The sequence below is a fragment of the Castor canadensis genome, chromosome 3, assembly GCF_047511655.1.
Source record: "Castor canadensis chromosome 3, mCasCan1.hap1v2, whole genome shotgun sequence".
Classification (NCBI taxonomy): domain Eukaryota; kingdom Metazoa; phylum Chordata; class Mammalia; order Rodentia; family Castoridae; genus Castor; species Castor canadensis.
This window is the reverse complement of record NC_133388.1, coordinates 92,758,187-92,828,519: the sequence shown is the minus strand read 5'-3', so window position 1 is coordinate 92,828,519 and position 70,333 is coordinate 92,758,187. Positions and strand designations below refer to the sequence as shown.

Genomic DNA, 70,333 nt, shown 5'->3' with positions numbered 1-70,333 from the left:
AAGAGTTAGGATTTGGGTTAGTGCAAGGTCTAGGGCTAGAACTAGACTTGGGTTTATGGTAGGATTGGGGTTTGGGTTAGAGTTAGGGATAGTGTTAATGTATGATTATGGCTAGGGTGAGTGTAGGGATGTGATTAGGTTTAGGACTAAGAGTAGGGCCAGGATTAGTTTTATGGTATGGTTAAGATTGTTTAAAGTTAGGATGGTTCAAGTTAGAGCTTGGATGGGTTCAGGGATAGAGTTTGGGTTAAGGATATGGTTTGGGCTAGGATAGGGCTTGTGTTAGGGTTATGGTTATAGTTATGGTTATGGTTAGGGTTAGGGTTAAGGTCAGGGCTGGGGTCAGAGTTAAAGTTAAGGCATGATTAGAGTGTAGTTTAGGGCTACTGCTAGTGTTAGAGTTAGGTTTATGGTCAGGATAGGGTTAAGATTAGGATTATAGCTATGGTCATGGTTAGATCTAAGGCTAGGGCTAGAACTATGTCTAGGGTTAGGATTATGGTTAAAGTTAAGGTTAGGGTTAAGTTTAGGGATATGGTTGGTCTATGGTTAGTGCTAAGGCTAGGGTAGGGCTACAGCAAGGTTTAGGGCTAGATTAGGATAGGGCTTGAGCTAGGGTTAGATCTACGTATAGGATTAACTTTAAGGGTTAGGTTAAAGGTTAGATTTAGGGCTAGTGTTATCATTATGGTTAAGACTAGGTTAGTTTTAGGGTTAGGTTTAGGATAGAATTAAGTAAATGTATAGGGTAAGTGTTAGACCTATGGTTAGGTTTAGTGTTAGGGTTAGGGTTAGCATTAGGATAGAACTAAGACTAGGGTTAGGGCTATGTGTTTTTTCTAGTGTCAAGGATAGGACTAAAGGTAGGAATATATTTAGGGGTAGGGTAAAGATTTGGTCTAGATTTAGGGATAGGACTAGTGCTAGAAATAGTGTATGGGTTAAGATTAGGGTTTGTGTTAGGGTGTGGTCAGGGCTAGGAACAAGTATTGGTCTGGGTCTAGTTCTAAAACTAGGGTTGCAGATAGGGTTAGTAGTATGTTTTGGGTTAGGTTTTTTGTTAGGCTTAAGGCTAATTTTAGGGTTAGGTTTAGAGCTAGGTATAGGCTTAGGTTTAGGATTATGGTTATGGTTAAGGTAGGTTTAGAGTTCAGGTTAGAGTAGAGTTTGGGATTGGGTTAAGGCTAGGGTTAAGGCTAAGGTTAGAGCTAGGCCTAGGGCAAGGATAAGGATAGGGGTAGGATTAGGGTTAAGAATAACATTAGGGTTAGTGTTAGTATTAGGACAAGGCATAGGGTTTGACCTAAAGCTAAGTTTAGGGTGGTTAGACTAAAGTTAAGGCTAGCACTAGTGCTAGTGTTAAGGGTATGATTAGGATTAAGGTTAAAATTAATATTAGGGCTAGTTTTAGGGTAAGAGTTAGTGTTAGTGCCAAGTTTATGGTTAGGTAAAGTGTTAGTGTTAGGGTAGGGCTATGTTCCGGGCTTATGCTATGGCTGCAGTTAGTTGCATCGTTAGTGTTAGGGTTAATGTTAGATTTAGGGCTAGGACTGAAGCTAGGACAAGAGCTAGTCTATGGTAGGGCTAGGGTTATGGACTGGTTTGAGTTTTACTTAGGGTCAGGGTTAGGGTAACAACTAGGGTTAGGTTTAGATTTAAGGTTTGAGTTATGGTTAGGGCTAGTTTTAGGATTAGATTTACAGCTAGAGTAGTGTTAGAGTTATGATTAGTTTTAGTTTTAGACCTATGGTCAGGGCTAGGGGTATGGTTAGTGTTAGAGTTAGAGTTAGGTTTAGGGTTAGTGTTATGGTTCAGGCTGGATCTAGTGGGAGAGCTAAATCTAGGGTTATGATTATGTTTAATGCTAGGGTTAGGGCTAATGATAGGTTTTGTTTAGAGTGAGGCTAGGATTAAGTTGAGTCTTACAGCTAGAGTTAGGGCTAGGACTAGGATTAGTGTTAGACTTCTACCTAGAGTTTGGGCTAGGGCTAGGGTTAGTTCTAGGGTAAGAGTGAGGGTAAAGGTTAGGGAAAAAGTGAAGGTGAGAATTTGTGTTATAGCCAGGGATATTGCTAAGGCTTAGGTTAGGGCTAGCATTGGTGTTAGGGTTAAGTAAGGTTTAAATTTAGGGCTAGTGTTAAGGTTAGAGTTAGGCTTATTGTTAGGATTAGGCTTAGGGTTAGGACTAGGGCTAGATCTAGCTTTCAGTTCAGTGTTAAGGTCAAGTTAGTTTTGCAGACGACATGATCCTATACCTTAAAGACCCAAAAAACTCTACTCAGAAGCTTCTAGACATCATCAATAGCTATAGCAAGGTAGCAGGATATAAAATCAACATAGAAAAATCATTAGCATTTCTATACACTAACAATGAGCAAACGGAAAAAGAATGTATGAAAACAATTCCATTTACAATAGCCTCAAAAAAAATCAAATACCTAGGTGTAAACCTAACAAAAGATGTGAAAGACCTCTACAAGGAAAACTATACACTTCTGAAGAAAGAGATTGAGGAAGACTATAGAAAGTGGAGAGATCTCCCATGCTCATGGATTGGTAGAATCAACATAGTTAAAATGTCTGTACTCCCAAAAGTAATCTACATGTTTAATGCAATTCCCATCAAAATTCCAATGACATTCATCAAAGAGATTGAAAAATCTACTGTTAAATTTATATGGAAACACAAGAGGCCACGAATAGCCAAGGCAATACTCAGTCAAAAGAACAATGCAGGAGGTATCACAATACCTGACTTCAAACTATATTACAAAGCAATAATAATAAAAACAGCATGGTACTGGCACAAAAACAGACATGAAGACCAGTGGAACAGAATAGAGGATCCAGATATGAAGCCACACAACTACAAGCAACTTATCTTTGACAAAGGAGCTAAAAATATACGATGGAGAAATAGCAGCCTCTTCAACAAAAACTGCTGGGAAAACTGGTTAGCAGTCTGCAAAAAACTGAAACTAGATCCATGTATATCACCCTATACCAAGATTAACTCAAAATGGATCAAGGATCTTAATATCAGACCCCAAACTCTTAAGTTGATACAAGAAAGAGTAGGAAATACTCTGGAGTTAGTAGGTATAGGTAAGAACTTTCTCAATGAAACCCCAGCAGCACAGCAACTAAGAGATAGCATAGATAAATGGGACCTCATAAAACTAAAAAGCTTCTGTTCATCAAAAGAAATGGTCTCTAAACTGAAGAGAACACCCACAGAGTGGGAGAAAATATTTGCCAACTATACATCAGACAAAGGACTGATAACCAGAATATACAGGGAACTTAAAAAACTAAATTCTCCCAAAACTAATGAACCAATAAAGAAATGGGCAGGTGAACTAAACAGAACTTTCTCAAAAGAAGAAATTCAAATGGCCAGAAAACACATGAAAAAATGCTCACCATCTCTAGCAATAAAGGAAATGCAAATTAAAACCACACTAAGATTCCACCTCACCCCTGTTAGAATAGCCATCATCAGCAACACCACCAACAACAGGTGTTGGCGAGGATGCGGGGAAAAAGGAACCCTCTTACACTGTTGGTGGGAATGTAGACTAGTACAACCACTCTGGAAAAAAATTTGGAGGCTACTTAAAAAGCTGGACATCGATCTACCATTTGATCCAGCAATACCACTCTTGGGGATATACCCAAAAGACTGTTACTCCAGAGGCACCTGCACATCCATGTTTATTGCGGCACTATTCACAATAGCCAAGTTATGGAAACAGCCAAGATGCCCCAGCGCTGACGAATGGATTAAGAAAATGTGGTATCTCTACACAATGAAATTTTATGCAGCCATGAAGAAGAACGAAATGTTATCATTCGCTGGTAAATGGATGGAATTGGAGAACATCATTCTGAGTGAGGTTAGCCTGGCTCAAAAGACCAAAAATCGTATGTTCTCCCTCATATGTGGACATTAGATCAAGGGCAAACACAACAAGGGGATTGGACTATGAGCACATGATAAAAGCGAGAGCACACAAGGGAGGGGTGAGGATAGGTAAGACCCCTAAAAAACTAGCTAGCATTTGTTGCCCTTAATGCAGAGAAACTAAAGCAGATACCTTAAAGCAACTGAGGCCAATAGGAAAAGGAGACCAGGAACTAGAGAAAAGGTTAGATTAAAAAGAATTAACCTAGAAGGTAACACCCACGCACAGGAAATCAATGTAAGTCAATGCCCTGTATAGCTATCCTTATCTCAACCAGCAAAACCCCTTGTTCCTTCCTATTATTGCTTATACTCTCTCTACAACAAAATTAGAGATAAGGGCAAAATAGTTTCTGCTGAGTATTGAGGGGGGGAGTGGGAGGGGGTGGAGTGGGTGGTAAGGGAGGGGGTGGGGGCAGGGGGGAGAAATAAACCAAGCCTTGTATGCACATATGAATAATAAAAGAAAAATGAAAAAAAAAAAGAAAAAAAAAAAGACTGGTTTAAGGGCTATTGTTAGTACTAAGGGTAGGGTTAGTGTTAGGGTTATGAATAGGGCTAAGGCAAAGACTAAGACAGAGGTGAAGTTTTGGGTTAGTGTTAGGGATAGGTTTATCTTAAATTTTGGATTAGTCTTGTGCTAGGGGAAGGGGACAATTCTGGTTAGAGTAGAAATAAGGCTAAGGGTATGGTCAGGGTTTGTGCTAGGTTATGTGCTATGACTATGGCTAGGACCAGGACTAGTTTTAGTGTTAAGGTAAAGTCAAGGTTTAGGGTTAGAGTTAGGGCTAGGAGCTGGTCTTGCCTACAGTTAGAGTTAGGGTTAGGGTTAGATTTAGTTCCAGGGATAATGTTAGGGCTAGGGCTAGTTTTAGATTTAGGATTAGTGTTAGCATAAGGGTTCTTTTAGGAATAGAGCTCAGTTTAGGATTAGGATTAGTGTTAGCATGAGGGTTAATTTTAGGGAGAGGTCTAGGCTTTGTGTTAGGCCTATGGCTATAGATAGGTTTGTTTCTAGGATTAGGACTATGTCTACATCTATATTCAGGTATTTAGCTAGGGTGAGAACTAGTGGTAGGTTTAGGCTTACGATTAGGCTAGGTTTAGGGCTAGGTTTCATGTTGGGATAAGTGCTAGGGGCTATGACTAGGACTTGTGTAAAGTTTAGGTTTAGGGCTAGGGCTAAATTGAGTGTTATGGTTGGGATTAGGTTTAGAGTTAAGGTTAGGGCTAATCTAGGTTTAGATTTATGGTAAGGACTAGTGTTAGGATTAGGTCTAAGGATAGGTCAGGCTAGGGCTTAGGTCAAGCTTATATGGGGATAGGGTTAAGTTTAGGACAAAGGTTAGGCTTATAGTTAGGGTTAGGGTCAGGGTTAGGGTTGTGGTTAGGGTTAGGATTAGTGTTAGGGTTATTATTTGGGTTAGTTTTAAGTCTAGGGCTTGGGCTAAATCTAGGGTTTAGGCTAGTCCTGAGAGTACGGTTAGAATTAGGGTTATGGTTAAGGCTAGGATTAGGTTTAAATTAGGGTACAGCTAAAACTTGTGATAGAGTAAGGTTTGGCCAAATGTTAGGTTTAGGGTTAGGGCTAAGTCTAATGCTAGGGCTCAGACTTTGTTTAGACATAACTTTAGGGGAATGTCTATGCTAATTCAAGGATTAGGTTTAGATATGATGATAGGCTTAAGGTTATGTTTATGGTTAGATTTAGAGCTAGGACTATGGCTCAGGTTAGGGTGACATTTAGGGTCAGGGGTTAGATTAATGCTAAAGTTAAGATTAGGATTACTTAAGTGATAAGGTTAGTGTTAGTGTTAGCTTTATGGTTAGGGTTAGGGTTTGGGGTAAGTTACAGATAGTGTTAGGGTTATGGCTAGATATTGGTCTAAGGCTAGTTCTAGGATTAGTGTTAGTGTTAGGAGTTTAATCTATGCAGAGTTTTATGGCCTTGGCTAGATCTATGGTTAGGATTATTTTTATGGTTAGTGTTAGAGTTGGCATTAGGGTTCTGGGTGGCCTAGGATTGGGTTTAGAACTAGTATTAAAGTTAGTGCTATTGTTAGGGTTATGTTTAAGTCTAGCGCTGAGTTAGAGTTTGGGCATGGTTTATTGTTAAGGTTGTATTTATGTTTAATTTACAGCTAGGATTATGTTGAGGGCTAGGATTCAGTTCATGACCCTTGGGTTTAAAAGGTGTAGGGATACAGTGATGGTTAGGTTTTGGGTTAGTGTTAAGGTTTTGGTTAAGTTTAAGCTTAGGGTAAGTGTTAGACTTAAGTTTAGGGTTAGGTAAATATTAAGGTTAGTTTGGTGTTAGGGTTAGTGTTAGAGTTATGTTAGGGTAGGGCTTGGGTTATTTCTAGGGCTAGGGCTAGGCTTAGGTTTAGGGTTATTGCTAGGGTTAGAATTGGGCTTTTTTTTAGGGCTAGGTCATGAGCAAGTTTTAAGGTTAGAGTTAGACCAGGCTTAGGTCTTGGCCAACCTCTAGGGATAGTTGTAGGATTAAGGTTATGGTTACATTGAAGGCATGCTTTAGTATAAGGATTAGCTTTAGGGTTATGGTTAGGAGTAGTATTAGGGTTAGAACTAGTATAGTTATGTGTATGGTTAGAAGTAGAGTTTGTGTTAGGTCATGAGTAAGGTTTAGTGTTAGTGATAGGTTTAGGGTGTGGATACAGCTAGTGTGAGGGGTAGGGCTAGGTTTACAGCAAGTGCTAGGGATTTAGTTATAGTTATGATTTGGTCAGGGTTCATTCTGGGATAGTGCTGGGGTTAGACTAAAGGTTAGGGTTCTAATAAGGATTATGTTTAGAGTTAGATTTTGGGTCAGATCAGGAAGATGACTGTGGTTCAGACTAAGGCTATGGTTAGGGTAAGGTTTAAGGGTAGTGATAGGTATAGGGTTAGGGTGAGGGTGAAGATTAGAGTTAGGGCTATGGTTAGGTTTAGTGTTAGAGTTAGGCCTAGAGTAAGGGTTAGACCTCTAATTAGCAATAGGTTTAGGGCTAAGTATAGAGCTAGGGTTAGTGTTAGCACTAGGGTTAAGGTTATGATAATGGATAGTGTTAGGGTTAGGGTTCAGGTTAAGGGTAGATTTAGCAAAAGGTTTAAGGATAGCACTAGAGCTTTGATAGAGCTAGGGCTATGGCAAAGGTTAGGGTTAATGTTAGGGATAGAGCTAGGCTGTGGGTTAAGTTTAGGTTTAGGGCTATGGCTATTGTTTCAGTAGGGTTAAACATAGGGTTTATTTTAGGGTTGGGGTTAGGGTTAGGTTGGCTTTTGTCTAAGCCCTGGGTTAGGGTTATGGTTATAGTTTGGTAAGATTAAGTTTAAGTTTATGGCTAGGTTTAAGGTTGGAGCTATGGTTAGGTTACGTGCTACTGTTGGGGCTTGGTTTAGACATATGTCTGGGGGTTAGTATTAGATAGAACTAGGGCCTGGCTAAGGTTAGGGGTAGCATTTGGGTTAGCAGTTAGGGCTAGTGTTGAAGTTAAAGCTTGGACTAGAGCCTGGGCTCAGTCTAGGTCTAGGGTTAGTGTTATTTCTAGTGTAAGGGCTAGGGTGAAGCTAGGAATAGCTCTAGGGTTACATTTGGGGTTAGGGCTTTGGTTAGGTTTAGGTCTTCAGTTAGGGCTAGAGTCAGTGTTAGGATTATGATTAGGGTTATTTGTGGGTTATAACTAGGGCTAGAACTAAGAATATGCCTAGGTCTAGTGATAGGACTAGGGCTAGGGCTTGGGCTAGATTTAGTGATAGTATTAGGGTTAGGGCTAGGTCTAGTGGTAGGTTTAGGGTTACAGTTAGGGTTTATGGCATGGTTTTAGGTTAGATTTAGTGTTATGGTTAAGGCTGTGTTTAGTGTTAGGCTTAGGGCTAGGGCTAGGTGTAGGGTTATTAAGGTTATGTTAGGCATAGGGTTATGTTTATTGTTATGGTTATGGTTGTTTCTGTTTAGGGCTACTGTTAGGGTTGCAGTTAGTGAAAGTGTTAAGACTAGGGTTAGGCATATGGTTAGGCTTAGGGCTATGGGTAGGACAGAGATAGGGATATGGTTAGGGTAAGATTGTGGTTAGGGTCAGGTTTAGGGCTAGATTTAGAGTAAAGACGAGGGCTACTGCTAGGGCTAGGGCTAGGGATGTGTTTAGGGTTAAGGTTAGGGTTATGTAAGGTTTATTTTATTGGCTAGTTTTATGGTCATGACATGGGATAAGTTTAGGGTTAGGCCCAGGACAAGTCTCCAGCTAGTTCCAGGTCTACTGTTAGGTTTAGTGTTAGGTTTGAGTAAAGCCTAAGTTCAGGATTAAGGCTGGGGTTGGGGCTACAGCCTGGTTTGGGAACAAAACTAGGGTTATACGTAGGTGTAGGCCTTTGCTTAGAGGGAGGGTTAGGTTTATGGTTATTTTTAGGGTTAGGGTTAGATTTAGAACTAGGATTAGTGTTAGGGTTAAAGCTAGGGTAGGCTTAGGGTTAAGGTTAGGGTTAGGCCTGGGGCTAATGCTAAACCTGGGCTGTGTTTAGTATTAGGGTTTGAGTTAGGTTTAGGGATGGTATTGAGGCATGGGCTAGAATGAGTACTACTGGACTAGGGTAAGTGCTTGGGTTAGGATTAGGTGTTAAACTAGTTTTTGGTTAGCGCTATAACTTGTTAAAGTTAGGGTTAGGGATAAGTGTCATGTTAGAGTTAGGCATAGGGTTAAGGTTAGTGTTAGGTTTAGGATTAAGTTTTAGACTATGTTTAGATTGATGGTTAGAGCTAGAGTCAGGCTTAGGAGTAGGGTTAGGGTTATTTAAGTTTAGGGTTAGGGTTAACGTTTGGTTTTGGGATACACTTGGGGTTAGGATAGGCTGAGTGTTAGGGCTAGGGTTATGTCTAGGTCCATGTTTAGGTTTAGTATTAAGTTAAGGTTAATGTTATGGCTAGAGTTAGGACTAGGGCTAGGGTTGGTGGTAGGTTTAGGTGTAGGTTTATGGTAAAGGATGGCTAGGGTTTATGCAAGGACTAGGTTTAGGGTGAAGTTTAAAGCTACCTCTATTGTTAAATTTCGGGGTAGTTTAGGTTTTGGATTAGGTTTAGTGTTAAGGGTAGGCTACAGTTTGCATTAGCTTTAGGGTAGAAATAGGGCTAGGGCTATGGTTTTTTATGTGTAGTGTTTGGGTAGAGATAAGACTAGAACTAGGGTCAGGACTAGGGTTAGGGCTTGGGCTAAGGATTGGGCTATGGGTTGGGCTAGTGCTAATGCTAGGGGTAGTGTTAGGTCTAGTAATAGGGATAGGTCTGTGGCTATAGCTTGGGCATATATCTGGGTTATGAATAAGGGTAGAGCTAGACTTTGTTTTCTGCCTAGTGTAAGGGTGAGGTTTAGGGATAGTGCTAGGACTATGTAGGGTTATGATTAGGGTTAGTGTTAGGGTTAGGGTTATGGTTAGGGTTAGGTCTAGGTTTAGAGTGAAGATTAGGGCTAGGACTAGGGTAAAGACTAGGGTTAGGTTTAGTGCTAGTGTTAGCTTTATATTTAGGGCTAGGTTCAGGACTAGGCTAGGATTAGTTCTAGGTATAGAATTAGGTTTAGAGGTAGTGATAGGCTTAGGGTTAGTGTTGGAGTTATGGCTAGAGTTAGACTTACAATTATGGTTGTGTTTAAAATTACAGATATGGATTGGGCCAGTGTTAGGATTAGGATTAGGTTTATGATTAGTGTTAGGTTTAGTCGTAGTGTTAACTTTAATTTAGGGTTAGGACTATATCTTTGTCTAGGGATATGGTTTGGGATAGGGTTAGGGCTAAGGTTAGGCTTAGCTTTAAGGCTTTGACAGGGTTTCATGCTAGATTACTGTTAGGGTTAGGATTGCTATTACGACTAGGGTAGTGTTAGGGCTAGAGTAGAATTAAGGTAAAATTTAGGGTTAGAGCTAGATTTAGGGTTAGGTCTAGGTTAATGGCTAGGTTGGGATTAAGAACTAGACCTGGGTTTATTGTTAGGGTTAGAGTTAGGGTTTATGTTATTGGTAAGTTTACAGTAAGATTAATGTTGGGGTTAGAATTAGTGTTAGAGTCAGATTTATGGTGTAGCTTAGTGGAAGGTTTAGGGTTAGTTTTAGGTCAAGGGCTAGGCTTGGATTGATGTTAATTTAGGTTAAGATTAGGTTTAGGGTTAGATTTAGGTTTAGAATTAGATTTATGGTTATGATTAGGGTATGGATTAGACTGAGAGTGAAGATTAGATTTATGCTTAGATGAGGTACAATGCTCTGATTAGGATTAGGGTTAGTTTTGCATATGTTTAGGGTTAAGGTTAGGGTTGGGTTTAAGTTCAGGTTTAGTGTTAGGGCTAGGGCTAGGACTAGCTTTAGGTTAAGGATATGTTTAGTGATAGTGTTAGGGTTTGGGTTATGCTTAGTGTTAGTGTTATGCTAAAAATAGATTAGGATGAGGTTTAGGTCTTGTGTTAGGGTTAGGGTATGGTCTTGGCTTAGGGATAGGGCTAGGGTTAGGGTTAGAATTAATATTACAGTTAGGAATAGTTTTGCAGTTAGAACTTCAGTTAGGTTAAGTTGAGTTCTAGGGCTAGGGCAAGGGATAGTGCTCAGTCTAGGGATAGGGTTATGTTTAGAGTTACTGTTAATGTTTGTGATAGTTTTAGGGTTAGGTTCAGAGCTAGGGATGAGGCTAAAGTTAATCCAGGGCTAGGATTAGTGATAGGGTAGTGTTACTTTCATTCATGCTTAGGGCTATGGTTAGTGTTATGTTTAGAGTTAGGACCAGGACTGTAGTTAGGGCTTGGGCTAGGGGTATAAGTCTAGGCATAAGGCTAGGACTAGGGTTAGGATAGGGTTAGAGTGTGGTTAGTGTTATGTTTAGGGCTAGGGCTAAGGCTATGGCAAAGGATAGGTTTAGTATAAGTTCCAGGTCTAGTGCTAGGATTAGGGTTATGGTTAATACTATGGTGAGGTTGAAGGTTATTTTTACAGGTAGGTCTATGGTTAGGATTAGGTTTAGTTTTATGGTTAGTGGTACTGTTAACCATATGTCTAGTGTATCAGCTATGGCTGGTGCTAGGTTTATGGTTAGGGTTAGGGATATTTTATTGTTATGGTTGCAGTTTGGTTAGGTTTAAGTTAGGGTAGGACTAAGCCTTGGGCTATGAATATAGCTTGGGCAAGTGTTAGGTGGGATAAGTCTAGGGCCAGATGTAGGAGTAAATCTAAGGTTAACATTAGGTTTAGGGCTAACATTAGAGCGAAGTCTACACTTGTGTTAGTTAGGTTTACTGTCAGAGTTAGGTTTAAGTGTAGGTTTAGGGTTAGGTTTAGGGTTAGGTCTAGGGCTAAGGTTAAGGTGAAGTTTAGGGCCAGGGCTTGCATTAGTGCTAAAGTTAGTGTTACTGATACAATTAGGGTTTGGTCTTAGGGTTAGTGTGAGGCTTAGGGTTAGGGCTATAGTAGGGGTAGGTAATACACTAAGGCTCGGTCCTAGTGGAGGGCTCAGTCTAGGATAGGGTTAGGGCTGGGGCTAAGGTTTGAGTTAGGCATTAGGTTGAGGGTTAGTGCTAGGTTTAGGGCTACATTGAGGTCTATGGTTAGGATTATGGTTAGGTAGGGTTAAGATTATGGCTTGGGTTAGGATTAGAGCTACAGGAAGGGTAATGGCTTATGTTAGGTTTAGGACTAAGGTTAAGGTTAGGTTTATGGCTAGGGCTATGACAGGTCTAGTGCAAAGTTTAGTGTCAGGGTTAAGGGTAGAGTTAGAGTTAGTCTGATGCCAAGTATTAACCTTGGGTTTAGAGCAACGGTTTTTTAGCCATAGGGATACATTTACTTTTAGGGTGAGTGCTAGGGCTATGGGTAGTTGTAGGTTCAGGTATAAGGTTAGGGCGAGTACTAGTTCTAGGCTGAGTGTGATGGTTAGGGTTAGAGGTAGGTTTTTGCATTAGGGTTTGGGTTAGGGTTAAGGCTAGGTTTAGGTTTCAAATTGGGGATAGGCTAAAATGAGGGCATGTATTAGGGCTAGAGTTATGGCTAGGTTTAGGGTTAGGTTTTGTCCAAGTTCTAGGGTTTGGGTTAATGTTAAGTTTAAAATTAGGGTTGGGTTAGGGTTAGATTTAAAGTTGGTGTTAGGTTTAGGATTAAGGTTAGGGTTAGGATTAGAGTGAGGCTAAGGGTTAGGGTTTTGCCTATGATAGGAACAATTGTATGTTTAGGGTTAGCATTAGTTGATGGTTAGGGATGGGGATAAGTTTAGGATTAGGATTAATTTGTGGTTATGCTAGGGGTAGTGGTAAGCCTAGTGCTAGGGCTAGGTTTATGACTACTGATAGGTATAGGGTTACATTTAGGGCAAGAGTTAGTATTAGGGTTAGGGTTTGAGTTAGGGTTAGTGTTAGAATAAGGTTTGGTTTAGAGTTGTTTTTAAAGTTAGGATTAGGGTTAGGAGGAATGATAAGGCTATGAGTGGTAAAGATAGTGTTGTGGTTAGGGTTAGTATTATGTTAGAGTTAGTGTTAAAGCTAGGTCTAGGGCTTGGGCTAGGTCTATGGTTAGCATTATAGTTAGTGTTATGGCTAATGTTATGGTTAGCCCTATGTCCAGTGCATCAGCTATGACTAGAGTTGAGATGAGGGTTACTGCTAGGACTAGGTCAAGCCTAAGATTAGAGTGAGGTTTAGGGCTAGGTTTAGTGTTAGGGTTAGGGTTAGTGTAAATTAGGTTTAGGATTCAGATTAGGATTAGGTTTAGAGGGCAGAGTAGGTTAGTATTAGGGTTAGGAGTGTGGCTAGAGCCAGGAAATAGGGCTAGGTTTAGGGTTAGATCTAGGACTAGCTCTAGAGCTTCAACTAAATTTATGGTTCTACTTTAGGGTTATGTTTAAGGTAAGGGCTAGGATTAGGTTTAGAGCTACATTTAGGTTTATCATTAGGTTAAAGTTTAGGGTTAGGTCTCAGATTATGTTTAGGGTTTAATGTTATGGTTATGGTTAGTGCTAGGATAGGGTTAGGGTTAGGGATTGGTCCCTGCCAGGGTAAGTTCTCAGCCTGAGTCTCATATTAAGGTATGATTCAGGCTAATTCTAGGGCTAAATTTGGGTTTATGCTGAGGATTAGATTTAGGGTTAGGTCTTGGGCTGGGGTCACATTTAGTTTGAGGTTTAGGGATAGGGATGGGATTAGGATTAGTTTTAGTAGTTATGAATAACATTAAGCTTAGTGTTAGTATTAGGGTTAGGGCTAGGGCTAGTGTAGATCAAGTTCAGCACTTGGTCTGTGGTAAGGTTATCCTCTATGCTTAGAGCCTATTCCAGTTTAGGATTATGGTTAAAGTTAGGGTTAGGATTAGGATTAGGGACAGGGAATATGTTAGATATAGGGTTAGGTCTAGGGTTTGGTTGGGGTTAGAGTCAGGGCTAGCATTAGTGATAGGGTTATGGTAGAGCTAGGGTTAGGATTAGCTTAGGGATAGGGTTAGGTTTATTTTTAGGCCCAGGGCTAGTGTTTTATTTAGGGCTAGGGTTAGGAAAAGTGGTAGGGTCAGGGTTAAAGCTAAGGCTAAGTATAGTTCTTAGTCTATGACTAGGTATAGGGATGAGGTTACGGTTAGGGATTGGGTTAGTGTTAATAGTACATCTAGTGCTACAGTTAGTGTTAGGGTTAAGGTTAGACTTAAGGCTAAAGCAAGGTCTAAGGTTAGGCTTAGGGCTACAGGTATGGTTATGGCTAGTGTTATAATTAGGTTTAGGGGTAGGGCTATGGTTGGTGTTAGAGTTAGGTGTATGTTTAGAGCTGGAGTAAGTGTTGTGTTTCTAGCTAGGGTTATGTTTAGGTTTACTGCTAGGACTAGGAATAGGACTAAGGGTAGGGCAATGATTAGTGTTAGGGTTAGGGCTTGGTTTAGGGTTAGTGTTACTGTTAGGATTAAGATTAAGGTTAATATTAGGATTGGAGCTAGTATAGGGTATTAGGTGTAGGGCTAGATTAGGGTAAAATCTCAGGCTAGGTCTCTGGTTAAGTTTTGGGTTAGGGCTAGAGCTAAGGTAGGTTATGTGAGGTTTAGGTCGTGGGCTCAGGCTATGCTTAGGTTGATGTTTAGGGTTAGGATTAGGTTTCAATTTAGGGATTAATGATAGCATTAGGCTTAGTGTTAAGATAAGAGTTAGGGCTAGGGCTTGGGTAGGTCAAGTCTACCACTAGCTCTATGGTTTGGGTTACTGATATGCTTAGACGAGTTCTAATATAGGGTTAGGGATAGGGTACTAAAGGTTATGGCTAGGGTTTGGAGTAAATCTGGTGCTGGGACTAAGTCCAGTGCTCTGCTAGGGTTAGGTTAGGGATAGGGTTAGATTGAAATCTAGGGATATTCTTAGTATTATGGTTAGATTTAGGGTTTATTTTAGGGCTAAAATTAGGGTTAATTTTAGGGTTTGGGCTAGGGTTAGATTTAGAGTTATGATTAGGGTTAGGTTTAGTTCTGGGTTTAGGGTTAAATTTAGAGCTAGTGCTTGGGGTTTGGCTAAGGATAAGGCTTTGGCTCATTTTAGGGTAAGGGGAAAGGCCAAGCTAGATTCTGTGCTATGGCTAGGTCTATAGTTATGATTAAGTCTAAGGTTAGGCTTAGGTTTAAGGCTTCTTATAGGATCAATTTTATGGTTGCTGTTAGGATTACTGGTATGATTAGGGTTGGGGAAAGGGTAGCACTAGGATTATGGTTAGAAATAGGTTTAAGGGTAAGGGCTAGGAGTATGGTTTGGTTTAGGCCAAGTGCTGAGGCTTAGTTTAATGTTAGAGTTAGAGTTGGGTTAGGATTAGTTTTGAGTGATATTTATGGTTAAGGTTAGGGTTAGGCTTAGGGTTAAATTTAGAATGAGGGTGAGGGTAAGGGTCAGAGTTTTGGTAGGATAGGGAAAAGTCTATGTTTAGGGTTAGGGTTAGTCAACTTTTAGTTTTACCATAAGGTTAGAGTTAGGTTAAATTAGGGTTAAGGTTAGATTTTGGATTAGGACTAGGGTAGGGCTAGGTTTAGGATTAGGCTTAGATTAAAATGTTAGGGTTTTTGTTTTAGGTTAGGGTTAGTGCTAGGACTGGGGATTGAGCTAGTTTTATGTTTAGGGTTATGATTTGTGTTAGGGTTAGTGTTAGGGCTAGGGCCTGGGCTGATGTTAGTGTTTGGTTTAGGTTTATGGTTAGTGCTTGTGTTGAGGTTAGGGTAAGGGTTATGGCTAGGGCTAGGTCTAGGGTTTTGTTTTCTTTTTGGCTTAATGATTAAGTTTAGGACTAGTTCTAGTTCTAGTGCTTTGACTAGTTATAGGAATAGGGCTAGGTATAAGACTAGGGGTAGGGCTATGACTGGGCCTAGTCCTATGGTAAGGGCTACTGTTAGTTTTAGGGTCAAGTATAGTGTTAGTGCTAGGGTTATGGTTAGGGTTAGAATCTGAATTACATGTAGGACTAGGTTCACAGTTGTAGCAAGGCTTAGGGTTATGTTTTGCTCTTGTTTTAGGGCAGGGCTTGTATACAGTAAGAGTTAGGTTTATTGTTAGAGTTCCTGTTAGGGTTAGTGCTAGTATTGGCTGTTTAGAGCTATAGCTGGGGCTAAAGTTAGGACCAGGAATAGGATTAGTGATAGGATGAGTTATTTCATGATTGGGGTAGGGATATGGTTATGGTTAGTTTTCAAGCTAGGGTCAGGGTTTTGATTAGTGTTAGGGCCAGTGTTAGAGTTAGGATAGAACCAGAACTTGGTCTATGCATAAGGTTAGGGTTAAGGTTAGTTTTAGTTTTAAGGTTGTGTGTTTAGGGTTAGGTTTAGGGCTAGGGCAAGTGTTAGTGTTAGGTCTATCACTATGGCTGGGCCTAGGGCTAAGGCTAAGGCTAAGGCTAAGGTTAGGGCTAGAGGCAAGGTTTAGAGTTAGGGTTAGGATTATGTTTTGGGCCGTATTGGCATTAGTGATAGGATTGAGTTTAGGTTTAGGGTTATGTTTTGTGTTAGTGTTAGGCCTAAGGTTAGGTTTATGTTAGGGTAGGTAGGACTTTTATGGAAAATTTTGGGCAATTGCTAGGTTTAGTTTTAGGGCTATGACTAGGATTAGGGTTAGGTTTAGGGTAGGGTTGGTACTAGGGCTTAGTTTAGATTTAGGTTTAGAGTTATTTTTAGGTTTAGGATTTGATCTAGGGTTTGTATTAAGTTAGGGCAAGGTTAGGGCTTTTGATATGGATAAAGCTTGGGCAAGAGTTAAGTTTAGGTTTAGTCTAGATCCATGTCTAGGTCTAAGACTATGGTTGGAGTTAGGGCTAAGTTTAGACTTCACTTTAGTGCTATAGCTATGCTACAGCTAGGTTTATGTTTAGGTTTAGTGTTAGGTTTAATGTTAGATTTAAGGGTGGGTTTAAGTTTAGGGCTAGGGCTAGGTCTAGGGCTAAGGTCTTGGGCTTGAGTTAGTGCTGAGGTTAAGGTTAGTTTTTGTGTGAAGATTGAGTTTAGTGTTAGGATTAATGTAAGGCTTAGCATTAGATTTCTGGTAAGGGCTAGTGTAGGAATAGTGTTAGGATTTCAGCTAGGACTAAGTTTAAGGGTAGGTATAGCTTTAGAGTTATGACTCGGACTAGGGTTAGAGTTAAAGGTTAAGGTTAGACTTAGATTTAGGGGCAATGAGTGTTCTAGAGTTCTATGTTTAGTCCTAGGTTGTGATTACTGTTAGGTAGGGTTATTGTTTGGTCTAGGTTTGGAGTTATGGATAGTGCTAGGATAAGTGTTAAGGCTCAGGTTAGTGTTAAGTTTGTCACACGGACTAGGACTAGAGCCAGGTTTATGGTTATGCTTTTGTTATGGTTCTGGTTAGGGATAGAGTTTGGGTTAGGGTTAGCCCTAGGGTTGCACCTAGGGATAGGGTTAGAGTTAGGGTTAGGGTTAGAGTTTAATTTATGGCTAGGACTAGGGCAAGATTAGGGCTACATCTAGGATTAGGGTTATTGTTAGAATCAGCGTTAAGGTTAGGGCTAGTATTAGTATTAGATTGATGGCTGGAGCCAGGGGTTGGGCTAGGGCTAGGGCTGTGTTTTGTTTTGGTATTGTGCTGGAACAAGCTCTAGGGCAAGGGCTAGGACTAGCATTTGGGTTAGTTCTTAGGTTATGCTTATGTTTAGGGCTTGGCATTGATATAGGTCTATTATTAAAGCTAAGGATAGGATTAGAGTTAGTGTTACTCTGGAAACTAATTATAAGGATGTTTAGGGTCTGCTTAAGGTTAGGTTTAGGCCTAGGGCTAAATCTAGGGCTGGGGCAAAGTTTATTGTTAGAGTTTGATATAGGTTTAGGTTAGGATTAGGATCAGGGTGAGGGTTATGGCTAGGGCTAGTGATTTGGCTATGGTTATGTTGAAGGTTAGCATTAGAGTTAGGGTTAGGGTTAAATTTAGTGTTAGGTATAACTTTAGGGTTAGGTTTAGGCTTAAAGTTTGCACTATATTAGTATCAGCATTAGATTTAATATTAAGGTTAGTTTGGGGGCTGATGTTATCACTAGGGCTATGTCTAGTGTTGGGGCTACAGCTAAGTTCATGATTAGTGTTAAGGCTTGGACTAGGGCCCAGGCTAGGTTTAGTGCATGTGCAAGTGTTAGGATTAAGATTAAGGCTAGGTTACATCATGACCTTGGGCTATGGTTAGATTTATTATTAATGTTAGGTTTAGGGTGAGGGCTAGGGTTAGGGTTAGGGTTAGGGCTGAGGCTAGGGCTAGCTTTAGGGTTATGGATAGGATTAGGGTTTTGGTTAGTGTTAGAGTTAGTAATAGGTTTATGGCTAGAACTAGAGTTAGTCTTATGCAAGAGTTAAGAGTTAGGGTTAAGGCTAGGTTTAAGGTAGTGTTATTGCTAGGGTGAGGATTAGGGCTAGGTTTAGGGCTACAGTAAGGTTAGGTCTTGGGTAAGGGCCAAAGTTAGGGTTAAGGCTATGGTTAGGGATAGTGGTAGGTTTAGAGTCGAGGTTAGGGTATGGCTAGGCTTAGAGCTAGGGTTATGGTAATGGTTAAGGTTAGGTTTAGGCTTAGGGATAGGGATAGAACTTGTTCTAGGCCTAAGATTAGGGTAAGGGTGTAGTTTAGTGTTAAGATTAAAGCTAGGGTTAAGTATAGTATAAGTTTTAAGGCTAGAGTTAGCTTTAGGCCTTTGGCTAAGGCTAGGATTATGATTAAGATCAGGGTTAGTTTTGGTTTAGGGGTAGGGCTAATGTTAGGGTTAGAACTACGTTTAGGATTAAGGGTAGTGTTAGGGTTTTGTTTATCCCTAGGCTATGCCTTATTCTAGGCTAAGGTTAGAGTTTGGGTTAATGATAGGTTTAGGGTTCAAATTAGGGTGACATTGAGGGTTTGGGTCATTGCTAAGTATTGATAGAGGGGTATACTTAGGGTTTAGGTTAGAGCTAGGGCTAGGTTTAGAGTCAGGATTTGGGTTAGGATTAGGGTTAGAGTTAGGTCTAGTGTTAGACCTAGGGCAGTACAAGGGCTAGTGTTATGTTCAGTGTTAGGGTTAGAGTTAGGATTTGGGTTTATTTAGGATGAAGGCTGGGACTAAGCCTAGGGTTAGAGACACAACTAGGAGTAATGCTAGAGCAAGTGTTAAGGTTAGGTTTAGGTCTGGGTGTAGGTATTGGGCTAGGTCTAGAGCTAGGGTTATTGTTAAGACTAGGTTTATGAATAAGTATAGGATTAGATTTAGTACTAGGGTTAGGATTACTGTTAGTTTTAGGTTTAGGGTTTAAGCTAGGATTAGGTTGAGGATTAGAGCTACAGTTAAGGTTAGGACCAAGGTTAGGGTTAGGTTTTTCCCTAGGACTCAGGCTAAGCCTAGTGTTGGTGCTAGGGTTATAGTTAGTGTCACGTTTAAGGATAGTCTGAGTGTGATTTTTTTTGTTATGACTAGGGCCTGGATAGGATAGTTTAGGGTTAGTGTTAAGGTTTTGTTTAGGGTGAAGTTTCAGATTAGGGTAAGTGTTAGACTTATGGTAGGTTAGGGCTAAGGCTATGCTAGGGCTAGGGCTAGGGCTAGGGCTGCTTCTAGGTTGAGGTTTAGTGCTAGGGTTAGTGTTAAGGTTAAGTTAGTGTTAGTGTTACAGCTAGAGGTAGGACTAGGGCTATGGATAGTGCTAAGGCTAGGGATAGGGTTAGGGTTATGGCCAGAGGTAGGGCAAGTATTAGAGTTAGAGTGAGGTTTAGCACTAGGGCTAATTTTAGGGATAGGGTGATTTAAGTTTAGGATTCAGCTTAGTGTTAAGGATAGGGGGACAGTTAGGATTAGGGCTAGGGTGATGGTTAGGGTAGAAATTGGGCTAGGCCAAGGATTAGGTTTGGTGCTAAGTCTACAGCCACAGATAAGGATAAAATGAGGAATAGGTCTAGGGTTTGGACTAAGTTTATGGTTATGCCTAGGGCTAGACTTTGAGTTAGGCCCAGGGCTGCAGATAGGTTTAAGTAGAGGACTAAGGATAGTTTTAGGGATAGTGCTAGTGCTGGGTTTACAATTAAATGTTAGGGATTAGTTTTGCATTAGAGTTAGGTTTAAGGTTGGTGAAAGCTTAGGAATGGATCAGGGCTAGTGCTCGTGCTAGGTTTAGGGTTATGGTTAGGGTTGGTGATAAATTTCGTGTTAATGTTAGGGTTAGTGCTAGGTTTAGGGTTAGGATTAGGACTGTGGCTAATACTAGGGCTTGTGTTAGGGTTAGGGCTAGGACTAGGGCTTGTTTTATTGTTATGGCTAGGATTATATAGGGTTATATTTAGGGTAAAGTTTGGGTTTAGGGATTTTTAGGGATGGGGTAAGGACTAGGGTTAGGATTAGGGCTAGGCTAATGGTTGGGTTTAGGGTTAAGGCCAGGGCTTGTGTTAGGGCTAAGTTTAATGCCAGGTTAAGATTGTTTATGTTTAGGGTTAGGTTTTGAGCTAGTTCTAGGCTAAGTGTTAGGGTTAGATTTATAGCTATGATTAGGGTTAGTTTTAGGGTTAGAGCTGGGGCTAGGGCTATGGTTTGGGATAGGGTTAGGACTAGGATTGGGATTAGTATTAGTATTAAAGGTAGGCCTATGATTAGGGTTAAGTTTCGGGCTTGAGCTAGAACTTCAACTAGGAATAAGGCTCAGAATAGTGTTAGGTTAAAGTTTAGGGCTAGGAATAGATCTTGGTCTAGGGCTACGGCTAGGAATGGGGTTATGGCTGAGGTTAGGCTTAGCTTCAAGGATGGGATAGGGCTAGGGTAAGTTTTATGATTAGGGTTGGGGTTATCTTTTTGATTAGATTTAGGGTTAGGGTTAGTGTAGTGTTAGAGCTAGCTTTAGGGTTAGGGTTAGGTTTATGGTTATGTTTAGGTCAAGTTCTAGGGCTTGGTTTAATGTTAGTGTTAGGGTTAGGGTATGGTTAGATTTATGTTTATGTTAATTATAGGTGTAAGGTTAGGTTTAGGGTCAAAGTTAGGGTTAGCATTAGGGGAAGGGTAGGATTAAGTTTATGGCTAGGCTGGGGACAAGGATTTGGTTATGGTTAGGTTTGTTTGAAGGTTACAATTAGGGTTAAGTTTAGAGTTAGTTTTAAATTTATGGTTATGATTAGGATTAGGATTATGGCAAGGGCTAGGTTTTGGTATAGCAGTAGTTTTATGGTTAGGATAATGTTTGGATTAGGGTTAGGGTTTCTGTAAGGACTAAGTTTAGATTTGGTTTTGGCCTGCTAAAGGGCTAGGTCTAGGTTTATGTTTATGGTTAGTGTTAGTGTTAATGGTCATGTCTAGGTGTAGGGCTAGGGCTAAAGTTAGGATTTTGGTTATGGATCAGGTTTAGGTTTGGGGTATAGAACTAGGGTAAGTTTTAGGTCTAGTGATATGGCTAGGACTACGGATAGGGATAGAATTAGGATTAGGTCTCGGCCAAGGTTTAGTGTTAGAGTTAGGGTTAGGGTTAATTTTAGAGCTAAATTTAAAGTTAGGATTAGAATTAGGAGGAAGGTTAGCTTTATGACTAGCACTACTGATAGGGTTATGATTAGGTTTAGGGTTAGCATTAGGGTTAAGTTTAGGATTAGCATCAAAGTGAGGTTTAGTGTTACAGATACGGCTAGGGTTAGGTATATTCAGGAATTGGTTTAGTGTTAGGCCCAGTGTAGGACTAGGCATAAAACTAGTTAGGGCTGGTGCTACAGCTTCTGCTAGGGTTAGTTTTATGGTTATGGCGAGTGCTAGTACAAATGCTAGATTTAGGGTGAGGTTTAGTGCTCTGGCTAGTGTTAAGGTTAGTATTAATGTTAGGATAAGGATTAGGGTTAGTCTTAGGGGTAGTGTACATTTAGGGTTAGGACTAGGGCTAGGGCTAATGCTAAGGATAGGGCTAGAGCTTGGGTTAGGGTTAGGGCTAGAGCTAGGGCCTAGTTTTAGGTTATGGTTAGGTTTAGGTTAGGGTAAGGTTTAGGGATTTAGCTAGTGTTAGGGTTCGGTTACAGTTAGGCCTAGGTTTATGGTTAGAAGTTAGGGTTAGTGCTGTCTAGGGTTAGGATTAGGCTTACTGGTTAGGGTGAGGTTAGGGTTAAGATTAGGGTCACACTTAGTGCTAGGGTTAGTGTTAGGTCAAGAGCTAGTTCAGGGCTAGGTGTAGGATTAGGGAAAGGCTTAGTTGTCATTTTAAGACTAGGGCTGGGGCTTGAGCTGAGGCTAGGATTAGGGTTAGGGTTAGAAATATATTTAGGGTTATGGGTAAGATTAGGTTTGTAATAGAGCTTTTCTAGGGCTTACAAAGGTATTAAACTTGGGCAACTGTTAGGTTTAGGGTCATTGTTATGGCTAGGCCAATGATTATGACTAGTATTAGGGTTAGATTTATGGTTATTGTTATGGCTAGTGTTTGGTTATATTTATGCAGAGATCTAGGGCCTGTGTTAGGGTTAGGGCCAGATCAAGTGTTAGGTTCTGCATTACTGCTAGTGCTAGGTCTAGGGTTGGGTCTAGTGATAGTATCTGTGGTTAAGGTTAAGGTTATGGTTAGGGTTAGGTTTCGGTGTAGGATTTGGTTTAGGAGTAGGGCTAGATTAAGAGTTTATAATAGTGTTTGGGTGCAGGCTAGAGTTGTAGCTAGGGTTAGGTTTAGGGTGACAACTAGTATTTGGGTTAGATTTAGGTTTATAGTTTTAGGTTTTGAAATAGGCCATAGCTAAGGCTAAGTCTAGGATTAGGGTTAGGGTTAGTGTTAGTGTTAGTGCTAGGTGTAATTTTAGTTTTATGATTAGGGTTAGAGTTTAAGTTAGTATTATGGATAGGGCTAGGGTCTCAGGTAGGGTTAAGGTTAAAGTTAGTATTATGGGTGGCTTAGGGATAGCACTATGGCAAGGTTAGGGCTATCAGTAGCATTACAGATAGGGTTAGTGTTAAGGTTAGTGACAGGGTTAGGGCTTGGTTTAGTGTTTGCATTGAGCTAGGGGTTGTGCTAAGCCTAAGACTAGGGCTAGGGGTATGACTATTGTTAGGGTTAAAATTATGTTTAAGGTTAGGTTTAGGACTACAGTTAGGGTTAGGATTAGAGCTATGGCTATTGCTTGGGTTATGGTTATGGTTATGGTTATGGAAAGGTTTAGGGTAAGTGCTAAACTTAGGGTTAGAGTTAGATTTAGCTCACAGTCTTGGGCAAGGCTAGGGCTAGGTTTAGGTTTAGGTTTAGAGTTAGGGTGGTTGTTAGGACTATGGAGAGGTTTACATTTATGGTTTGTGTTAGGTTAGGGTTACGTTGAAATTAGGGTTAAGATTTGGTTCAGTTTTATGGCTAGTGTTAGATCTAAGACTAGGGAAAGAGTTAGTTTTAGGGTTGTTTAGGCTTACTGTTAGGGTCATGTTATTATTAGGGTTAGATTTATGGTTTGGATTATGTTTGGGTCTTGTGAAAAGTCTTGGGCTAGGGTAATACTGTGATTACAGTCATCTTCAGGGTTAAGATTAGATTTTTGGGCTAGGGCTATACTTAGGTTGTGGTTTAGGGTTAAGGTTTGGGTTTTTTATAGGTGCTAAGGTTAGGATTAGGATTAGGGTTAGGGTTTAGTTTAAGGCTAAGTGTTATGATTATGGTTAGGGTTAGGGAATGAGTTAGGGAAATGGTTAGAGCTAGGTCATGTTTAAGTTGAAAGTTAGGGCTAGGGTTGGGTTTTCGGTTAGTGCTTGTGCTAGGGTTAGATTTAGGTTTTGCGTAGGTCTAGGGCTAGTGCTAGTGCTAGGTTTAGCTCAAGCTCAAGGGTTAGTCTAAGGTTTAGGTTTAGATTTATAGCTTGGGCTAAGGATACTTCTAATGCTAGGATAAAGGTTAATTTAGGGGTAGTGCTGGAGCTAGGGCTGTGGTAATGGTTTGGGTTAGGGTGAGTGTTATGGTTATGATTAGAGTTAGCATTATTGTTAGACCCAGGGCCAGGGTTAGGCCATGTGTCAGGGTCATGGTTAGGGCTAAGGTTAAATCTACTTCTAGGGCTAGAGTTTGGATTTCAGTTAGGGGTAAATTTAAGATTAGAGATATGGTTTAGGTTATGGCTAGGTTTATAAATAGGCCTTGGGGTAGGTTTATGGTAGGGGCTAGTGTAATAGTTATATTTATGACTAAGGCTATGCTTGCAGTTAATTAGAATTAGACTTAGAGCTAGGGTTAGGATTATGGTTAGAGCTTTGATTTAGGTTATAGCTATGGTTATGGTTAGGTTTAGGGCTAGAGCTCAGGCACAGCTAATGCTAGGGCTAGGATTAGGGTTAGGGCTACTGTTAAGGTAAGGGAGAGTGCTAGACTTTGTTTTAGGCTTTGGGTTAGGTTTAATTTTACTGATTGAGTTGTTTATTGTTAGGGCTAGACCTAATTTTAGAGCTAGTGTTAGGATTAAGGTAAATGTTAGGTTTAGGTTTAGTGCTAGTGCTGGGGTTAGGGCTAGGAATATGGTTAGGGTTAGAGTTATGGTGAAAGTAGGGTTAGGCTTGGTCTCTTGTTAGAGGTCAGACAAGGGCAAGTATTAGGGTTGGGTTTAGGGCTAGAGTAGGTGTAGGGCTAGGATTTGGATTTTGTTAGGTTTAAATTTATGATAAGGGTTGGGATTAGGGGTGGGCTTAGTTTTAGGTCTGATGTTAAGGTTAGAGCTATGGTTAAGGCTAGGGATAATGCTAGGGTTAGGATAGTGTTTAGGTTAAGGTTATGGTCATGATTAGGGCTATAGTTAGGGTGAAGTTTAGCTAGGGTTAGAGTTAGCATTAGGTTTAGGGTTAATGCTATATCTACTGTTAAGTCTATGTCCAGGGTTAGGGTTAGCACTAGGGTTAAGATTATGGGTAAGGGTAGAACAATGCCTAGGTTTATTTTGATTATTAGAATTGTGTCTAGTGTCATGAGGTTTAGAGCTAGAATTAGGGCTAGATTTAGAGTTAGGATTAAGGTTAATATTTTGGTATGGTAATGTTAGGGTTAAGGTTAGTGTTAGAGTAGGGCTAGTGCTTGGGTTATGGTTTTGGTTGGTGCTAGTATTAGTGCTAAAGGTCTGGTTGGAGTTAGGTCTATAACTAGATTTAGAGTGAGTGCTAAGGTTATGATTAGGTTAAGGGCCAGGACTGCAGCATAGATAGGTCAATGGCTAGGGTTAGAGTAATGGTGAAAGTTAGGGTTATGGTCAGCTCTAGTGTGAAGTTAAAGGTTTGGTATAGGGTTAAGGTTAGAGTTTGGGTTAGGCTTACTGTTAAGGCTAGTGTTAGAGCTACAGCTAGGACTAGGACTAGGCTAGTGCTAAGGTCAGGGTTAGGTTTAGAGCTACAGATATGGCTAACTAGGGTTAGGGTGTGGTTTATGGCTAATGTTAGGATGGGCATAGGGTTAGGGTTAGGTTTTGGAATAGAGTTAAAATTAGGGCCAGGATTAGTGTTAGGATTAGAGTTATAATTAGGGTTAGTGGTATGGCTAGCGTTAGGGCTAGGGTTATGGTTAAAGTTAGATTTAGGGTTATGTCTAGGGTTAAGTTTAGTGTTAGGGTTAGGGTTAGTGGTAGGACTATGGCTATGGCTAGGATTAGGAAATAGTTTAGGGCTAGTTCCAGGGTTAGTGTTAGGTTTATGATTAGGATTATGTTTAGTGTTAGAGTTGGTATCAGGATTAGGGATAGGGTTAAAGAATAGGACCAGAGCCTGTGCTAGGACTAGATGTACAGTAAGGTCTAGATCTATAACTAGGGCTACTAATATGGTAGGTTTAGTTTTAGGGCTGGTCTAAGTCTAGTGTTATGTTTTGGGTGTGGTTTATGGCTAGAGTTTGTTGTAGGTTATTGTTAGTGTTTTAGGTAGGGTTAGTGTTAGTATTAGGATTATGGTAAAGTTTGGGATTGGGGTTAGTGTATGGGCTAGTGTTTTGGTTAGGGGAAAGAGGAGGTCTAGTGTTAGGGCTTGAGTTAGTTTTAGGGCTAAAGCTAAGTATGGTTAGGCTAGGTTTAGGCCTAGTGTTAGTGTTAGGGGTAAGTCTAGGGTTAAGACTGAGTTAGCATAAGGACTGGTTTTAGTGTTGTACTTAGGACTAGTCTGAGACATGGGTTAGTGTTAGGGTTTGATAGGTTGAGATCTAGGGGTAGGGCTAGGATTATGGTTATGATTATGGTTAAGGTTAGGCTTAAGGATAAAGTTAAGGCTAGAGTTAGGGTTAAGGTTTTGGCTAGGGTTAGGTTAAGGTTACAGATAAGGCTAGTTTTATGACTAGAGTAAGTGTTAAGGTTATGGCTAGGTCTCTGGCTAGGACTAGGCTTCCACCTAGGGCTAGGACTATCATTAGGTTTATTGTAGAACTGGCTAGAGACAGGACTTCAATAGGATTAGGTGTGGTTTAGAACTAGGACTTGAACTAGAGCTAGGGCTAGGAAAATGTTTAGGGTTAGGGCTAAATCTAGGAATAGAGCTAGGCTAGTTCTAGGGTTAGGGTTAAGGTTTGGGTAAGAGTGAAGTTTGGAGTTAGGGTTATTGCTAAGTTTAGGTTTAGGTGTTAGCCTAGTGTTAGGGTTAGGGCTATGGTTAGGTTTAGCATTAGTGCTTTGACTAGGTCTGGGGTAATGTTATGGTTTGGGTTAATTTCAGGACTTGGGCTAGACTTTGGGTTAGTGTTAAGGTTAGAGTTAATTTTACAGTTACGGCTAGGGTTAGGTTACATTAGGTTAAGTTTAGGATTAGGATGAGACTAGGTTAATGTTGGTGCTAGGGATAGGTCTCTGGTCATGGTCAGGATCTAGGGCTTGAACTAGGTCGAGAGTTAGGGCAAGTGTTGTGGCTAGGGTTAGGACTAGGACTAGTTGTATGGTTAAGTTTAGGGTAGAAGTTAGTGTTAGAGTTATGGCTAGAGCTAGGGCTATGGCAAGGGTAGAAATAGGGTTGAGGTTTGAGTACAGGTTTTGTTTAGAGTTAGGGTTAGGGCTAAGCCTAGAGTTAGATTTAAAGCTAGTTTTATGTTTATGTTTTTTGTTTATGTTCAGATAGGGCTGGAGTTCATGTTATGGCTAGGGGTGTGTTTAGGGTTATAGCTAGGGTTAGGGCTAGGTTGAGAGTTAGGGTTAAGTCTAGAGCTAGGGCTATGGCTAGTCTTAGAGTTAAGTGTTGGTGTTACATTTAAGTTTAGGGTGAAATTGAGTGTTAGTATTATGCTGAGGACTAGGGATAGGGTATGGTTTTGTTTATGGTAAGTGTTAGGGTTGGAGTTAGTGTCACATTTAGAGTTAGGGTTTGGTTAGGATTATGGTTATTGTTAGGCTTAGGGTTAGGTCTAGGGCGTGGGCTGGGACTAGACACAGGGCTAGAACTAGAGTTATGGCTCATGCTTGGGTTAGGTATTAGGCTAGATTTAGGGTTACATTTAAGGTAATGGTTAGAGTTATTGTAGGGTTAAATTTAGAGGTAGAGTTAGGGTTAGTGTTAGAGTAAGGTTTGGGACTATGGATAGGGTTAGATTTGGTTGCAGGGCTAGGATCTAGGCTAGGATATGGTTAGGAGTTAAGGTTATATGTAGGGCTAGAGCTAGGCTAAGTCTAGTCTATTTTATGTTTAGAGTTAGGGTTACAGTTAGGTTTATGGCCAAGGTTACCGTCAAGGGCTAGGAATAGTGTTAGAGTTTAGTTTAGGTTTAGGGATAGGGCTCAGTTTAAGGCTGGTTTAGCTTTATGGTTAGGGTTACAGTTAGGTTTATGGCTAGTTATAATTAGGTTTGGCACTAGGGTTAGGTTTAGGTTATGATTATGGGTAGGTTAAAAGTTAAGAGTAGGGTTAACATTAGAACTAGGGTTAGGTCAAGGGTTAAGGTTATGCTTGGAGTTAGATTTAGGGTTATGGTTAGGCCTACTTGGTTTACTTTTAGGTTTAGGTTTAATGTTAGTGTTAGTGTTAGGGTTAATATTAGGGTTATTTCTGGGACTAGGGTTAGGACTACAACTATGGCTAGTGATAGGGTGGGTTTAGGTTTAAGTTTATGTTTGTGATTAGTGTTAAGCTTAGGGCTAGGGCTAGGTTTAGGATGTAGTTTAGGTTTAGTGCTAGTGTTTGGTGTAGGGTTGTGGTTAGTGTTATGACAGTGTCAGGGCTAAGGTTATGGTTTTTATTAGGGTTAGGTTTAGTATTTGGGCTTGGTTATGGCTATGGTTAGGTTTAGGGGAAGAAGTTGGTCTAGGGTAAAGGCTAGTGTTATGTTTAGAATAGTATAAGGGTTAGTGTTAAGGTTAAGTTTAGGGCTAGGAATTTGGTTAAAGTTAGGTTTATATTTAAGGTTTGCTTGGTTTAGGTATAGGTTTAGGTGTAAGGTTAATTCTATGTCTATGTTGAGGCTAAGGCTACGTTTAAGTCAAAGTATATGGTCAGGTTTAGGTAGGGCTTAGACTAGGGCTGGGACTAGGGCACAGATTAGGACTAGAGTTAGTGTTGGTATTATGGTTAGGGTTAGAGTAGGGTTATGTATAGGGCTTGGGTTAGGGCTTGGGCTACTTCTAGGGCTAGGAAAGTGTTAGGGTTAGTGTTAGGCTATGGCTAGGTCTAGGGCTTGGGCTATGTGTTGTACTGTATTTATGTTTATGGTTAGTTTTTTGGCTAGGGCTAGGGATGGGTTAAGTCTAGGGCTAGGCCAAGTATATTGTTAGGGTTAGATCTAGGGCTAGGACATCGGCTAATGTTAGGATTAGTCCTAGAGCTAGGGATAAAGTTAGGATTATGATGATGGTTAATGTTATGGTTTGGTTTACATGTAGGTTTAGAGCTGTGTTGGCTAGGGCTAAGTTTATGTTTAGGCCTAGGGCTAGTGCTATGGCTAAGCTGAGTTCAAGGGCAGTTTCTGTTTATGGATGTAGTTGGGGCTAGGTTATGGTTAGTTATAAGTATAAGGTTAGGGTTAAGGCTAGTGATATGGCTATGGTTAGTGTTTGGTTTAGGGTTTTTGTTACTTTTAGGGCTAGGGTTAGGTTTATGTTACAGCTAGAGTTCAGAGTATAGCTAGGATTATATTTAGATTTAGGGCTAGGTCCAGAGCTAAGGCTAGTCTGAGTATTAAGGTTAGAGATATGGTTAAAGTTAGTGTTTAGGCTAGGGTTTGGCTAGGGTACATTTTGGATTGAGAGCTAGTGCTACAGCTAGTGTTAGGGTTAGACTAGGGCTAGTGTTAAGTTTAGGGTTTTTTTTAGGTATAGGGCTAGATTTAGGGTTTGTGTTAGGTTAAGGTTACTTTTAGGGCTAGGTTTAGTTTTAGGTTTAGAGTTGTGGCTAAAGTTAGGGTTAGGGTTGGGCTAGGGTTCAGGTTAGGTTTAGGGCTAGAGCCTTGATTAGAGTTAGCATTAGGGTTAGGTTTATGTGTAAAGCTAAGTTTTGGAATAGGACTACAGTTATGGTTAGATTTAGGCTTTTGTCTTGCACAAGGGCTAAGGCTAGGGTTATTGTGTTAGGGAGGATTAGTGTAAGGTTAGGGTTAAGGTTGAATTATGGGTAGGGTTAGGGTTAGGATTAGAATGAGTGTGAAGGTTAGGGTTATGGCTTGGTCTAGTGATTGAGTTATGGTTATGGTTTGATTTAGTGTTAGGTTTAAGATTAAGGTTTCTGTTATGTTAAAGTAAGGGTTAGGGTTAGGGCTATGGTTAAAGTTAGCACTAGCACAATGTTTAGGGCTAGAACTAGGCTTAGGGCTATTGTGAGGGTTAGGCTTAGGATAGAAATAGCTCTAGAGCTAGGGCTTGGTGTATGGCTATGGCTATGCCTAGTGCTAGGACAAGAGATAGGGTTAGATTTAGGGTAAGGTTTAAGTTTAGTGTTATGGTTACAGCTAGGGTCAGGGTTAAAGTTAATTGTAGGGTTAGATTTTGACTATGTTTAGGTTTAGGGTTTTGTTTAGCATTAAGGCTCTGACTAGAGCTTGGTTTACAGTGAGACGTCAGCCTGTGCTAAGAATTAGGGCTAGGATTAGCATTAAGTTTAGGTTAGATTTATGGTTAGGGGTATGGTTAGGGTTAGATTTAGGGGTAGGGCCAATGTTAAGGTGAGGTTTAGTTCTAGGTCTTGGATATGGGTCAAACTAGTGTTAGGTTTGGGTAAATGTTAGGGTTAGGGGTTAGTGTAAATGCTGTGGTAGGGTTGGGGTAGTGCTAGTACTAAGTCCAGGGCAGTTGTGGGCTAGAGCTAGGATTAGTGTTAGGATTAGGGGTAGGACTAGTGCTAGGATTAAAGTTTTAGGGCTTGTCATAACATTGACATTTCAGTGTTAGACCTAGTGCTAGGACTAGGGCTATAGTTACTGTTATGATTATGGTAAAATTTAGGTATAGGGCAATGGTTAGGATTAGGGCTGGAGCTAGCAAGGATTATGGCTAGAATTAAGTTTAGCATCTGGGTTTTGGTTAGGTTTAGGGCTTTGTCTGTGGATAGGGTTAGGATTAGTGTTTATGCTAGCTTTAGGATTATGGTTAGAGCTAGAGCTAGTTTATGGTTTAGGGCTAAGTGAAGGTCTTGAACTAAGTCTAGGTCTAGCACAAGTATTAGGGTTAAGGTTAGGGCTAGGTGTTGGGATAGGGTTTTGGTTTAGGGTAATGGTTAGGGTTAGATTAGTGTTAGCGCCTGGTAATGCTTGGGACTAGATTTGCTGGCAGGTTTGGAATAGGTTTAATTTGGGGTTAGTGTTCAGATGGATTAGAGTTAGTTTTAGGGTTAAATCTAGGGTTAGGGTGACTCTAGGGCTAGGGCTAAGGCAAGTTCAAGAGCTAGGTCTAGGGTTGGATTTAGATCATAGTTACATATAGATATAGGACTAGGGCTAGTGTAGGCTTACAGTTAGGTTTACATTTAGAGTAATGGTTAGGGCAAGGTCTAAGACAAGAACTATGTTTAGGGTCAGGTTTTGGGTTAGGCCTAGGCTCCATCTAGTGATATGGAGGTATAGGGTTAGGGATTAGGGTTTGCATTATGATTAAGTTTGCATTTAGTGTTAGGGCTAGGGCTAGAACTAATTTAGGGTTAATGTTAAGGTTAGAGATACATTTAGGTTTGTAACTAGGAATAGATTTAGTGTTAGGGTTTGTGTTAAGGTTAGTGTTAAGGCCAGGGATACTGCTAGATCTATGGCTAGGGATAGGGATAGGGACAGGATTAGGGTTAGTGCAAGTGTCAGGGTTAGTGTTAGGTTTAGGATTAGAGCTGGACTAGGGCTAGAGCTAGAGCTAAGGCTAATGTTAGGGTTAGGGCTATGGTTATGGATAGGACTGAGGGGTTGAGCTAGGGCTAGTATTATGACTAGATTTAGTATTAGGGTTAGGCTTAAATTTAGGGCTAGGATTGGTTTAGGGATAGGGTAAAGTTTAGGTTTATGGTTAGTGTTTGGTGTAGGTAATTGTTAGGCTTAAGGTTAAGTTTATGTTTATTATTGTTAGATCTAGGGATAGCTATAGGTTTAGTGTTAGGGTCATGTTTAGGCTTAGGTGTATAGCTAATGTTAGGGATAGATTTAGAGCAAGGGATAGGTTTAGAGCAAGGGCTAGGTCTTGGGCTTGGGAATGTGTTGAGGTTAGGTTAGTGCTAGGTCTAGCTCTAGGATTAGTGCTAAATCTAGGGCCTAAATTGGGCCTAGGACTAGGGTTAGGTTTAGAGTTAAAGTTACTGCTAGGGTAGGGTTAGGATTACTCTATGGTTAGAATTAGGTTTAGTGGTAGGGTTTGGGTTAGACTACAACTTGAGCTGGAGATATGGTGAGTGTTAGAGTTAGAGTTACACCTTGGTCTATCTTAGACCTCAGGTCTATCTAGTACTGGGCTAGGATTAACATAAGATTAAGGTTAGGCCTTGGTTAGGATTAGGGCCTGGGTTATGGTTAAGGCTAGGAATAATTCTAGGGTTAGGGTTTGTGTTAGGACTAGAGCTGTGGTTAAGATGAGGGAAGGGTTAAACTAATGTTAGGGTACAGTAAGGTCAAGGTCAAAGTTTAGGGTTAGGACTAAGGTTAGGGTGGGTAGAGTAAGGTTACGGCTTGGGCTATGCTAAGGTTAGAGTTAGGTTTAGGACTGTGGTTAGGGTTAAGGTTAAGTTTCTGCTTAACATTATTGCTAGGTTTAGGTGTAGTGTTAGGTTTAGGGCTATGTATGTCAAGGTTTAAGGTTAAGTTTTATGTCTTAAATCTAGGAGTAAGATTGATTTAGGGATAGGAATAGGGTAAAGGTTAGATTTATGGTTAGTGTTTGGTGTAGGTAATTGTTAGGTTTAAGGTTAGGTTTATGTTTATTGTTATGGTTAGATCTATGGATAGAGTTAGGGATTGAGTTCAGGTCTTGTTTAGATTTACATCTAGGTTTAGATTTAAATTAGGGATGTGACTTAGACTAGGGCTATGGTTAGGTTTAGGGTTTCTGTTAGGTTTATGGTTAGAGGTATTTTTGGGCTAGAACTAGGGAGAGAGCTAGGGTTAGAGTGAGGTTTTGGGCTAGGGCTAGGCTATAGCGAGTGATATGTTTAGAATTAGGTTTAGGGATGGGATTGTGGGTTAGAGTTAACATTATGGTTATGATTAGGTTTGGTGTTAGTGCTAGTTGTAGAGCTAGTTTAGGGTTACTGTTAAGGTTAGTGTTACAATTAGAGTTATGACTAATGTTAGGTTTAGTGTTAGAGCTAAGTTTATTGTTAGGTCTAGGCCTAGTGCTAAGTCTAGGTCTAGGTCTATGGCTAGGGTAGGGTTAGTGTTAGGTTTAGGGGTAGGGCTAGTCTAGTGCTATAGCTATGGCTATGGCTAGGACAAGACTCTGGCTACAGCAACAATTAGAGTTATAGTTAGTGCTAGTACTACAGCTAGGACTAGGGCTACATCTAGGATTAGTGTTAAGATTAGGAAAAGGGTTAAGTTAAAGGTTAGGGCAGGGTCAGGGTCAGGGTTATGGTTAAGGTTATGGTTAGGATATGGGCTAAGGTTAGGATTAGGTTTAGAGTTATGGCCAGGGCTAGTGTTAAGTTTATGGTTAGTGTTAGTGTTAGTGTTATAAAAAGGGTTAGAATTAGGCATAAAGTTAGGGTTAGGGTTAGATCTAGGATTAGGGTTAGGCCCAGAGCTATGGCTAGACCAAGGTTAGTGTTAGTGTTAGACTTACAGTTAGCATTAGATTTATGGTTAGAGTTAAGTTTAGGGTTCTAGTGAGATTGAAGCCATGGTTACAGCTAGAGCTAGGGCTAATGCTATGATTAGGTTTAGTTAGAGATAAGTTTACATTTAAGTTTAGCATTACAATTAGGGCAGGGGCTAGGTTTAAGCCTTGAGCTAACCTAGGGCTAGAGCTAGCATTAGGTTTAGCATAGAACTAGGGCTATATTTGGCCCAGACTAGCATTAGGTTGAGGTTTACTGTCACAGTTAGTGCTAGGACTAGGGCTAGGATTATGTTTGTGGTTAGAATAAGAGTTTAGTGTTAGGAATAGGTATAGGTTAGGGTTAGGTCTAAGGCTAAGGCTATGGTTTTAGATTTGATTATGGCTCTGGATAGGCCTAGTTCTAGAGCTAGGTTTAGGGTTAGGGCTAGGGGTAGGTAGGTATAGGATAGGGCAAAGTTTAGGGCTAGGGTTATGTTTAGGGTTAGGATTCGTGCTGACTTTGACTAGGGCTAGGGTTAGGATTACACTTTTTAAAAATTATTTATTTTATTCATATGTGCATACAATGTTTGGGTCACTTCTTCCCCTTTCCCCCTGCCCCCTTCCTTTCTCCTGCCCCCTCCCTCTCCACCCTTACACCCTCACTACCAGGCAGAAACTATTTTGCCCTTATCTCTAATTTATAAGCAATAATCGGAAGGACCAAGGGTTTTTGCTAGTTGAGATGAGGATAGCTATACAGGGAGTTGACTTGCCTTGCTTTCCTGTACATATGTGTTACATTCTAAATTAATTCTTCTTGAACTAACCTTTTCTCTAGTTCCTGGTCCCCTTCTCCTATTGGCCTCTGTCGCTTTAAAGTTTCTGCATTAATTCCTTTGCATTGAGGACATCAAATGCTATCTTATTTTTTTGGGGGGGATGGTTCTTGTCTATCCTCATACCTCCCTTGTATGCTTTCACCTCATCAGGATTACACTTAAGTGAAGCTATAGTGTAAGGTTTAGGGCTAGGACTAGGCTGCAGCTAGGGATAGGTTTAGGGTTAGATTTTATGATTAGCATTAGGGTTATGGTTAGGTTTGTGGTTGGTTCTAAGGCAAGAGCTAGGGCTAGGGTTATGCTAGAGATAATGATATATCTACTGCTAGGGCTATGTTTTTGTTAGGGCAAGGTTAAGCTTGGGGCTAGGGCTAGTGTTAAGGGTATGGGTAGGTTTATGCTTGAGTTAGAATTATGATTATGGTTAGAAGGAGGGCTAGGATTAGGTTTAGGATTAGGGTTAGGCTAATGATAGGGCTATGACTAGGGCTAGTGTTAGGGATATGGTAAGTCTAGGACTAGTGCAAAGTATTTCTATGTTTAGGGATATGGTTAGAGTTAGGGTTAGCATTAGCTCTAGGGCTAGTTCTACGTTTAAGTTTAGGGCTAGGGTTAGGTTTATGTCCATGGCCAGTGCTGGCCTAGAGCTAGAGGTAGGGCAATTCTGAAAGTCAAGCTAATGGTTAGGACTAGTGGTTATGCTAGAGCTATGTTTAAGGTTTGGTTTATTGTTAGGGCTAGGTTTAGTCTTAGGCTTAGAGACAGGACTAGGTTAGGGATAGGTTTAGGTTTAAATCTATGTTTAGGGCAGTTCTAGGGTCAATAATAGGGTTAGGGTTAATGTTATAATTTGCCTAAGGGATAAGATTGGGTTTAGGGTTAGGATTAAGGTTAATGTTGGAGTTAAGTTTGGGGCTAAGGCTAGATCTAGGTTTATTGTGAAGTTTAGGGAAAGGGTTAAGGTTAGATTTAGGGCTAGGACTAAGGCTAAAATTAGTTTTAGGGTTAGAGTTATGGTTATAGTTAGGATTAGGGTTAGAGTTAAATTTAGGGCTAGGGCTAGAGCTAGCATGAGGGTTAAGCCTAGGGGTATAATTATGTTTAGGATTAAAGATAAGTCAGTTAGGATTAGTGTTAGACCTAGGGTTAGGTTTAGGGCTAGGGCTAGGTTTATGATAAGGTTTACTGCTAAGCTTAGGGCTTGATTTAATTTTAAGGTGTAGTTAGGGTTAAGATAAATGTTAAGGTTTGTTGTGGTGCTAGGGTTATGTTTTACAGTTACGTACTAAGTTAGGATTAGGATGAGATTGAGGGTTTGGTTACAGCTAGGTTTAGGGCTTTGGTTACTGTTAGTTTTAGGGTTAGGGTTAGGGTTAATTTTAAGGTCAGGCCTATGGTAGAGTTAGGTTTAGGTTTAGGGTTGGGGTTAAGGTTAGGGTTAGGTTTATTATTAGGATGAGGATGAGGTTTGTGTCTAGAACTAGTGCTAGGCCTAGGAAATCATGCTAGTGTTAGGTTTAAGGCAGAACGAGTGCTAGAGCCAGGGCTTGGGTGAAGGTTAGGTGAGGTTTAAGGCTAAGGCTAAGGCTGGGGTTGGGATTAGGATTAGAGTTAGAGGTTAGGGTTAATGTTAGGGTTAGGATTATGGTTAAGGTTAGAACTTTAGCTAGGGCTAGGGCCAGGACTACTGAGAGGATTAGAGCTAGGGCAAGGGGTAGGCCTAATTCTAGATTTATTGTATGCTTATGTTTAGGGCTCAGGCTTTGGCATGGTCTAGAGCTAGGTCTATGGTTAGGATTATGGTTAGGATAAGGTCTGTGAGTGGGAGTAGGGCCAGGGTTCCATTACCATTAGGTTTATGGTCAGGATGTGGGTTAAGGCCAGGGTTATTCTACAGCTAGGGTTATGGCTAGGTTTAGGGTTAGGTTAAAGTTAAGGGTTAGGGTAACATTTTAAGATAGGGCTTGGGCAAAGACTGTTTTTATGTCTAGACCTAGGTTTAAGGTTAATGTTAGGTTAAGGGTTATGTTTGGAGTTAGGTCAAGGGCTTTAGGACTAGGATTAAGGCTAGTGCCAGCATTAGGGTTAGGATTAGAGTTGGCTGTAGGCTTTGGCTTATGTTTTGGGTTAAGGTTGTGGCTAAATTTAGAGTTAATTTTAGATTAAAGGCCAGAGCTTGGGCTACAGATAAGTCAAGAGTTAGGGTTAGGTTTCAGGCTAAAGCTTGATCTAGGGTTAGGACTAGGGCTAAGGATAGAAATAGGCCTAGGCCCAGCATTAGAGTTAGGATTTTAGTTAGGATTAGGGTCAGGGTTAGGGCATGGTTATGCTTAGGTTTAGGGCTGGTGTTAGCATTACATTCATGCTAGGGCTGGGTCTTGGGCTAGGGCTAGGGTAAGTGTTAGGGTTAGGGTTATGACTAGAGCTATGTCTTAGGCTAGGTTTCAGTTAACTATTAGATTTAAGGTTAGGCCTATGGCTACATCCAGGGCTAGGCTTAGCCTTACAGTAATGATTAGGGTTAGGATTAGGGCTAGGGTTTGGGTTATGGTTGGGGGTTGCCTGGGGTTTGGGATATAGCATTACAGTTAGGTTAAGCTTAGGACTAGGGCTAGGGTTAGGTTTGGGGTTAGGGCTATGGTTAGGGTTGGATAAGGGAGAAGGATTAAGCTAGGTTTAGGTTTAGGGGTAGATCTAGGATTAGGGTTAGAGTTAGGTTTAAGACTAGGTTTATTGAAGGGGTTTAGGGTTAAGTCTAGGGTTATGTTTAGTGTTAGGGCTAGTACCAGCACTACGTTTATGGTTGCAGTAAGAATCATGTCTTGGTTTAGTGTTAGGGTTAGGATTAGGGCTAGTTTTAAGGTTAAGTTGGGGTTCACACTAGGGCTTGGGCTAGTGCTATGGTTACAGTGACAAATATGATTAGGGCTAGTATTAGGGTTTGGGCTATTACTATGTCTAAGGTTAGATCCATGTCTAGAACGAGTGTTAGGGTTAGGGCTAGGGCTAGTGTTCTGTCTAAGGTTAATATTAGGGAGAAGATTTTGTTTAGTCTTAGTATTAGGGTTAAGTCTAGGCCTAGGGCATCAGTAATGTCTAGGTCAAGAGTTAGGCTTATGGTTATGGCTAGGTCTAGGACTACAGCTAGTTTAGGTGTACTTTTAGGGTCAGGATATAGTTAGAATTTTGGCTAGTGTTATGGTTAGGGTTGGGGCTATGTTTAGGGTTAGGTTTGTTTAGTCTATGCCTAGGACTAACACTAGGATTAGGCTCAAGGCTTGGTCTAGGGCTATCATTAGTATTAAGTTTAGGTCTAGGGCTTGGGCTAGGGCTTGGGCTAATATAGTTTGAGGGGTAAAGTTTGTTAAGGATTATATTTAGAATTATTGCTAGGTTAGGGTTAGGTTAAGCCTAGTGTTAGGGTTACATCTAAGGTTAGGTTTATGTTTAGGATTTGGCTTGGGTATTTAAATATATGGTTAAGGGTAGAGTGAGGGTTAGGGTTAGAATTATAATTAGGGGTAGGATTAGGGTTACCATTTGAGCTAGGTGTAGTGTTAGATTTACAGTTAAGGTTAGGTCAGGTTCAGTTTGTAGTTTGCTTTAAGACTGGCTAGTGATAGCTGTAGGGCTATGGTTTGATTTATTGTAAGTGTTGTGGCACAGGTGATATGTTTATGGTTAGTGTTGAGTGTAGGATTAGTGTTTGGGTTATGTTTAGGGTTATGCTTAGGTCCTTGTGTAGGGCTAGGGCTATGTCTAAGTCTAGGGATAATTAGGGCAATGGCTACAATTAGGTCTAGGGACAGGGTTAGGTTTAAATTTAAGGGTTAGGATTGTTTGATTAGGATAGTGTTGGAGTAGAATTATGATCAATTTTATGGCTGAAAAGGGTATGGGCTAGGGCTATGTCAAGAATTAGGGTTACAAGTATGGTTGGGGTAATAGGTAGTATTATGGCTATTGTTAGGATAGGGATAGGGCTGTGGCTAGTTTACATTTAGGGCTAGTGCTAAGTCTATGTTTAGTGTTAGAGTTACAGTTATGGTTAAGGGTAGGATCAGGTTAAAGTGAAGGTTAGGGTTATGGCTTGGGCTTAAATAGAGTTATGGTTTGAGTTAGAGTAAGTATTAGGGTTAGGGTTAGTTCTATGTCCTGGAATAGGCCTAGGTGTAGGCAAAGGGGTAAAGTTAGGGCTCAGGATGACTTTAGGTTGACATTTAGGGTTACAGTTAGTTTAGGGCTAGGTTTATGATTAGGGTTAGAGTTATGTTTAGGGTTAGGGTTTAGGGTTAGGGTTAGGGTTATGTTTACATCCAGGGCTTGGACTGGTGTTTGGTCAACTCTTAGGGTTATAGTAATGGCTAGGTCTAGGATTAAGGCTAGTTTAGGGTTATAGTTAGAGTTAGGCTTACATTTAGGGTTTTGGCTAGGATTGTGATTAGGATTTGGTCTAGAGTTAGAGTTAGGTTTAGGTTTAGGGATAGGGCTTAGGCTAGTGCTAGCTCTATTTTTCAGTCTATGCTAGGGCTAGATTTAGGTTTAGGGTTAAGTCCCAAATTCATATCAGGTCTAGTGTTAGAGCTATGTTTAGAACTAATACAGTGCTTTAGTTAGGTCTATGGTTAGGGCTATGGTCAGGTTTATGGTTAGAGCTAGAGTTAGGGTTAGAGCTAGAGTTGGGATATGTATAGGTTTAAGGCTAGTACTAGTGCTAGTTTAAGGTCTAGGGCTAATGTTAAGGCTGGGTTTAGAGTTAGCATTATGTATAGGGTTAGATGGGGGGTTGCAACTAGAGATTGGTTTGAGCTAAACTTACATTAGGGTTAGGATTAGGGTTAGGTCTAGTTCTAGATGTAGAATTAGGTTTAGGTGTGGGTTATGGCTGGAATTAGGCTAGGTTTTGGGTTACATGTAGGTTTGGGAATATGATTATGGTTAGTGTGGGGCTAGGGTTAGCGTTAAAGATAGATTAAGTGTTAAGTTTAGGGTTAGGATAGGGCCAGGGCTAGAACTATTGTTAAGGTCAAGTTTAGGTTTAGGGCTGGGGTTTGCATTAGGATTAGGGCTGGCTTACTCTAAGGTTATGGTTACAGTTAGTGTTAGGGTCAGGATTATGGTTAGGTTTATAGTTAGGGTTAGAGGTAAGATTTGGATTAGGCCTATGGCTATGGCTAGGCCCAGGGTTAGCATTAGGGTTTCAGATAGTGTTGCAGTTAGGTATATGGTTAAGTTTAAGTTTATGATTAATGTGAAATAGAGGGTTAGGGTTACTGTTCAGGCTGGCTAGGGCTATAGTTAGCATTAGGGTTAATGATAGGGTTAGGTTTAAGATTAGGGTTAAGATTCTGGCTAGAGTCACATTTATGTTTGGAGTTAGGGCTAAGTCTTGGGCTAGGACTCAGGCTAAACCTAAGGATAAGGCTACCTGTAGGTCTCATGTAGAACTGGGGTTAGAGGTAGGACTTGGCAAGTGTTAGGGTGAGGTTTGCATCAAGGGCTAGTTCTAGGGGTAGATTTAGGATTAGACTTAGGCATAGGGCTAGGGCTAAGACAAGGCCTAGACCTAGGTCTAGGTTTGAGGTTAAGGTTAGGGCTATGGTTAGAGCTATGTCTAGGACTAGGGCTAGGTTTAGGGTTACCTTTAGTTTTAGGGTTTGAGTAAGGTTAGAGCTAGGGCTAAAATACAACTAGGGATAGGGTAAGGGTTATGGTTATGGTTATGGATAAGGGTTAGGGTGATGGTTAGATAGTGGGGTAGTGATAGGATTAAGTTGAGAGTAGAGTATGGGTTAAATTTATGTTTAGGACAGGGCTAGGATTAGGGTCAGGTTATGACTTTGCCTAGAGCTATGGTTAGAGTTATGGTTAGGTTTACTGTTAGGGCTAGGGTTAGGTTTAGGGTTAAGCTAGGGTTAGAGCTAGGTCTATGGTTAGGGCTAAGATTAGGTTTATGTTTACTCTAGGATTAGTTTTATGGTTATAGCCATAAACATAGGATAGGGTTAGATTTAAGTTCAGGGCTAGAGCTATTGCTAAGGTTAAGATTATGGTTAGATTTAAGGTTAGGGTTAGTGGTAAATTTAGGATTAGGTTTAGGTTTAGTGTTATGATTAAGGCTAGGTTTAGAGTTCGTGCTGTGGTGGGTTTAAGGTTAGGTCTAGGCCTAGGTCTAGGCCTAGGTCTATGGTAAGAGCCAAGGTTAGATGTAAAATACAACAAGTATAGATCTAAGTCTAAGGCTAGGACTAGGGTTAAAATTAGGGCTAGAGGTTAGATTTTGAGCTAGGGCTAGGGCAATGGCTAGGACTTGAGCTTGAACCAGCACTAGGGTTCCTGATTGGGTTATTGCTCGATATAGGGTTAGGTCTTTGATTAGGTGTAGGTTTAAAATTGTGGTTAAAATTAGCTTTAATGTTAGAATTAGGGTTAGAGCTAGTTTTAGGGTAAATTTATGGTTAGGGCAAAGATTAAAGCTAGATTTTCTTTAGTGCTAGGGCTAGAATTAGGGATATGGTTGGAGGTAGGGTTAGGGTAATGGTTTAAATTTAGGGTTAGAGTTAGTTCTTAGTTTAAGGTAAGGGTTCAGGCTAGGGTTATGGTTAAGGCTAGCCTAGAGTTAGGTTTAGCGATTTGACTGTGTGTAGGTTTAGCGTCATGGTTAGGGTTAGGTTTAGGACTATGGTTAGGGTTAGGGCCAGTGTTAAGGTTAGTGCTAGTGTTATGTTCAGATTTAATCCGAGAGCTGGCACTAGGGTTATGTCTGGAGTTAGTGTTAACATTAGGTTTAGGGTTAAGGCTAGGGCTAGGGCTAGGGACATTGCTAGGGCTAGGCTTAGGGCTAGGGCTTGAGTAGGTTAGAGCAGAACTAGGGCTAGAGATAGTGCTAGGTCTAGCATCAGCTTGCGGGTTAGGTTTAGGGCTGGGTATGGGATAGGGCTAGTGAGGTGAGATTTATGGTTAGTGGTTAGGATTAATGCTAGGTATAGGGGTAGGGTTGGGTTTATGATTATGGTTAGGGTTAATTTTAGGGTTAGGTTTAGTGGTAGCTTCAGGGCTAGGTTTATGGTAAAGTTTAGGGCTAAAATGCAGGATAGGGCTAGGGTATGCATTAGGGCTATATAAAGAGCTTTTTTATGTTTAGAGCTAGGCAAGGGATAATGCAATGCTAGGATAATGCTTAGGTTTATTGTTAGGGGAAGAGCTAAGATTCATTTTAGGTTTAGGGTTATTGATAGGTTTAGGTTTAGGCTTAGATCTTGGCTTGGGCTAGTGATAAGTCTATGGCTATCTCTAGGGAGGGCTATGGTTAGTATTAGGGCTAAGTTTAGGGTTATAGTTAGGGTTAGGTGTAGTTGTAGTGCTCGGATTAGACTAGGTTTATGGCTAGAATTAGGTTAGAGTTAGAGTTAGGGGTAGGGTTAGGGTTAGTATTACACTTAAGTCTTGGGTTAGGTTTTTGATTACTGTAGGGTTAAGGTGAGGTGTAGGTTTAAAATTAGGGTCAAGCCTATGGCTAGGTTTACAATGAGGTTTAGGGCAAATTCTATTGTTTAGGATTTGAGTTAGGGCTAGGGCCAAAGACAGGCTGGGGTTGAGCCTTTGTTTAGTGTGAGGATTAGATTTAGGTTAGGGTTATGGATAGGAGGAAGGTTTGGTATGTTTATGATTAGTTTTATTGATAGGTTTAGAGTAGGCTTAGGGGTAGGGCTAGGGCTAGGCCTAGGGCTAGGGCTGGGGCTAGGGTTAGGTCTATGGCTATCTCTAGGATGTGGTTGGGATTAGGTTTTGGTGTAGGATTAAGGTTTTTCTAGTAATAAAATAGTGTTGGTTAGGGTTGTGGCTATGGCTATGGTTAGGGTGAGAGCTGGTATAGGACTTTATCTAAGGTTATTGTTCTGGCTACAGCTATATTTATGGTTAGGACTAGAGCTAGGTTTAGGTGTAAGTTTTTCTTTAGTGTTATGGTCATTGTTAGGGGTACGTTTAGGCTTAGGGCTAGGATTTTTTATATGATTAAGTCTGGGATTATGGTTGGGGTAGTGTTATGGTTATGATTACAGCCATGCTTAGGGTTAGAGTAAGGCATATGGTGAGAGCTAGGGTTAGGTGTAGGACTATGATTAGGGTTACAGTTAGGGATAGCATTAGTGCTAGGGCTAGTGCTAGGGCAGAAATAGGGCTAAGGCAAGGGTTATTATAGGGTTAGGGTTAGAGTTAGGTTTAGGGCTAGGGATAGGATACAGGTTAGGGTTACCTCAATGAAAGGAATGAGGAAGTGTCAATGACCTGAAAGTCACCCTATGTTGTACGTGCAAAATGTACCCTCTTGGTTGCAAAATATTGAGCAAACTCGTTGAGCAAGTACACCGCAGAATGTGCTAAATGTACTCCCCTGCTTGCTAAATGTTGAGCAAGTCCAAGAAGTACATGCAAGATGTGCCCTGCTTGCTTGCCAAATGACCAATTATGCCAGTCACTGTGGTCTATATAAGGTTTCCCCCCCCGAGGCTCAGGGTCTTGCTTTCCTAATCGGTCCTGCGTGTCCGTGTGGAAGCTTGACCCTGGCTAGCCAGTCCAATAAACTCTTGCTTTGTTGATTGCATTCACGCCTGGCCTTCTGTCTCACGGGGGAATAGGACTCCAGGTCCTAACATTTGGAGGCCCCAGCGAGATTTCATTTTCTCGAGAGACAGAACCTGCCTGCGAGAAAGCAGGGGCGATCTCAAGTCCTAGGCATTTGGGAGGGTCCCAGACCCTCATTGGGGATTCATCAATCCCCAGGGAGATTCGTCCTGGGAATCTCAGAGGACCACAGGGTCCTTTTTGGGAGAGGCTTTCCTCTCATTTGGGCTCGAGCATTCCAGGAACCCTGGCGCATGCCAGGTGATTTGGGAGGGTCCCAGACCCTCATTTGGGGGATTTGGCCAACCCCCAGGGAGATTCGTCCTGGGAATCTCAGAGGACCACAGGGTCCTTTTTGGGAGAGGCTTTCCTCTCATTTGGGCTCGAGCATTCCAGGAACCCTGGCGCATGCCAGGTGAAGAACTAATTGAGCTAGTCGATCGACCACCCGTCAAGTGGACGCCGTTCGGCCTGACATCCCAGTTGGACGGTGAGGAGGTTGAATGGGGTGCGCACCAGTGTGAGAGAAGGACCGGTCCGAGCGAGTGCTGGAGAGTGTTGTGTGTGTGTGGAATTATTGTTGCTTTTACCCTTTTTGTTCTATCTCTCTTGGTGTTTGAGTCTCCTTCCACAATGGGACAGGGACAAACAACCCCAAAGTCTCTGATCCTTTCTCACTTTCCAGAAGTTAAAGAAAGGGCCTTAAATGCGGGTCTGGTCATCAAGAAAAGTAAGTTCAACACCTTTTGTTCTGCAGAGTGGCCCACTTTTGGAGTTGGTTGGCCCATTCAAGGTTCCCTATCCTTGGATTTAATTACTAAGGTTAAAGAAGTCATTAATCGACCGGGCAGATGGGGCCACCCAGACCAAGTTCCATACATACTAGTCTGGGAAGATTTGGCAAGGGACCCCCCCCCCTTGGTTAACAGCCTCCCTGACATACCCTTCCAGTTCGACTCCCAGGGCTAAAACCCCAGTCACGCCCGCCTTGGTCATAAAGGAGGAGGAGAAACTTCCTCTTCCCACTTTGACCAGTCCTCAAATTAGGGCATCTCCTTCACCATCTCCGGTCTTACCAGAGAGCTCCCCCCTTTACCCCTCCCTCGCAGGGGCAGAGGAAGATCGGCCGCCTCCATACGTGACTCCCCCTGGCCAAGCCAGTGCCCCGGAGGAGGAAGTTTCCTCATCCTCCTCAGTGGGACTGGCAGCAGGGGGAGGAATGGGTCGAAGACTTCGCCCCTGAGGGATCAGAGAAAGGGAGGGAGAAGACGGGCACGGGCCCCCCCCATCAACCCAGGGAGAAGAAACTGTCCCTACACTTCCAGTCCGGATGATGGGTCAAGGGGGACCGGGAGGAGGGCAACAGTTTCAGTACTGGCCCTTCTCCTCCAGTGATCTATATAACTGGAGGACGCAGAACCCGCCCTTTTCTGAAGACCCCAAGTGTCTCATAGGTCTCCTGGAATCCATCATGCATACACACTGTCCCACTTGGGATGACTGTCATCAGCTGCTTAATACTCTTTTTACGACGGAGGAACGAGAGCGCATCCTCAACGAAGCAAGGAAGAACGTCTTGGGGGATAATGGGAGACCCACAACTCTCCAACCGGTCATAGACAAGGCTTTTCCCCTACGCCGCCCTGATTGGGATTTCGGGACCGCAGAAGGTAGGGAGCGTCTTCGGATCTACCGCCAGACTCTTATGGCCGGTCTCCGAGCGGCCGCTAGAAGGCCCACCAATTTTGCAAAAGTGAAAGCAGTCACTCAAGGGGAAAACGAAAGCCCGGCCGGTTTCTTAGAGCGCCTCTATGAGGCATACCGTCAGTACACCCCGATTGACCCTGAGGCGGACCTCCACCGGTCTGCTGTGGTACTCTCATTCATTAATCAGGCAGCCCCAGACATTAGGAGAAAACTCAATAAACAGGAAAACTTAGGGGAGATGACTATAAGGGAAATGCTACAGGTAGCAGAAAAGGTCTTTACCGCTAGGGAAACTCCAGAAGAAAGGGAGGAAAGACAGAGAAAGGAAGACAGGGAAGCCCAGGAGAAATTGAGAAAGGAGGACCGGGAGTTCCAGGCTAAGGAAAACCGAAAGCAACAGAGAGAAATGGCTCGTATTTTCCTAGCGGGCGCCCGGGAGCTCTGCGACTCTGGTGTACCCGGAGTCCCAAGGAGGACTTGAGTCCCATACCCCTGGAATTTGCACCATCCTGCACCACCGCACCCGAAGCCCTGCGCTTGCAGCCCCCTGAGGATCTGGAGTCCCACGTCCCCTCAGCAGTGGCGGAAGCCTCCACAGTCCAGGCTGCCTGACTGGGTGGAGAGCCTCGCCTTCCTCCACTCCGCCCGCGCCATGGCTGCCCCCGACCTGTCCACCAACCTCCAGGAAGAAGCCACCTGCGCCATCTGCCTAGACTATTTTACGGACCCGGTGATGACCGACTGCGGACACAACTTCTGTCGCGAATGCATCCGGCGCTGCTGGGGCCAGCCTGAGGGCCCTTATGCTTGCCCTGAGTGTCGCGAGCTGTCCCCGCAGAGGAACCTGAGACCCAACCGTCCGCTCGCCAAGATGGCTGAGATGGCCCGGCGCCTGCACCCGCCATCGCCAGTCCCTCAGGGCATATGCGCAGCGTACCGCGAGCCACTGGCTTCCTTTTGCGGCGACGAGCTGCGCCTGCTGTATGCCTCCCGCGAGCGCTCGGGGGAACACTGGGCGCACCGTGTACGCCCGCTGCAGGACGCGGCTGACGACCTCAAGGGGAGGCTGGAGAAGTCACTGGAGCACCTGCGGAAACAAATGGAGGATGCACTGCTGTTCCAAGCCCAGGCTGAGGAGACCTGTGCCTTGTGGCAGAAGATGGTAGAGAGTCAGAGGCAGAATGTGCTGGGTGAATTCGAGCGACTGCGTCGTCTGCTGGCCGAAGAAGAGCAGAAGCTGCTGCAGAAGCTAGAGGAGGAAGAACTAGAGGTGCTGCCCCGGCTGCATGAGAGTGCCACAAGACTTGGCCAGCAGAGCGCCCAACTAGCTGCACTCATTGCTGAACTTGAAGGCCGCTGCCAACTGCCAGCGCTGGGGCTGCTGCAGGACATTAAGGACTCCCTGCGCAGGGTTCAGGACGTGAAGCTGCAACCTCCAGAGGTGGTACCTATGGAGCTGAGGACCATGTGCAGGGTCCCAGGGCTGGTGGAGACCCTGCAGAGGTTTCGAGGGGATATGACCTTGGACCCAGACACTGCCAACCCTGAGCTGGTCCTGTCTGAGGACAGAAGGAGTATGCAGCGGGGTGAGCAGCGGCAGGCCCTACCAGACAGTCCTGAGCGCTTTGACCCTGGCCCCCGCGTACTAGGCAAGGAACGCTTCACCTCGGGCCGCCATTACTGGGAAGTAGAAGTTGGTGACCGTGCCAGCTGGGCCCTGGGTGTTTGCAGAAAGAATGTCAACCGGAAAGAGAAGGGAGGGGCACCATACAGGTACTCGGGAACGGGGGAAGGCTCCGGGAAGAAGCTGGGAAATGGATTTTACTGAGGTAAAACCGAGAAAGTTTGGGTACAAATATTTGCTGGTATTCATGGATACTTTTTCAGGCTGGGTGGAGGCTTTTCCTACAAAGAAGGAGACAAGTCAGGTAGTGGCAAAGGCTTTACTAGAGGAAATCATACCCAGATATGGGGTGCCCGAGGCAATTGGGTCAGATAACGGTCCGGCTTTTGTGAGTAAGGTCCTGCAAGGACTAGCCCAGGCTATGGGGGCCAATTGGAAGCTACATTGTGAGTATAACCCCCAGAGCTCAGGGCAAGTAGAAAGGATGAATAGGACTCTAAAGGAGACCTTAGCCAAATTGGCCCTGGAGACTGGCGGTGATTGGGTGACGCTCCTTCCCTTGGCCATCTTCCGAGTCCGGAACTCCCCCTATGTTCATGGGCTAACTCCCTTTGAAATCCTGTATGGGGCTCCACCCCCCATTATTCAGAGGACCTTAAGCCCAGAACTAGGAAATCTGGCCCCAAATTACCTGACCATGTTGCAGGTTTTAGCTAAAGTGCAACAACGGATCTGGCCCTTAATTCAAGCATACCACGCTGTTAAGAAGGACCCGGTTCCGGAACATGGCATAGTCCCGGGTGATATGGTATGGGTTAAAAGGCATCAGTCCAAAACCCTAGAGCCTAGATGGAAAGGACCTTATGTTGAACTGTTTACTACCCCTACCGCCCTCAAGGTTGATGGCATCGGACCCTGGATCCACCACTCCCATGTGCGTCGAGCCAATCATCTAAAACAAGAAGGGGTCAAGGAGTGGACAGTACGGCGGCACCCAGACAACCCATTAAAGCTAAGGCCTTTGAGACCCCAGGAACATGCAGAGCCTTCAGGAGCAGCCACGGATGGGGTGGCTGATCGCTCTGATCTTGCTCAAGCTCTTCATCCCCATGAGAATGATTCCTCACTTTAGGCCATAAGAAAAGGGGGGAATGAAAGGAATGAGGAAGTGTCAATGACCTGAAAGTCACCCTATGTTGTACGTGCAAAATGTACCCTCTTGGTTGCAAAATATTGAGCAAACTCGTTGAGCAAGTACACCGCAGAATGTGCTAAATGTACTCCCCTGCTTGCTAAATGTTGAGCAAGTCCAAGAAGTACGTGCAAGATGTGCCCTGCTTGCTTGCCAAATGACCAATTATGCCAGTCACTGTGGTCTATATAAGGTTTCCCCCCCCGAGGCTCAGGGTCTTGCTTTCCTAATCGGTCCTGCGTGTCCGTGTGGAAGCTTGACCCTGGCTAGCCAGTCCAATAAACTCTTGCTTTGTTGATTGCATTCACGCCTGGCCTTCTGTCTCACGGGGTAATAGGACTCCAGGTCCTAACACTCAAGTGTTTGGGTCAGGTAAAAACGTAGGGCCAGATATAAGGCAGGGCTAGTGCTTGAGCTATGATGAAAGTTAGGTTTAGATATAGGATTAGGGTTCAGTATAGGGCTAAGGATGGTTTTTTGGGTTAGGGTGCTGATAGCATTAGTGTTAGGCTGTGGGGTAGATCTAGGTTAGTGACAGTTTTGTGTCTATCTATAGGACTAGGGTTAGGTATACAGTTAGGTTTAGTGTTAGAGTGAAGATTAGGTCCAGTGCTAGTGCTTTGGTTGTGTTAGGGGTTAGGTTTAAAGCTTGTACAAGTGATACAGTAGGACTAGGTAAGTCTAAGTTTAGGGTTCATGTTAGGGTTAGAGTTAGAGTTGTGTTTAGAGTTAGGGATAGATTTAGGATTAGGTTAGTATTCAGGTAAAGTTTAAGGCTAAGTTTATAGCCATACTTAGGGCTAGGTTTATAGTGAAGTTTAGGGTAAAGGTTAGGGTTAGAACTATGATTTAAAGCTAGGGCTAGGGCTAAGGGAAGGCAATACCTAGGCCTCTGATTAGTGTTATTGTTAGATTATGTTTAGGGATACTGAAGGATTTAGGATTACACTTAAGTCTAGTGCTAGGGAGAGATTTATGGTTATCTCTAGGACAAGGGATAGTTTAAGAATTAGTGTTAGGGTTAGGTTAGGGTTAGGTCTAGTGCTAGAGGTAGAGTTGGGCTATGATTAGGTCAATGGTAAGTTTTGGGCTACAGTTACGTTTATGGTTAGGACTAGAGCTGAGGCACCTTACATTAGGTCTAGAGTTAAGGATACAGTAGCATTATGGCCATTGTGAATTTCAGGATTAGTGCTAAGGTTACAGTTAGGGTTAGGGTTAGGATTAACATTAATGTAATAGGTTTATTGTTAGTGCTTGTGCTAGGGCTATACATAGAACTTCGGCTAGGGTTAGGGTTAATGCTTGTTTTTGGTTATAGTTATGGTGCTAAGCCTAGAGTTAGGGCTAGGTTTAAAGTTAGGTTAGAGAAATGGCTAGGACTATGGTTAGGCTTAGGGCTAGGATATGCATCAGGGTTAGGACTAGGGTTATGGTTGGGTGTGAGTTATGGTTATGATTAGAGGTATGGCCTAGTGTTTGTGCTAGGCCTAGGGCTCAGTGTAGGACTATGGCGGGGTTGGAGTTAGAGATTTCATTATGGCTAAGGCTAGGGTTAGGTCTAGAACTAGGTTAAGTTCATTTTTAGGGTTAGTGTTAGGGATATGGTTAAATCAAGTGTTAGCTCTAGTCCTAGTTCTATGTCTAGGGCAAGGGTTAGTGTTAGTGGTAGAGATAGAGTTAGTGTTACATTTATGGTTAGGGTTATGATTAATATTAGGTTTTGAGAGAGGGTTACATCTAGGGATAGGGCTATTGTTGAGGTTAGTTTCAGGGTTAGGGTTCAGGTTATGGTTTAAGTTAGGGTGCCATTTAGGGTTAAGTTTGGGTTTTGGGGTAGTGCTAGGGCTAGTCCTAGGGCTAAGGCTAGGGTTAGGTTTAGGGTAGAATGTCAACTTTGTGTAGTCCTTAGAGTAGGGTAAGGGCTAGAGCTACGTTTATAGTTAGGTCTAGGGCTAGGTTTAGGTTTAGGGCAAGGTTAGTGATAAGGTTATAGTTATGGTTAAGTTGGGGAAAAGGTTTAGGGTTATGCTTAGGACTAGAACTAGGGTCTGTGCTAGGGCTACAGTACTGTTATGGTTAGGGCTAGAGTTACAGTTAGGTTTATGGGTAGCTTAGGGTTAAGGTTTGTGCTAGGATTAGAGTTAGGGCTAGGCTTAGAGCTAGGTTTTTGTTTATGGCTAGGACTAAGTCTAGTGCTCTATGTCTGGGAGTAGTCCTAGGGTTGTGGCTAGGGTTAGGGTTAGTGTTAGTTCTAGGCCTTGGGCTGGAGCTAGGGCTAGGGTTTGAGATTGGATTAGGGTCAAGGTTAGCTAAGTGTTAAATTTAGAATTAAATTTAGGGTTACAGTGAGTACTACCATTATGGTTAGGGTCACTGCTGTGGTGAAGGCTAAGTTTAGTGTTATGGTTAGATTTAGTTTTAGGGTTAGGGTTATGGTTAGGGGTAGGTTTAGAGTTATGGTTACTGTTAGAGCTAGTGTTTGGGTTAGCACTAGTTTTAGGATCAGGTATAGCCCTGAGGATGTTGATAGGTCTGTGGCTAGTGATAGTGTTAGGCTTAGAGTAGTGTTAGAGTTTGGGTTAGGGTTAGGGTTAAGGGTTGGACTATGGCTAGGGCTAGTGTTAGCATGAAGTTTAGTGTTAGGGTTGGGCTTGGACTACCTCTAAGGTTAGGGTAATGGTTAATGTCAGTGTTAAGTTTATGGCTAAGGATGTATTTATGATTTTTAAAGTTAAGTGTAGAGTTAGGGTCAGTGCTATGGTTAGATTTATAGGGAGGTTTATGGCAAAGGCTAGGGTTGGGGCTATGGCTAGGGTTAGGTTTAGGTCTACATCTAGGGCATGGGTTAAGGCTATGTCAGGAGTTTGAGTGATTTCAGAGCAACATTAAGGGAGAAGGCAAGGCTAGGGCTAGGATTATGATCAGGGTTAGGGTTAGATTTAGTGTTAGGTTGAGGTATAGGGATAAGATTTGGGTTAGGGTTAGGGTTATTGATAGTTTTAGGGGTAGGCTTAGGGCTAGAGAAGGAGCTAGTAATAGGTCTATGGCTGCTTCTAGGGTTGGGTTTTTGTTTGGATTAGGTATGGATTAGGATTAAGGTTAGGTCTAAGATTAGGATAAGGCCAGAGCTAAGGCTAGGTTTACAGTGAGGTTTAGGGTAAATGCTAGTTTTAGGGCTGTGGTTATTGTTAGGTTTAAGGATAAGTCTAGGACTGAGGCAAGGCTAGGACTTGGCCTTTGATTAGTGTTAGGTTTAGATTTAGGTTAGGATTAGGGATTGGGCTAAGGTTTGATCTAGGGTTAGGGTTATTGAAAAGTTTAGCCCTAGTTTAGCTAGGGCTAGGAATAAGTCCATGGCTATCTCTATCTAGGGCTAGAGTTTGGGTTACATTTAAGGCTAAGGTTAGAGTTAAGGTTAGGGATCTCTTTAGGCCTAAGGTTAGGTTAAAGGCTAGGACTAGGGTTAGGGAGAGGTTTCAGCTTAATTAGGGTTATGATTAGGTTTAGGGCTAGGGTTAGGAATGTATTAAGGTTAGGGTTAGAGTTATGTCTATGGCTAGGGCATTGGCTAGGTATTCGGGTTAGCTGGTCAAGAGTTAGGGTTACTGTTAGGACAAGGCCTAGGGCTAGGGCTTAGACGCCTTATGGTTATGGTTAGAGTTAGGGTTGCAGTTATGGTTGTGGCTAGAATCAGGGCTAGGGCTATGGTTAGGGTTAGTGTTAGGTGTTAGGATTATCATTACTGTTATGGTTAGGTTTATGGTTAGTTCTGGGGCTGTGGTTACAGATAAATCTAGGGCTACAATAAAGGTTAGGGCTTGTGCTATGTCTAGGGCTGGGGTTATGGTTGGGTTAAATTTATGGTTATGGGTAGAGTTAGGCCTAGTGTTAGGGCTGGGTTTAAGGTAAGGTTTAGGATTAAAGCTAGGGCAATGGTTAGTCTTAGGGATAGGACTTGGGCTAGGGTATGCTTGGGTTAAAGTAATGGTAATGGTTAGAATTAGGCCTAGGTTTAAGTTTGAGCCTATGGCTAGGGCTAGTGCTAGGTATAGGGCTATGTCTATGGTTAGATTTAGTAATAGCTTTGGGGCTAGGGCTAGTGCTAGGTTTAGGTTTAAGTTTAGGGTTATGGTTGAGGTTAGGGTTAGAGTTAGTATTATAGATATGGTGGGTTTAGTGGTTAGTGCTATGGCTAGATCTAGGGCTAGAGCAAGGATTAGTGTTAGGATTAGTGTTTGGATTAGGATTAGGTTTATAATTAGTGTTATGGTTAGGATTAGAGTGGGACTGGTTTATGGCTATGGCTAGGATAGGACTATGGTTACTATTAGTGTTAGAGTTGGTGTTAGTGTTTGCTAGTGTTATGGTGAACCTGAAGGTTAGGATTAGGTTAGGATTAGGATTAGGGCTAGGTCTAGGGTTAAGACTAAGTGTAGTTCTGGGACTAGTGTTAGGTTTAGGTCATAACTTTGTTTAGGTGTAGGCCTAGAGCCAGGGCTAGAACTAGGGTTATAGTTAGGGCTATTTCTTGGTTTAGGATTAGGTTTAGGGTTAGGGTTCAGGCTAGTGTTAGGATTAAGGTGAGGGGCAGGATTATATTTATTGCTAGGGCTAGATGAAGAGTTAAGGTTATTGTTATGGCTAGGGCTAATTTGAGGGTTACTGCTACAGTAGTGTTATGGTTATGGTTAGAGCTACAGTTTGAGTTATGGATAGGTTTAAGATTAGGGTTTGGTTTAAGGATATGGCTAAGGCTAGTGCTATGCCTAAATCTGAGGTTAGTTCTAGGAATCAGGCTGGGATTAGGGTTAGGGCTAGGGCTGGCACTAGGGTTAGGTCTAGTGTTAGTATTAGGGTTAAGGTTAGTGTGCGGATTAAGTTTAAGTTTAGGATTAGGGTTTGGTTTAGGGTTAGTGTTAAGGCTAGGGTTAGTTAGTGCTGAGGTTAGGGTTAGTTTTAGGTCTATCACTGTGTTTGTGGTACTGTTACAATTAGGGTTGGGTTTATGGGTTAGGTTATCATAAAGGCTAGGGCTAGGGTTAGGTTTAAAGCCAGTGTTATGGTCAGGTTTAGGACTAGGACTGGGCTAAAGCTATGGCTAGGGTTAGTGATAGGTTTAGCCGTAGGGAGAGGTATAGTTAGCATTAGAGTTAGGTCTAGGGCAAGACTAGAACTGAGATTAGGACTAGGGCTGGTGTTTGGTTTGGGTAGAATTAGGGCTAAGCTAGGGCAACAGCTAGGGTTATCATGAGGTTTAGGGTTAGAGGTTAAGGTTAAATTTATGGTAGAGGTAAGATTAGATTTTGATTATGGTTAGGTTTATGTTGGGGTTAGGGTCAGGGCTAGCACTAGGACTAGGTTTACGATAAATTTTATTGCTTAGGCTGTGGTTAGGGCTAAGGCTTGTGTTAGGTTTAGATCTGTGGCTAAAACTAGAAAAATAGTGAGGGCTATGTCAAGAATTGTAGTTCTGTTTAGAGTTAGGGCTAGGGATAAGGCAAGGGTAGTGGTAAGGCTATGATTAGAGTTAGGGTTAAATTTAGGTTTAGGGTTAGGGTTAGGGCCAAGGTTTGGTTTAGGGTTAAGACTATTGATAGATTTGGGGTTAGGCTTAGAAGAATGACATTATGTAATTTATAGGAGAATGGAGCTTGTAGAACTGGAGATCATCATGTTAAGTGAAATAAGACAGACTCAAAAACAAATATTGCATGTTTTCTCTCATATGCAGAATTTAGAGCCAAAGAAAAAAATGTTCATGAACATAAATAGGGGACTATTTGGAGGAGGAACCAGTGACAGGCAAAAGTGGTGAAGGAGAGGGGAGAAGAATAGAATCAAAGTACATTGTATGCACGAATGAAAATGTCATAATGAAATCCATAATGAATTTTTTTTAAATTCAGAAAAGATTAAAAAGTGGAGCTAAGAAAGAGAGAGGACATGAATGTGATCAAAGTACATTATATGCAGTATGGAAATGTCACAGTGAAACCACTCATACTGTACAATTAATGTCCACTAATAAAAAACAGTATAAATGATGACATGAAATTAGACAGTGGTCTGTCTGTTTGACAGAAACAGGGACCTAAGAGTAGAAAAGAGGGGCATAAGAGACGACAGGGGATTAATATGATCAAAGTACATAATATTTAAGTATGAAAATATAACAATGAACTAGGCTGTAATCCTTGCTACTCAAGAGGCAGAGATCAGGAAGTTCAGGGTTGGAAGCAAGCCTGGGCAAATAGTTTGTGAGACTCTATCTTGAAAAAGATCCATCACCAAAAAAATGGGCTGGTGGGGTGGCTCAAGGTGTACACCATGAGTGTTCAAAACCCAGTACCACAAAAAAAGAAAGAAAATGTAACAATTAAACCAATTATTTTGTACAATTAATAAAAAATTAAAAATTGGGATTGTTGGTGGGGGACCAGCAAGAGAGGGGAGGAGGAAAGGAAATGATACTTAAGAGTTGAGGAGAATCAAATGATGTTACATATATACATATGAAGGGAGCATAAGGAAAACCACTGAACTCTGAAAAAGCGGGGAAGAGGGAGGCAACAGGAGTGAATGAACTTGCTCAAAGCACACTGTATGCATCTGTGGAATTGTCACAATGAAACCCCCTTGTATTATTAATGTATACTAATTAAAAATAAAAATAAAAATTTAAATATGCTATACATGCACAGCAAAATATTATTATGCCTTAAGAATAAAAATCTGTCATTTGTGACAACATGGATAAATCTAGAATACATTGTACTAAAGAAACTAGCCAAACTCAGAAAAAATATCACACACTCACACTTATGTGAGGAATCTAAAACTTTAAACTCATAGGAGTAGAATGAGGGTTTCCAGAGGGTGGGGGTGGAGATGTGGACAGAGAAAGGAGAAATGTTGCTGAAAGAGTACAAAGTTTCACTTTGAGGAATGAGATGTGTTACTATTTCATAGCAAAGCCAGTATAGTTAATGTTTCAAAATTGCTAAAAGAGTGTCTTTTAGCAATGTTCTCACCCAAATAAATAAGTAAGTATGGACATGTTAATTAGCTTGACTTGCTCTTTCCCCAAAATATGCATGTATTGAAGCACCATATTGCACAATACTGTACTAATATATACAATTATTAAACAAAAATAGAATTAAAAGAAACCTGAATGTGATGGCTCAAAGAGACATCCTTAGGGATGTGTCTTGGACATGCCATCAAATACTGTGTCCCAAAATTGAGTTCCCATACAGGTAAACATGGCTGTATTTCACTTTATGTCCTTCTACCTCCTTGATTTGGCACTCTTAGGAATTACTTTCACATGCACCCTCTCATATTTTCCTACCATATGTTAACTAGGTACCGTAGGTCCTTTGGGGCATGGTCCTCTTCCTCTCTTGGCAGGCACAGAACTAGTGTGGTGAACCCACCTTCTTAGTGATCAGGTGGCCAAGAGGAGTGATGGGGAAGAGTCAGAGGGAAAATGCTGTCTTGCAAGGCTTGGGGATCAGCCTCCACCAGTTGCTACCTATGTCTGAAGGTGAGGGGCCCCAGTGGAATCTGTGGATTCAATATTTTCAAGTGCATAAACCCAGATGTGCAATTAAATCCCATCCCAGTGTTCAGGGTTGTATTTATTTTCCAATTTGTTTGGGATTAAAGATCTGGGTAGGATGAGAATGCAAATTTCTGTGGAACCCTGCTGTGGTTATGATTAAATCCTGGACCAGTTTTCATATTTCTCTGCTTTTTGCTATCAGGAGAGGAAATTCTCTTTATATGCTTCAAGGAGGCCTCTGACTTCACACCGTGTCTTAGTCTGTTCAGGCTACAATAACAAACTACCATAGTCTGGATGTCTTATAAACAACAGAAATATATTTCTTACTGTCCTGGAGACTCTGATGTCTAAGATCACAGTGCTGGCAGATCCAATATCTGTTGAGGGGCTGGCTTCCTCTTAGACACTCTCTGTTAACTGTAACCTCATCTGGTTGCAGGAGATGAGCATTCTGAGGTTTCTTATTATGGCCCTAATCCCATCCATAAGGACTCTGGCCTCATGCCCAATCACCTCCTAATGCCCCTCTTCCTAATATCTTGGGGATTAAAATTTCCAAATAGGAGTTTTGTGGTGACATAAACATTCAATCATGGCATACCTACAATTATTGGTAATTAATCATCCTTTGCCTTCCATTATCTTTTCAGAGTCATCTAATGCCTCCAGCAGGAGCCATCCAATTCCATTTTTCTTAGAATTACTAGTCCCACAATTTCTCAAATGCCTGATGCATTGTACCTGCTAGTGCCTTTCCCTTTACCTGTTTATCATCCACCCTAGTTCCTAACAGGTGAAAATATTAACAATTGTTCCTAAGTCAGGGGCTGTGCCTACTCCTCACAGGACTGGCAATGTGGTCCTCATTGGCAGTTGGTTGGGTGGTGATTTGGCTCCAGAGTGCCTGTTTAACTTCTGCCTTCTTGAACAATTTTGGGCCTACCTTTGAAGGTCAGTTTCCCTGGTAAGCACAGTGATAGTGAGATTGGCAAGCAGAAAGTTTTGAGGAATATTTTCAGAGTTAGTACATGTTGGGGAAAGAAGGGAGGAAGAAAGGATGGAAGGAAGGAAGGAATGGATGCAGGAAGGAAGAGGGACAGGCAGAGGGAAGTCACAGTGATGTCCTCAGTGAGCCTACAGGGAACTCTGAAGCCAGAGGACTTCCCTGGTTTGACTGTAGTTGGGAGGAAGGGGTAGGGTATCTACCCCTTTGCATCTGGCAGTCCTTGGATGCCAGCAAGGTGCTCCCAGGAAGATGCATGGCCTTGGGTGAAGGCCCTCTAGCTGTTGACAGCTGGGGTAAGAAGTGCATCATTCCAGAAAGTGGGTCTTTTGGCACTCAACAGCTCTCATCCCACCATATCAGTTCCCTGTTCTTACCATGCTGCCATGGACAACCTCTAGAATAAAGTATGTTTACTCACATCCTTGGATTAAGGTTAACTTCCACCAAACCATGAACTAAAGCCACTTATTAGGAGGCTAGGCAGGTTTTAGACAAGTATTAGAACAGCAAATGTAATAATTACTAATTATCACAGTGATATACAATATTTGGAGTATATCATACAGGTAGTGATTCACATCCTCACTTTCATCACCTCCAAAGTGAGGATGTTTGACAAGATGATTAAGAAGATAACTTTCGACTTACGTATTCTATGATCTCCTTTTCTGTTCAAGGTTATGTCACAGCATATCCTGCTCTTGGGGGATCTATAACTATTGGAAGAAGACTGGGGTAAAACGATTGGGATAAAAATAAGCTTTGATGCTTCATTTGTTGAAAAGACCATTCAGTCAGTTAAAGCAGAGACAGAACAACTGGTACCCTTCACAGAGCTTAAAGGTTAAAACCAGCAACAGACTACCTTCTTTGTTCTACTGAGGTCCCCAGGGATTTTTGGGGCAGGGGATAGGGCTTAAGAAAATGTTGTTAAATACACAAAATTATGAATTTTGCATATCAAATTTTCTTTAAAAATTCTTGTATGCTTTGAACTTGTATTAAATAACTTCAATGTAAAAGCAGATTTAAATTAGACATGCATTTCAAACAAAGTCATGTTTTTCTGACAAACCAGATTCTTTTTTATTTCACAAATACATGAATTTGATTTATTCCCTCAACTCAAAACTTAAATTTGAGCCTTCCTGGCTTGTAGAGTCACTCCACTCAAATAAGGAGAACTCATTTACATAGGAAAATGTTGTTGTAGAAATAAAGTGGATGGACAGCAGAGATATTAAGAAAGTGGGGAAAATAGTTCTGAGTGAATGATTTAAAGAGGAAGCCTGGAGATAGAGGTCAGGGATGGCACTCGGTTTAAATGTGATGGAAGGTAGTATAGAAGTTTATTGGGATAGAAAGTATTAGAGTAGGAAGGTGTGTGGGAGGGCAGGGGTATGTATTTGGGACTGGAGGATACCTTAGGAGTTGTCTAAGTCATGCCTCTTAACTGGGGTAAAGAAATTGAGACTCAGAAAGTGACTGGTGTTTTATTAAGAAACTTTTAAAGAATAACCTTTTTCAATATTACATAGATGGAGACTGACACAGGCTTCTCCTAGATTCACTTCCTTTTAATACTTTTGTTTTCAAAACAGACAGGATAGAGTGAGATATTGCTAGAAATTGGTCACCCTATCTTGCCTGTACTAGAACAGAAAATTAATTGAAAAATTGCTTCTAATATTTCATTCACAGTGTGAGATGATACAGGATAGACCTTTTAAAATTGAACAGGTACAAAATGTGCACAACAACCAAGTTGTCATTTTGCCTTTAGTAAAATTCTTGTCCCAAGATGGCAGGAAACAAAGCAATATTTTTGTTGATAATTCATGGTGACTTTAGTATTTCTAAAAAAAATAAACAAAAAAAACCTCAGATTTTTAACTGGTTTCCAAAAGTTTATGCAATGTTTTCTTAGTCAGAGGCCAACATTGAAGTTGCAGTTCTGTTCTGAAAAAAATAGAGTGCAAAGTCAGAGCACATGAAAATGGAGGGTCCAAGAAAGAGTTAGAAGACTTTTTCAATTTAAATCTTCCTTGGAATTTTAGATTTTGCTAGGAAAAGAATGCCTTCCTCATTCTTCTTATTTTGATAAAGGAGAATTTAGTAACTACCAGTCAGTAGGGTTTAGATCTAGCCAGAGTTTCCAGGAGGCACAGGCCTTCATAGAAAGTACAATTCCCCCTATCTGCCTTTCCCATCATTTCCTGTAACTGGACATGGACATGACCTGCCTTACCAAGCCACCAAGTAAGCTACCCAAGAAATTAAGTCACATATTCAAGAGCTTCAAGAAATAATTAGAAAAAAAGATTTCATTAATCCTGTGGTAGTAGTTGGATAATAAAAAGGAGACATAAATGAGGCAGTTAAAATTTTGTTTTGCTTTTAATAAGCAAGAAAAAATGACCCCACTGATTTGAATCTAGGTTAGACTAATTGTGGCAAAATAAATCCTGTTAACATGCTTAAACCCTCATTGCAAATGAGGTTTCAGGGTTTGTTTAGCTTCAGTGAAATGTGTGTCTGTGTATAAGGTCAACTGAGGTGGCAAATGTGGGAGTAATGCTTTAATCTTTTTAAAATGGTGTGCTCGACATTTCCTAAATAGAATTCTTTTAAATCATTCCGAGGTAGGAGTCCGTAAGTCAGAGTTAGTGATAAAAACACACTACCATTTCCAAAGTTAGATGAAATTTTAACCAAAACAAAATATGTCTGTGGATATCCTGATTGCTTATGAGATACAACAATTATTCTTGATTGACAGGAAGTGTTTCCACTCCCTGAAATATCTCTTTTATTGAAAATGAGAGTTGGTGTGCCTTTCTTTGCTTACTATCATTTTTACTTTTTTAGGAGATGGGAGGCAGAAAGGACAGAACATAAAAATAAAGCAAATAGAAAGGCACAACTTGTAGACCCATTATTTTTGCTAGAAAGCTGAGTGAACTAACCTGCCATTTGTTATAAAGTGCTTTAGAAATGTTAATTTTACCACTGAATAATGGTTCTCAGTGCACCTGAACTATTGGCAATTATTTCACATCTAACTTGAGATGATGCATAAAGGAACATTGAAAAGATATTTCTTTAGCTTGGCAGCTGATAATGAACTGGTATAAATCTTCTTGTTAGAAACAATCGAATTTCCATCTGCTGCCTGCTTCAACTGTCAGTGGACTGGTAGGCACATTTCTTCCATTCTTCTCTGCTTTGGAGGCCACATGCTGGTTTTAGGCTCCATCTTCCTGGGATAGTTCTATGGTTTACTGCCATTATCATGTTTGATGAGCTGGATATCTTCACATTACACCATTCACCACTGAATGCCAGTAGAAGACTGTGGCTTACACTGAAAGAGTTGAATATCACCATTTGTAAAAGACCAGTGGAATGAGATTAGAAAATGAAGAATACTCCTAACATCTTCGAATTTATAAGAACTAGTAAATAACACCACAGTACATGTAGCTAATCTGGAAAAAATGTTTTCTTAATTCCCTAAGGAGTAAGTGTTATTTTCATTTGAAAACTTAAACTAATGGGACTCAGAGAATTTAATTATGTTCTGGTTAGTCATAGAAGAACCAAATTTTGATCCATAGTCTTCTGACTGCCACTGTTTCCTTCCCCATAACCTTAATGCAGACCTAACTTGAGGAGTTAGGTTTTGCCCCAGGGAAATGATTGATTTATAGTCTCTTTGCTGTAAAGAGAATGGAAGAATGTAAAGGAAAAATATAGTGGGAAAATTTCTCAGTGTCAGCTGCACATAAGTCATCTGTGAAACTTGGAGTGCAAATTGATTCAGGTTTTGCATGTCTAACTCCCAAATGCTACTTGGTGGGGATATTACTTTGATTCCTGAGTCTGGTATTGACAGAAAAGAGCCATGGGGTTTATTTGTCTGCAATCCCTGCTCCCACATTTAGGGGTCTGAAAGACTAGAAAGGAAATGTCCCTTCCACTGCATTCTTCTTTTATTTGAACATGGTATTTCCTGAGCCAACCACCAGAGGGTGGTAAAGAACCTCCGTGGGGGCCAAGTTTTGTGAGGTTTGACACTTCTCCCTGAGGGATGGTTAGGCTAGCTCCTGGCTCCTGGTTAGTGTGGAAGGCAGTTATTCAGGAGTCATTGAGGAACAGAAGGTCCTAGAGACCAGCGCATGTGTCTGGAAAAACTGGAGCCTCTTCAGGGAACACCAAGAAATGGGATCCTCATACCTCCATTACCTACTTTAAAGGGTAAATGATACTACATTTTTTTCCTAATAGGAAAACGTAGAACATATGATAAAAATATGCATCTGTAGGCATCATTAACTTTTATTAAAGATTACAGTTTTTATTGAGGCAGTTATCCAATGGGCATGTAAAATGATGAATGAGGCCATGACATTTGGAGTATGCTTGAAAAGATTCAAATGCCAGGAATAACAGTAATTATCTGTGTGCATCTTGAAAAATTCCTTAACCTCTCTGAACTTTACTTTCCTCATCTGATCTCTTCTACATGGATTTTTTTTTATTGTTTTATTATTCATATGTGCATACAAGGCTTGGGTCATTTTTCCCCCCTGCCCCCACCCCCTCCTTTACCACCCACACCACCCCTTCCCTCTCCCCCCCACCCCCTCAATACCCAGCAGAAACTATTTTGCCCTTACCTCTAATTTTGTTGAAGAGAGAGTATAAGCAATAATAGGAAGGAACAAGGGTTTTTGCTGGTTGAGATAAGGATAGCTATACAGGGAGTTGACTCACATTAATTTCCTGTGCGTGTGTGTTACCTTCTAGGTTAATTCTTTTTGATCTAACCTTTTCTCTAGTTCCTGGTCCCCTTTTCCTATTGGCCTCAGTTGCTTTTAAGGTATCTGCTTTAGTCTCTCTGCGTTAAGGGCAACAAATGCTAGCTATTTTTTTAGATGTCTTACCTATCCTCACCCCTCCCTTTTGTGCTCTCACTTTTATCATGTAATTAAAGGAAAAACCAAAGAACTATTAATTAAACAACTCAAGACCTGTGAAAAGAAAATGCAAAAACTCACCGACTCCATCAAAAGACCAAACTTGAGAATCATGGGCATTGAAGAAGGAGAAGAGGTGCAAGCAAAGGGAATGTGTAATATATTCAACAAAATCATAACAGAAAATTTCCCAAATCTAGAGAAAGATATTCCCATACAGATGCAAGAGGCCTCCAGGACACCAAACAGACCAGATCAAAATAGAACTACCCCACAACATATCATCATTAAAACAACAAGTTCAGAAACTAGGGAAAGAATATTGAAGGCTGTAAGAGAGAAAAAACAAATAACATACAAAGGTAAACCCATCAAAATCACAGCAGACTTCTCAACAGAAACATTAAAAGCAAGAAGAGTGTGGGGTGAGATCTTCTGGGCACTGAATGAAAATAACTTCAACCCCAGGATACTTTCTACATGGATTTGATCAATGATAGCAGCTGGAGAAGAACAAGTGGAAGACCCACTGACTTCCTCCATTCCCTTAATTTCCTCCACCCTCTGTTCATGCTCACTTCTAGTTATGGAAGTGAATTAACCTGCCATTTGTTAAAAAATACTTTGGAAATGTTAATTTTACCACCGAATAATGGATCTCAGTGCACCTGAACTCTTGGCAGTTATTTCACATCTAATTTGAGATGATGCATAAGGGAACATTGAGAAGTTATTTCTAGCTTGGCAGCTGATAATGAACTGATATAAATCTTCTTGTTAGATACAATCAAATCTCTATCTGCTGCCAGCTTCAACTGACAGTGGACTGGTAGGCACATTTCTTCCATTCCTCTCTAGTTTTGGCTGCTCCTTCAATAGTGTGAGTCCTGTCAGGCAGACCAGCTTTCAAACAGCCTTCCATAACACCATTCCATCTTCTTCCTCCTTCAGGTTTGTGAATGGGTGTCTTGACCATTGTTTTTCTATTAACTCTGCTCTGCCTCTGAAATAGTTTCTGAATAGTTACTTCAGTTTATTCTCTTTAAAGTACCAGCTAAGTATGATTTCTGTTTCCCATTGGAACCCTAAATGATACTGAATTTAAGAACTTAATAAATGTTAGTCATCTTATGATGAGAATAGATTCATACTGACTTGGCTTTTCCCAGTAATGTAGCTACATGCTCCAATGTCCTGACATAATTTTAGGGGAATTCAACTTTGAGATCTCAATATTATATACTTACATTGCATTTTTACGACAATCATCAATTTAAACCTCTCAGCATGCTCAGCAGCAAATGTAATATAAATATGTGGTTAGGCCCTGCTGTGTCCTAATCATATTTTCTAGGTAGCAATAGAGTAAAAAAAATTCCCTAAATGTTACAAACAAATTCCATGATATGCAAGATGTTTTGTACAGGATTTGCTAACTGAATACCTGGGATTCTGTATGGGAACAAAGAAATAAAACCTGACTTACTGCCTCCAATAGGTTTGCAATCCAGTTAGGAAAATAGGGCAAACTTGTGAAAAATTCTCTTGTGTAGTATCTTAAATAACAACAGAGACAGTTCAAGGTATTCATTAATTCATTCACATATCAATTCAATAAATATTTCTTTTTTCATTGTTTTAGATCTTATTGCTTGAACACAATAATAGTTCACAAATACAATTCCATATCAAATATATATTAACTTTGATAAGAATATTCTAATATGTTGATTGCCACGCTTCATGTCAATTTTTACAATCAATGGCAGGGGAAACAGCCACAGGGGTTGACAGGGGATTTCAATATAAGACAGTGAATAACTGTGTGTATTGATTTATATTTCTTATAAACTCAGAAAGGAATAAGAAAAGCCCTTCTCATCCCACCATCATATGACTTCTTCTCATGCACATCTTAAATTAAATATCACCTCCCCAAACAGAAATTTCCTGACTACATTACCTGCACTGTATGCAATATTATCAGCTTACCTTGTTTTAATAGCATCTTATTATTTTTTCTGAAATAAATAAAATACATATATAGTTACTTATTTTCAGCTTTCCATTTCTATACATCCTCATGTGTATGGACATACACATATGCACACATAAATGCCATGAAAATAAGGACAATTTATACCATTTTTCCTTTCTTTTATTTTATCATTTTTACATTTACTTTCATGTGTATGTATTGTTTGGGCCACCTCCCACCCCTCTCTCCTTCTTCCTCTACTTATGGGCAGAATCTTTCCCACCCTCTTCTCCGATTTTGTTGGAGAGAAAACATAGGAAATAATAAGAAAGATGTATTGTTTTTGCTAGTTTGAGATAAAGATAGCTATACAGAGAGATTCCTAGCATTGTTTCCATGCACATGTGTATTGCAACCCACATTGGTTCATCTCTGCCAGACCTCTTCACCACTTCCTGGTCCTTTTCCCATAGTGGCCTCTGCCAGTTTAAATTTACTTTATTCTCTCCTCTACAGTGAGCACATAAATCATATTCAAGTTTTAGGTTTCCTTCCTTTTCTCTATTCCCTTTAAGAACACCTGCATCCTCCTTTTATCCCTGCTCTGAATTTTAGTTTTGTTCTTGGCTGAATCTTCTCCAAGGAAAATATTTTCCTTATACAAACAATTATGAGACTGTATGTAAAAATAGCAGTGTAGAAGCTGCCAGGCAAATCTGAGCTCCTTTATACAACCCCTACATACTTGGAGTTCTGATTCATAGAGAAAGATGGTTCTTTGAAAATAGTAACTTAGTTACAAGTCACATAGAATTCTTTTGCTAATGTCCCTGTTGTTTAATGTTAAGTATTAAAGGACATGTTTAGATCCAGTAAAAATAGTTATTTTGTCTCTATTTAAGTAGAAGACCCTGTCTAAAAATATGAGTTTGTGTCTGGAAAAGCTTTAATGTCAGAAAGCCACACATGCATAAGAACCATTTCTTTAATCCTCTCGGCCTTGGTTATCTTTGAGAGGTCTGGCACCAATGACTCCATTGGAACTTTGATGGCATTGCCCCCTTTGTCTCCAAATTGTTAGTCTCCAAACAGTCTCTTCTGAAGATCTGTCTTCCATCCAAGTACTAACCAGGCCTGACCCTGTTTAGCTTCCAAGATCAGACAAGATCGGGTGCATTCAGGGTGGTATGGCTGCAGACTGAAGATCTTTCTTGATTGGCTGCTTTTTCCTGGATTCTGTTTGGTTTCAGTCCCATGTTGGGAGGGAATAATGAGCAGATCAGGTGGGAGTCAGTGCCAACAAGACCCTTTTGGCCAAATTTAAGCAACAAAGAGGCTTAGAAGGAATGGCTCTTAGGCAGTGCACTTTTAGACAAGGACAATACAAAACAAAATCTAACAAAAGCAGATGTCTAAGTAGTTACCTTGGTTGACACATAGGCACTCATTAGTCATTTTTATGGACTTGATTATAAATGTCCCAGGAGGATCAGAACTGAAATGACAAAAACTTAAAAGAGCCATGGTTAAAATTTTGATGGACAATTTAGCAACCAACAGAACAGTACATCAGTACCACTAGCTTTTTGTTACCATGTTTATCTAAATTTTGTATTGTAGAAGACTTGATTTACTTGAAAATACAAATATACTTAATACACAGGAACCAGCAACAGCATCACAACTCTATAGAGGTTAATACACATATTAATTTAGTTGTTGCTCTTGAAGTAAAACTTTAGATTTTTATCAGTTGTAGGGGGAAAGAACAGTTTTAGCAAACCCAAACAGCCCAGTCACAAACTAGCATAGGGTACAAACTGTATTAGAATCATCTAAGACAACAGTTGTTTAACCATGAGGTCATCTAGAAAGTTTTACATAACTGTTAGAAAATAAGAGGCATGGAATAGGCACAGAGACAGCTGAAACACTGGTACAGGGTTTATTATTTAGGCAGGAGCCTTGTGGAGGGGGACCCCAGCAAGACAGCAAGAGCCCATTGCTATATACAGGCTTGGGCTAGACATAGGGGGCTAGTGGAAAAGTACCAGGAAAGTCACTGTCTGCCCAGCTTTCCCTGGCATATATCCAGGATGACAAAGGTGAGCCAGCTGCAAGGAGGGGGGGGTCTAGTCCTAACATGGCTGTCCTCATTGTTAACCCCAACATAAACCAACTCTTAAATGAACATGACTCAGTTACCTTAGTAGTTAAAACCCTGACAAAAATCACCAGAGAACACAGGTAAATATTTATGGGGACTAAGTGTAAAGTTAGGAAACATAGTGGCCAAGAACCATGTCTCAGATGTTGATAAGAAATCATATCCCAGATTGTTGACATTAACAGATGGCTCTTGACATATAGCAGAATCCCATCACCTGCAGTCAATGGAACCCCCCCTAGAATAACAGCCCCAATCTGGTCATCTCAGGGAAAAATTTCCTCCACCTGCCATGTGGAAGGAGTAGGACTAACATCTCCACTCTGTTATGTCTAATAAAAACTGGAGATTTTAACTTCTAGTGTAGTGCTCCTCTTGGAGTTTTTACTTATTTATTTGTTTATTTTTATCCTATCTGGAAGGTGCACTTTGGCTTTACATAAGTAAATCTGTCTTAACCCTCATATCAGTGCAGCAGTACTCCCTGTGTTCAGCTGCCTCTTGTCTCTCTGTGTTTTAATAAACTCTTGTTATCTTGACAAATTTATGGATTAACCTGGAGTATCAAAAATTTTGAGTTATCTTGACAAAACAAAACAATTATAAGACAATTTTTGTAAATGTTATCTAGACCAATACAATATTTTTAAGGTAGCCTTGTTGTTATGAGCTTAGAGAATTAAATTTTAGTTTAACATCAGTACATTAAACTTTGAAGTTATAAAACCTTTAATGTAACTGGATTTTAGTTAACTTTAACTAGTTATATACCATCTATAAGCTGTATCATTTTATGACAATTTACTCTGTATCTTTGTGACAATTTATTTTGTATCCTCTGGGGAGCTGGTCTTTATCCTCTTTTTTTATCTAAAAGTATTTTTTAACCCTTTATTTATTTTGAAAAAAACCATACCCTTAATACCTTTTATATATTTTGTTACTTGTTGAAAATAACTCATAAAATCTTTTAACTTAGAGCCTTATATTTGCATGAAAAAAAACAAGAAAGAAAGCAACTCTGAAATTGTTTTTTTGTATAAAAGCAATTTATAGAAAACTCATTTGTTAATAGACCCATATATTATAAGAGAGAATTAAATCCCAGATTTTAGTTATGACAGAATGAAACAGGCTAAGGTCATTTTAACTACCTAAATTCCAAGACTTTGTTGCAGACTGTAGCCTCTTTTTTTTTCCTTCCTAGCTAAGCCAGAGTGTTAACCCCTGAGTGTCTGCATCCTAGTGAGGCCTGACTGAAATAAGTTTGAAAGCTTGATTTTGTTGTTGTTGTTGTTGTTAAGGTAGCAGTAGAACAGAGTAATAACTTTTACGTTTACTCTACAATAAGAATCGTCCTTAAGGTGTTTACATATTTAAATGTAAAAGTCTAAGCAGTTTATAACAAAGATCTTTAAAACAAATATCCTGTTTTTTCCTTGAATATCATATTAACCTTATAGTATCAATTTAAGAACCATTTTTAAGATGTTTACATGCACACACAAAAAGTTTTATAAATTAAGCATGCCAGAAAAACTGTCAATTTAAGCACACATAAAATGAGCTGGAATTCCAGGAGCAAATTAAATTTTGCCCATGCTTTAAACAAATTCACACACACACACACACACACACACACACACTTTCACACCAAAGTTATAACGCCTTCCTTCCCCCACTGTGGGAGAAGTGCCTGACCTGTGGAACTCCTCTTGGAGGTTCCTGGGAGTGGATCAAGCTCCCCTTCCGTCCAGTGGGACGGGACCTGACTTAGGACTGATTTCCCGGGGGTGGTGCTTACCAAGTCCAGACAAGACTGCCAGATGAATTGGTCCACTTCTCCTTGGAGTCCAAGCCGGGTCAAGACTGCTCAGAGAGTTGGGGCACCAGGGTGAAGGAAAACCCGGAATACCATCGGGTGGCGCGCCACCTCATTCAGTCCTGTGTCCCTCCCTACTCCAATGCAGCCCAGCTGCCGGCTGGTGGCACAAGGGGCCAGTCGGTTGGAATCTCGCTGGGGGCCTCCATTTGTTGTGGCAATATAGTCAGAGGAGAAACCAAGCAACACTGGGAGGAGTGGAGAACTCAGATTTTAATTTTTACGCTAGCGGGCCCAGACTTGTACCAGTGTCTGAGCCCCGAACAAAGGATTCACAGGATATTTAAAAGGCAGTGCAGGGTATCAGGTTACAAGGAATGTGCTCTCCCATAAAGTAGGGCTAGTAGTGGATTAGAGACCTAAGGTTTAGATAAGAGCAGCGGGGGAAGCCTGCTTTGGAAAGTTTATTTACAAGTGGAGACAAAGGAAGGCAGGAATGGGTGCTTATCTCTGCACCCAAACTTGGTCCCAAACTTTTGCATGGCTCTAATGGGCAATTCCTCACAGCTCTCTGTCCGAGGTTACAGCTTTTAATTAACAGTTTACCCTGTTTTACAACCCTGTTTCAAGGCTATCTTCCTGTTCACTGGCACCAGGAAATCTTTGTCTTACTTACTGAAATTGAAAAATTGAAAGCACGGATCTGCTGTGAAATCAAAAATAAAAGTCAGGCTTAGAGGAACATCCACAGAAAACTACAGCTTTCCCTTGGTGACATCAAATTAGGAATGTTATGCATACTGGTTTCCAGTTTAGTTTATTGAACTGTTAGAATGAATCAGCCTAATCTATCCCATAAAAATTAATAGCAAAATGTAGAGACTTAGGTTAAGAGCTTCTTAAAAATTTCAAATACTCCTCATTTTAATTTCTAGGAATGGGACATCCTTCATATATGAAAACCCTGTATGTCTGACTTACTTTCGTAAAGGTTTTAGCATTTTTTTTACCCATTTGTTTTGAGGCTTTCGGCATATAGCTGACTTCTTTGTCCAGATTCTGGGAAAAGTAAACAAAAGTAAAAATAAAACAGTGTACATTTTTATTAATCCTGTACTATTTTTATGACAAAAAGAGTTGTGGTATGAAAATAATTATTCCTAGATGAAGTGAAATAGAAGTGGGACAGTTTTGGTGGTTTTAAATTTAAAAAATTTGTGACATGAGCCCTGAGGAATATGATGGATGTATTTGGAAGAGCTGGTGTATCTGAATCCAGTGTTGACCTTATCTCATGTGTCAGAAGTTAGCGCTTTGTTGGTAACCTTTATTTGAGTTGGAGAAGCTGACTCTAAGGTTGGGTTACTTCTAAAGGCATATCACAGCTTCCTTAAAATATTTTTGTCATTGAGCTTGGGAGAACAAAATAGTCTACAGTCTCTTAAGGACATTTTTACTAGAAAAAAAATTCAATGAAATTTTACATAAAAGAGGTTGCAGAGCTGATTGCTCTGAGTGATACTTTGCTGTACCACTAGTTAACAAGGCTTTCCCTGCTCTAAGAAATTAACCATGAACAAAAGTAGTAATGATAGTAAATGGCTAATGTTTACCACGTATTGTATTCATAACATGCCAGGAACCCTGCTCAGCAGGTAAAATGAATTATTTCAATTCAATCTCTCAAAAATCCCATGATAGAGGAGCTATTACTTCCTCATCTTATGATAATGAACTTGAGACTGAGAGGGTTCAAATAACTTGTCTAAGATTGAACAAATACATGATAGGGCGAGTTTCAAAGGTCATCTGAATCCAGGACCCACACTTTAAGCCACTGAATTCCAGGAGCATAACCTGAATGTGCCAGATGTGATGTTAAGTGCTTTAACTGCACTAGAAAAGTGAGGTCTCTTGGGAGATAGAAATCTGGGAGACTCTACTTTCTACTGCTGTCACCTCCAATAAAACACAGTGTCAGTTATCTTAGCTATAAGTGGACAAGCAACGAGATATATCTATCTGATTTTTAAAACTTTGCCTTTTTAGGTGAATCTTAAAGAAGTCAGAAGTCACAGAATAGATGGGTTCTCAGGCAACATCTTCCAGTTCAACTTTTGAGTTCATGATAGAAAAATAATTTCTAGCAACATGGTATTTTCACCTTTGACTGGTATGAGTTTCTCATAATAATTTGTAGCTATTATTTCTATATCTAGTTAAAAATCAGAAATGCAGAATTTGACAAGAAGAAATGCAATTAAACTTTTGTTATTTCAAACAATGGATGTTAAAATCTTGATTTATTTTCAAAATCATTGATGTAAAAGCAGAGAAAATTTGGGTGCATTATTTCCTTTGGTTGAAAGGTAAGAGACTTGAGTCATGTGAGAGAAAATGCAATCAAAAGAAAGGAAGCCAACTTTTCTATACAACCAGGGCAACTGCTCCCAATTACACTGGGTCTGAACCTCACATCACTGACTTTGAGGGAAACAATTGTGGTTGTGTTAGGACTTTCATCAGTAAAGACATTAGTGAAAGTATAATGCCTTTGTGAATGAAAACTTTCCACATATAATTTTTATATCCTATATTGTATCCAACCTGTTTTACAAGTTGGATACAACTGGTCTAAAGCACAAAACATTGATACCAAAATGGAATAAGCAAAAAGTAGCCACTTATAATTATTCCAAAATCTGAAGAAGTTCATGGGAGAGCTGGGGTTTAACTCAGTGTGCTTGCCTAGCATGTTCAAGGCCCTGGGTTCCATCCCTAGCACTGAAAATAAAATGGAAGACTCAGGTTTTTAAAAAATACTTCATAACGTTCTCTTTTCCAACAGCATTAACCATAATGCTCAACATATATTTGTAATAAAAGGGCCCAACTCACAAGGCTTTCACAGTTTAGTGGGCCGAATAAATGAACAAAACCAAAATGCCTCAGAAGGTAGTGTCTTTCCCAAGCTTTCCACAGAATCCAGGGAACAGAGAACTCCCTAACAGCTTATCAGGAGCAATAAGAAAGCTTCATTGAAGAGGAGATAAATAAGGGTTTTGAGGAGAAAAATGGCATGTGAAGCCAAACCAAAATTGGGGAAACCTTCTGCATGGTGAAAATAAAAATTTTCCCCATGAACCACTGTTTCTTTTTTGCACATGCATCCATTCCTTCAACTGCCAAGAAAACGCTTCAACTAAGTATTTATTTACACAAAGACAGCTTCCCCATTTAGACTTGGAAGGCTGTGTCTTTTCAGAATCTGTGTACTTACAATATCAGATCTAACCATACGGAATTGTGTTGAGAATGTTCGAAGTAGACCATTTGATGTCACTAACCTTCAGACCCTGTAGAAGGTTTGTGAGATGGAATAGGATTGAGTGGGGGAACAAATAAGAGACATGTACAGAATTATTTTAGCACAAGCTGAGCTGTAAAAGGCCAGGAATATATAAACCAAACATATGTCACATGAACATTGGGATTTTAGTATCTCCTTCTATAAGCAAAATCTTAACAATATAAAATTTTCCAGTTTCTAAGAGTTACTTTTAGAACTCTAGAAGCAACTGAGCAGTTTTTCCTTTTTAGTCAGACTTCCTCACAATTTTTAATTTTTAAAAAAATGGCTAAAGACCATTTCTGTTCAAAGGACAGTAATAACCTAAGTAAATATTCTCATCACGGACTAGAAGGAGGCTGCACACCAGCAACATGAGAAACAGAGATGGTGTACTAAGCCTTATTCTGCCTGGAGATGGTGTTCTGACTTCACCTCTGAGTCCAGGCATGGGTTCGCAGCACTAGAGACTTATACTTATTTATACCAATCAGGGCCCTCCCACTGCCTTTGTCTCCAGTAGGTCAGATGCATCACCAGTTTTTTTCTTATGAGTTTCATAAGAAAAAAATTGTCAAGCAGAGTATATGAATTTGCTTCAGAGTACTATTAGTATAATGATATATTTCTTGAAAATGGAGCCTAAAAATTTCAGAGATGCTACAGAGATTTAAGAGTGGTGAGAGAAGAAAAAGATAGCAGTTTGGAGGCTCCCAGGTCCTCTCATTAGGATAACTGTTGGTGATTGTGGCTTTGCTTCCCTCAGTAAAGGGTCAGTCAAGCTCTTCAATGGCATTTCATATAAATTCCATCACATCAGGAACCCTTTGGTCATTATATCATTGTATACCTAGCACCTACAAGGGAAACTAGCCTTTGGTAGCTGTTCAGTAAATATTTGTACATACAATGGATGTCTCCTTATTTATAGTAACTTTTG

The 70,333-nt window shown here is 41.0% G+C and overlaps 1 protein-coding gene and 1 long non-coding RNA gene across 2 annotated transcripts; one reads left to right on the top strand and one right to left on the bottom strand.

Annotated features, from left to right (window-relative positions):
* Nucleotides 1-44,352: 44,352 nt before the first annotated feature.
* LOC109689805 (E3 ubiquitin-protein ligase TRIM11-like) lies at nucleotides 44,353-46,802 on the top strand. Its single transcript, XM_074068481.1, has 2 exons — nucleotides 44,353-45,476; nucleotides 46,226-46,802. Exons 1-2 carry the CDS (start codon nucleotides 44,356-44,358, stop codon nucleotides 46,281-46,283), a joined length of 1,179 nt encoding a protein of 392 aa, XP_073924582.1. The 5' UTR covers nucleotides 44,353-44,355; the 3' UTR covers nucleotides 46,284-46,802.
* A 16,677-nt stretch (nucleotides 46,803-63,479) lies between these two features.
* LOC141421629 (uncharacterized) lies at nucleotides 63,480-66,479 on the bottom strand. Its single transcript, XR_012446253.1, has 2 exons — nucleotides 66,027-66,479; nucleotides 63,480-63,565 (listed from the first exon to the last, which is right to left on the bottom strand). It is a non-coding gene; the product is annotated as an uncharacterized lncRNA (long non-coding RNA).
* Nucleotides 66,480-70,333: the final 3,854 nt, after the last annotated feature.

Bases quoted from the DNA above. Each gene is read 5' to 3' on its own strand.
- LOC109689805 (XM_074068481.1), top strand. From the start codon at position 44,356: ATGGCTGCCCCCGACCTGTCCACCAACCTCCAGGAAGAAGCCACCTGC. The intron at 45,477-46,225 runs GTACTCGGGAAC...ACCGCCCTCAAG, and splicing joins AAGGGAGGGGCACCATACAG to GTTGATGGCATCGGACCCTG.